This window comes from Pholis gunnellus, assembly GCF_910591455.1.
Source record: "Pholis gunnellus genome assembly, chromosome: 1".
NCBI classification, from domain to species: Eukaryota; Metazoa; Chordata; class Actinopteri; order Perciformes; family Pholidae; genus Pholis; species Pholis gunnellus.
The window spans coordinates 15,764,009-15,827,577 of record NC_136528.1 but is presented as its reverse complement, the minus strand read 5'-3'; the positions used below and the strand labels follow the sequence as shown (position 1 = coordinate 15,827,577).

Genomic DNA, 63,569 nt, shown 5'->3' with positions numbered 1-63,569 from the left:
CTGCAGGTTCAGGAGATATTTGAGACTGTAAATGGAGCCTCCGAAGTCCTTCGATGAGGCTCCACACTACTGACCCCAGATGCGCTCTCTGAAGCTCTGTGATGTGTATCTGTGTGTGAAGCAAGGTGATTTCAGAACTTCTTGGTTGACCTCTTAAGTTCTAGCCCTCGGGGGAAGAAATGCTTAAAATAACATCCCAAATAAATCAGGAATGGCTCCTCAATCATTATATGCAGGCCTGAATATTTCTGGTGTCCTTTAAAAGGTAAGAAGCAAAACAATGAATGTCTTTGAATGTCTGTTCACACTCTTCACGACAGCTTTGACTGTAAATTTGATGAAAATACACAAAAATACACTATTTATGATACAATTTATAAAAAAGATTATCACACGTTCTCCATGTTTTGACGATGTTGACTGTTTACTGGGAGTTTTACTCCAAAACACTTAATTTCCATATAGCCATGTTACAAATAATTCAAACCTTGAACTCTCATATCCAAGTAGCCTATTTCTCAGCTCCCTTCACAATCATTTAAATTTCTCTGTTTACTTGACCTGCACAGTTGATTACATAAGCAATGAGCAAAATCAGCTTCTAAGGCCATTTCTGGTCATTTTAGTTTGCCTGACGCTGTGTGTTTACAGTCAAGGTGCGTTTCGGTGCTTTAGAAATCTCGGAATTTCTAGGTTCAAGAGATACCAAACATGTTGAAAGAAAAGTATCCCAGATGTTTTGAATATAAGTTGTTCAATATATTTTCAGAGATTTCATTTGTCCACTTTTATTGTTGAAGTACTTCGTAATAAGACATAGTTTGGACAACATACAGTTAGATTTACGGATTCTGAAAGCTGAAGATCTTGTGTTTTCAGAACAGTAGGCTATAACATGCATTATCTCCGACCAATCCTCTAGCGCAACTTTCGCCATAAAGGTGTAACCATAGACCGTATATAAAAGGGTGTATTAGGTGTTGTTAAGATGATAGCGCCTCCCTCGGTGGTTAGGCAGTAATATGTCATTTGACACAAATCCACATGTTTGTTGGACACAAGTGGGGGTTCAGTGGTGTCAGGAGGGGCACATTAAGCAGCAGTAGAGTCCAGCAGCTCCGGACCCTCTCAGATTTCCTCCAAGTACTCCATTCCCAGAACACACTTGCTGATAAATTTAGTCTAAAACGCTCACAGTATGTCGTATAAGCATCAACTACTCACATTTAAGAGTCAAAGGACTCATCCAGAACCACCCAGAGGAGCTTTCGCACCACCTTGAAGATATTAAATCGGAATTAGGAGAATAGGAACTTCAAAAGCTGCAGCCCTTTGCATCTGTCGAGACATGGAGCCATGGCCCGTGGAAGAGCAAGCGCTGGACTTCAGCCGCCACAGAGAGGATGGCAGCTACAGCAACAGCTGGTCCTTGGTAAATAAACTAAATATGTGCTGTATAACTACTCATTTTGTATTCAAATCAATAAGGGTTCATTTTTTAATCAGTAACTATAATAACATGTGGCATTTATAGAAAGATTGCATTAATGATAGAAGGTGTATGGTGGGAAATCCTGAGCTAAGTTGAGCTTAATTACAGCTTTGTAGAAAGGTGGAAGCATTTCAAGGGGAAATGATGGAATTACCTTCATATGGAGAGGAGAATAGTTCCAAAAAGTGAGCTTTAACACAAGCTTCTTACTTAGAATAGTCTGTAAGAGTACTAATTTGACCTAAAGGCCTGTATGAAGCGGAGAAAGGCGTGAAGAAGTGATGGATGTGAGGGGGCACCACCTGCTTGGTCAGAGGGGCTTCAGTTGCTTTCCTAGAAAAGTAGGCCGTGCCCTTAAAGTGGCGATCCTTACGTTTTCAGTCCTGATTTAGAATTTCTATTTGAGTGAGAACAGTGGAATTGTGCTTAGAGTTTCACAGTCCTTTGGCACTACATAGTGACTTGACTGATCTTATAGATCTTAAAAATCTTAAAGATTATCATTTTTAAAACACTGCGATCAAAAAACGTGCTCATTCTGTGCAAGTGTGTTTGTTAGAGGAAGTGTGTCTTTGTGTCCTTCTGCTGTACTTAACAGCCAGAGCTCAGTGTGTGTGTGTGCCGATGCATAGAGTATGTGAGCTTTTGTTTGTTTGAGTGCAGTATAACCATGTGCTCGCTAGATCAACAGCTCATATCTCCCCGCATGACCTCAAGCCCACATGGGTACTTATAAAGGCATATTATAACACAGCTAGCCATTACGTAACAGTCCCAAAATACAGAGGTCTGTGAGTGGCTCTGTGGGCTCAGGCAGCACATCCACAATTCCTCCATCTCCTTTAGATTATATCTGCCAGAAGTTCATCCTCAACTGAAGTCAATTGTTGCTATTATTTGGTCCCTCTGGTTGATATATATGATATATAATCATTTATAATCTCATATGTTTAAAGATTTTGTGGGAAGAGAAAGAAAGGAAAGACGGTCTTTTATGTCACGTTTACTTAGATTCCCCATGTCCGGAGACATTTTTATGATCCACGCAAACATAAACAGATCTTGCGAAACCTCAAACTCCATGTTAAAACAATTGTTTTGGCCCTTCATGATGTCAGGCGGTGCATCAGACAATGTGCTTCATGCTCTAATTAGAATGATGAATGTACAGTACCATAGACTGTGTATAGTACTGTGTAATTTGGAAAACCTTTATTGTTCACAAACTCTTGTGTGTCACCTGTTGTATATTGCTGAAGTCAGGATAACAAAATGTCTAAATGTTATTTATGATGATAATAACATTGGAATCTAACAACTACTCAGCATTATATAAGAGGATTTGTTACTCCAGTTCGGTGGTCACATGGATAGCATGTGCCTTTCTCTCTGCAGGTGAAGAGTTGGGAAGAAATGTCCGTCTTAGGGTAAATTACAGCCCAGTTGCTCTTTTACTAACATATTACAAAGCAGATGTTTGTTCCAGCATTATTTATTACGGTCATAAAACGATTGGTGGCAGTGGTAAGAAAGCTTGAAGCAGACATTTCTGACCCAGGAAACACAACTAAATAGATTTTTCTAAAGCCCTGAAGCATGCCCGTTAGGACTCTACATTGGGGGTGGGTTCAATTGTTCAGTTGTGATGTGTGGCTCAGACAGCCTTCTGATTGGCTCATGCAGCCCACTCCCCCCCCCCCCCCCCCCCCCTCTCTGTATGGCAATGAAAAGAATGCATTCTTGAACCTAGAGAGGGTTCCTGGGAGAGATCAGACAACCCCTGTCACATGTCTGGCATTAGTTGACACTGCAGGGAGGTCTAGAGGAGGAAGATCTCACACACACAAACACATGCACATCCTGAAAACAGACAGACACGCTAACATGCACATATAGACACATACAGTTCATGCATACGCTCACATAAAAAAACTTTTTAGGAACTGATTAAACAAACAAGATATAACATGTGAATTAGTGAGCTTCAGTGGTGTTGAGAGGTGGATTTTGTTACCATAGAACTGAGCCAGGCTAGCTGTTTACCCCTCGTTTCAGTCTTTATATTAATTTAATCTAACCATATTACCAAACAAACAACATAATAGTACCAATCACCTCATTCAACTCAAATCTATTTCTCAAAATGTTAAAACAGATTTTCGGAGGGATAAAAGTTAGAATATGTGAAGCCGGGAACAAAATAATGGAATAGCAAACAAATCTAATCAGTTATAAAATATTATTTTGCTAATCCATGTATGAACTCCACTTATTGTGTTATCCATGATAGACTTGTAAGACTTTGAATATAGATATTACTGTTTTTACTTAAACTGAATAACAAAACTTGTGCTCCAAATCCTCAGTAAATCCACCTCCACAATGAAGTAAATATACCAGTTTTTCTTCTCTCTCACACCTCTACAACTTTGTCTGTCGCACATCCACACATACAATAACATTCTGCAAATTCTCTCTCTCGCCTTCTGTCCTATCTCCATATTCTCTCTGTACAACCCCCCTCTCTCTCCCCCCTCCCTTTCCCCCTCTAGTTGGCTACTTGCTGCTCCCTGTTGAATGACTCAGTTCTTAGAAAACCCAACACGTGTTTCCTCGTTCCCACTCCGGCTGCCTGCTGTTGATTGTGTGAGTGTGTGTGTGTGTGTGTGTGTGTGTCTCTGTGTGTGTGTGTGTGTGTGTGTCCATCAGCGACTCTAACAAAGTGAATAGTCACATGTGCGTAAATATTGATTGATAGCAGAAATTAATCCAAAGAGTCATGAACTGTATTACATGTTGTGACTGGAGTTTCATGCATAAACACACATACACACACACACACCACAAAACCCACTCTCTCACATTCCTCGAAAGATGTTCCAATTACTCTTTTAGTGCTCAAGTGTTGAGCAAGTAACCGTGTGCGCTGTGTGTGATTGTGTTGTATTACATTACTATGTTGTGAGTGTAATGGTGGGGGGGCTGGTTCTCAGAATCATTGAGCAACCTCAACAACAACAAAAAAGCAATGAGACCCAGCCAGGCAAGCTTTTGTGTGTATTTCTCTAAAGTAGGAACTCTGTGTCCAGACTTGACTCTGAGGTCAGGGAATAGCACCTTACATAATCATCCTATAATCTGATTACGGAAGTCAGTAACGTATACAGTTGAAAAGAACACTAAACCTTTTATAATTTGATATCATTTTCTGCCAATGTCCAGTGGTGAACTGAATCGGTTGTGTCTGTTTGTGCAGCAACAATCTTTCTAACTTTAATTGGATTGTTTCCCTGAAGGAATTTCGATTTCCAGCCATGCATTAAACCTTAAAATAACAGCAGCATCATCGCTGTTGAGTATGAGTGAACTTCTACATGCCTGTTTGAGCAGATCTAAGCATGTCTGAAAGTGTTTGCTTCTCCTTGTCTCAAAGCCATACATGTCTCATCTGTCAGCATAATGAGGCAACTTCACTACTGACTGAGTGAGCATACTGTAAGCTATACTGTACATACATTAAACATATTATTACTTGCTGTCTCCTTGCTGGTATCAAGGGGGCAAAACGGGGGCGTAAAGAGAGACTGGTAAGAGACCTCAACATCAACAACACTAAAGATATGTGGAAGGCGATCCAAAATGTCACAGGCTATAAAAGCAGGAGCGCCATGTGTGAGGCCACGTTGGCAGATGAGTTGAACACCTGTTATGTTCACTTTGATCTCCTGTCAAGTCAGCTGTCAAGTCTGCCCCGCCTCCAGAGGACTGGCCACGCTCAGTATCCAAAGCGGATGTGAGGAAAACCCTGATTAGAGTGAAGAAGAGTAAAGCTGCAGGGCCTGATAACATCCCTGGTTGTGTACTAAGAATATGTGGCAACCAGCTAACTGATGCCGTCACTGATATTTTCAACATATCACTGTCCCAGGAGAGTGTTCTCACCTGCTTCAAGACAGCCACCATCGTTCCTGTCCCTAAAGAGTCGGCAGTGTCCAGTCTGAATGACTGTGGCACTCACCCCCATTCTGATGAAGTGCTTTGAGAAACTGGTGAATTTTGCACTCTTGGCTTGAGTACCTCACTCTGCAATTGGTTATTAGCCCCCTCACAAGCAGACCCCAGGCAGTTCGGATTGTCAGCCAAGCCTCCTCCACTCTAGCGTTGAACACCGGAGCCCCCCAGGGCTGTGTGCTCAGCCCCCTCCTGTTCAAGCTGTACATCCACGACTGCTACCCCAAACATGAAGAGAGCTCTGTTGTGAAGTTTGCAGATGACACTACTGTCATCGGCCGGATTAAAAACAACAAGTTCCTCTGCATATAGAGAGGAAGTCAACAACCTTGCAGAGTGGTGCCCAGAGAACAATCTATTGCTCAATGTCAGTAAAAAAACAAGGAGCTGATTGTTGATTTCAGAAAAAAGGAGGCAAAAACGCACGCCCCTGTCTACATCAATGGAGCTGAGGTGGAGCATGTTAGCAGCATCACAAACAATCTGACATAGTCATCACACATCTCCATCCTGGTGAAGAAACGACTACAATTTAATTTCCTCGTGTAACCCTGTCGTACAATGGCAAAATATAAACCTTTTAACCTCCTATCAGTAGATGTCAATATGTATCAAATTACATTATTAGTATTTTCCTCCCTTAGGAATAGTTTGATAGTTTGAGCTTTCTCGCTGAGAGTTAGATGCGATGATCTTTACCACTCTCATATATTAGTTTGGTATCAATCTTCTCATCTAACAGCATCAGCAAGATAGCAAACAAGTGCATTTGCCAAGGTCTTCAACTATTCCACAAAGAGAGGGTACAGAGTTGCAGTTGCAGAGTTGTGGTAAATGGGATTTCTACGTCAGAACAGTTTAATGACTTGCTACATTTAGCTAAAAACAGCACAAGCTTAATATTCTTAATTTGCTTAAAGGAAGTCTGCTATTTGGGCATAAAAATACTAAGAATAATGCGTCAGGGCAGCAGGGTAGATTTACATTTTGAAAACTGAGACACAGTTGATACGTTGCACAACTAGAGATGCCGTCAAGTCTTCTGAATGTCATTGCTATTCTTGTCTTCACTGCTTCACATAGACTTGTATTGCTTTATAATAAGAACACAATATTGTTTACTGTTGCTCTTCTGTCAGTCATACATTCAGGAACATTTACTGCTCTACTCTGTGGAATCTAAGATTGTTTTATATGCTTTATAAATGTTTTGGTACATCATCTACTTTTGGTATCTGGATTGTTGTTTACTCTTCTCCTCATAGTTAAATAAGGGAAATGACAGAGGATGTGATTTCAAAGCATTCACATTAATAAGAGGAATGTAATGATTTAATTAAACTTCAGCTTTACAGCAGTAATCTTGTCATCCCTGTGGAAGATTATATTTTATTATTATTTATAAATGTATTATTTTATTTATTTATTACGATTGGAATGATTCTTTTTTATTATCCACCTTGAATAACACAATTACTGAGATTAGAAATCCGAACATCATAGAATCACTTGAAAAACTACTATAACATAACATCAGAGCAGCTCTGCAATATCTTACATGTTCAAAACATCTTCTGCATCAGAGAAAAATAAGTTAAATAAAGTGTCACATTCTAATAGCATCCCTTATAAAGGGTTTACAAGTTGTAACTAGCAGCATTATTAACTGTTAATCAAAAATATATTTATTGATCAGTTATACGTTTTGTTAATGAGAACTAGTTTGTGAATTTGTTCTGGCTGTTGAGTAATTGATCTCTAAATAGTTAATAACTCATTAATAAACAACATAAGGCGTTTGTCATTATGAATTATAATAAATCATTAATAGGGGGGTTCTAATGGGCCAGGTCTGCAGGTGTAAATGTTGTTGATGCGTACATTTTGGTCCTCCAGCTCTTTTCCAGAAAGTCAGAGGTGAAATAGTCCTCGAGATGGGTCTTCCTGATTAGTTAAAACTTAAACAACAAATCAGATGTCATGCTGAGTGAGGAATAAACACAGCCACAACATAGCAACCAACAGTAGTTCTTTAAAATGGGTTATAGGTGATCTAAAACATATCAGTAAATAATTTATAGCCATTAATTACAACCTTTACCTTATTTTACTGTAGTAGACTCACATAAATTGAAATAGCAGCCAAGGATGAGGAAATACAGAAATAATACAACATCACATACAATCATAGTTAACCCTAATACATTAATAAAGGACATTTTCAGTCAACATTGCGTGACGTCATTGCTGCCTCAGCCAACCGGATCGCTCTGTATTTGTAGTCCAGTGGCGGTGGGAGGAATAATTTAACAGTGGCTTAAATAGCGAAGCAGCCTCGAGCGGAGATGTCAGGATCTGATGTCAGCAAAGCGTTTCAGGCAATGTGTGATCTGAAGACTGACACGTAACGGACTAACACTGTAGAGGACGCTTTGGTGGAAAATTTGGGTGGCGGAAAGATTTCGGAGCGAAAAGCGAAATCAATAATTAATGTAAGTAGGATTGCTGGATTGTGCAGTAACCGGCTGTTAGTTGAATATCAAACATCGTAATATCCTGTGTATCCAGTATGTGGTCAGTATAGGCTTGAACGTCGTTTCGCCTTAAAATAATGTGCGGCTGTTTGAATGAAGCTCCGGCGCAGACTGCAGAGCCTCACCCCGTGTGTTTACATGTCGCCTCACAGGCCACACATGATACTACAATCACAACCTCATGTCTATCTCGTTCATTATTCAGCTTCAACATGGGCGTTTTCATGTCAACAAAACACTATTTATGTTGCCCCTCTATAGAGGATAACGTCAGACACAATTAAAAAAAAAACGTGTTGATTGCCCTTGAAGCCATTTGGTTGTGTCAGTAATCCCAAAGTGTCAGACTGCTGCTCCACTCACATGTAATGATGTAATTGGCTAAATGTTCACATCATCTGTCTGTGAACCCTTTAGCCTCTCTGTCACCTCTGTCCTCTTCTCTGTTTATATGTGATGGACTCACTGTCTGTGCTGCAGTGAGTGTGACATTGACCAACTTTTAATAAAGAAGCCTCTGTGGGGTTTGAGTGTTGTTGCTCACTAATCTCAGAAATAACAGCAGTTACAAGGTTCCTTTGCTGTTGTTAGTACAATACTTAAATGGTATTGCATTACATTGAATGACCCCAATGCGTTGTCTCGTGGTTGGCTATTACATAATGGTGAAGCATTGTGATTGGCTGGACGACTGGGCAAGGCTTTGGATGTGTATATGTGTGTGTGTGTGTGTGTGTGTGTGTGTGTGTGTGTGTGTGTGTGTGTGTGTGTATGTGTGTGTGTATCAGTGGTCGCATCTGTTTGCACGTGGTCTATGTTGACAGTGATATCAGATCTGTGGCATGTCATTGAATGAGTGCATGTGCATGTGTGTTTGTGAGACAAATAAACAAGAAGACCAAGGGGTCAAAAATGATGTAATCATTAAGTCCCACCCCCGTTCTTATTAAACTATAAATCAAGAGATTAAAGGGTCAATGCACCCAAATGTCAAAACAGCAAACATACATATTTTCACTGCTGTGGTATCTAGCCATGCAGGTACTTTTTCATTCATAGCATTGAAAAACATCTTATATTCCAAAAAACAGTGTCTTGGTTATGGTGGATAACACAGACCTCAGTGTGAACAGTTTAGTTGGAGCTACTTTATACTGTAGTAGAAAGTGAATATAGGAAAAGCAAAGCTATTTGCACAGCTAGATATCACTTAAGTTAGACAAATGCTTCTTATAATTTGGAGTGACTTACCTGTCCAAGTCCAACATATCAAGGAGGCACTGTTTATTGTTAAGTACGTGTGATTGATTGACATTTCTGTATCCAGTAAATACTACTTTAAATATACTTTGATGTGATGTAAGTAGAGGTACCATGAAGCTCAGTCTGGACACAGTGAAGTCATTGGTTTAACAACAGTGTTGTAGTGTGTTGTGTAGCTATAGCGGGTCTGAACAAGTCTGATGTTGTGATAAGGTGTCACACTCGGATCTGATGTACAACAGAATAGTGCTGGGTCATTAGAGCAGAAGAGTTCCATTCTGAGATTATCAGTAATTGATAGGTGTTAACAAAACGACTTCATCCTACTAATGTTCTCACATGGTCTGCCAAAAATATAGAGCCATCTGTCCCCTAGCTGTGATAATGTGTGTGTGTGTGTGTATCTGAGTCAGCACAAACAGTTGGCAGGTGGAGATTTGAAGGGGCAGTTTGTTGTGGAGATAAGACAGTGATGTCACAAATATGTTGTGCCTGTGTATGTGTTTATACATTTTTCCTTTTTCCAATGTTAAAGACTTTGGTTGCCATACACCTCCCAATATCCTCTTAACATTTACTAACTATCCATTTCTCCAGAGTGCTCCTACTTCCGCTTTCCTTTCCTTCAGAATTTCACTCTTTTGCTCATCTTCTTACCTTTTCATCATCTCTGTATGCCCTTTTATCTGCCTCTTATTTTTTTCTCTCTTTCTTTCTCAATCTCTGTCCTTACCTTTCATTCTTTCTTCTTCGTGTTTCCTTTCCCTTTTCTTTGAATAGGTTCCATCCAACTCATTTAGCTGATTCTGATGGGTCACATTAGCAATGCTTTCACCCTTGTTTGAAGCTTAAGTAACACCAATGGCTGGCAACTTGCTAAAGAGATAATGTGGCATGACCAGGCACATAATTGATTCTGTTGCATTGCACAACTGTTGAAAGTGACTTTAGATATTTCATAATGTACAAAAAACGAAAATAAAATCTGTTCACCACGTACTTTTATTGATGTCATAACTGCAGTTGCTCCCATAGGACCATTAGCAGGTGTAAAATGTAGTCACACATGTACATTGTTAACAATTACATAGATTTCTTGTGTTTAAGTATTTGTATGAAATAATGAAATATCTAGTTATTTATTAATAAGTATAAACCATACTTTTGATTTCTCCTGGAGACTGAATGTATTTTCTTACTATTCTCTCTCTGATCACCAAAACAACAACCACCCATCTCGCAGCCCAGTGAATGCATTTCCCCGTCTGTGTCTCTCTCCAAGGCCATGTTTGGCATTCTAGACAGAGAGCATTAGAGGCTGTGGATCAGAGAGACTGGCACAACACCACATGATTAGTCTTGTCCCAGATGGAGTGTATTTTGCATTACAAAAAAATACAAACCTTCTTTTTTTTATTTTTAGGAAAAGCTGAATGTTTTCCCATCCATGCACATACCAATCACAAACACCACGCTTAGCAACGCCACAAGAACACTGTCATTGTTTATGGTTTCAGCAAAGATTGCAAGGTTGTGTGTGTGGGTCATTGCACTCAGTGGATAAATAATTTATTTTAATGTGGCAGAAAGGTCTTACACAAAACATCTCATCTGTCAAGAGTTTGATCCCCGACACTCAATAGGTCCATTGAAGGTGATTTGTCCTGCCTGAGTGTGTTCCTGTGCAAATGTAGATAAAACCTAATTTAATGGACAAAAAAGTCGTCTCTGTGGGAAAGTAATCAACCAAAACTCTCCCTCCCTTTTTCCTTCCCTGTCTGCCTCCAGTTACAGACCATGAACTATGTGGGTCAGTTGGCAGGCCAGGTATTTGTGCAGGTCAAGGAGCTTTACAGGGGACTCAACCCTGCAACACTGTCTGGATGTATAGACGTCATCGTGGTCCGGCAGCCCGATGGCTCCCTGCAGTGCTCCCCCTTCCACGTACGCTTCGGCAAGATGGGTGTGCTGCGGTCTCGTGAGAAAGTGGTGAGATTATGAAGTGCGGCCTCCCTCACACTTTCACTCACCTTCTTTTTCTTTTTCATCTGCATGTAAAGTGTAGTTTTGTCAGAGACTGTTGCTCACACTTCTATTCCGACAACAGCATTAGTAAAATGTTCATTCAAATGTGACTTTTCATGACAAATTCACACTTTTCATTCAAATCAAGATGACATTTTATGTGTAACACAGTAATGTATTTTAGTAGGCCAGAAGTAGGTAGTAGGTACTAGCTGAAAATCTAACGAAAAGTAAACAAAAGTATTGTATTACAATGCTGCATTATAGTACAGTAAAAGTGGATGACAGCACATGACCCAGCACTGTACTGTATGTATGCATTTTTACATATTTGTGGGTAAGTTAAAAGTGGCACACACAAAAATACAGTAATTGCTCTCTGTTAGATGAGATAGGCAATACATATTTACGGAACTAACAGTCACTGAATGTGTCGACACAAAATCCTAAATTGAAGGTTGTTTTTCATGTCATTAATACTGAAAACATGCTAATTTTAAGGATTATTATTCTCTCCTGCAGGTGGACATAGAAATTAATGGAGAGCCAGCGAGTTTGCACATGAAGCTGGGAGAGAATGGAGAGGCCTTCTTCGTCAAAGAGACTGAGAACACAATGGTGAGTAATAACTGACCGAGTCATTACACCGAGTCAGTTAACACAAACAAATATCGGACGGAACATAATTTACTGACATGAAATAAACAATAAAGTGCTTGAATTTGATTGGTACTCATGGAGAATACATTCAATGCATGCCCACTTGCATTGTGGTAATTCTGATTTCACCACTTATTGATGAATCTGCAAATATGTGTTGTTGTCATTATCAGGTTTAGTTCTCAGTTTTCCTGGTCAGACAAGCCCAGAGGCAGCAGAGTTGTGCCCCTCCTCTCCAGTAGTCCGAGATGTAACATGAGACTGAGTTCTAGGAAACTGCTGGGGGAGTCAAACTCTTTTAACAGTCATACAGTTCAAGTTTAAATGATTTGGGTAACTGTTCAAAACAATACAAAAGTCCCAATTAAAAAGCTTTCTATGCAACAGTAATAGACCGTGTTACATGGAAGAACGAGCAGCACAAATAGAAATACATCCGATAACAATCTGACCTTTGTCAACACATTTTCTTTTTTGCTGACAACTGATTCTGTAAAATGATAGGCGAGGATTCATGGGAAGTTGGAGGGTCAGGAGCATGAGGGGAGCACTGTTGTGAAGGAAGCAAGGATCAGTGGTGAGCATGATTAGAGTTGGCTATGTTTCCCAGTTAGGAATTAAGAGGAATATTTCGTAATCTGAAAAGATCTAATTCCTAATCTGAGGAATTACATTGCACTAATTGCTAATGCTTTCATTACTTACTGTCTCTGTCAAAGATTAGTATATCCCCAAACAGTCGTCCCATCGGTGCTCTTTTGAGTGTGTCCTGTAAGAATATTGTAATGCCTCAGTCCTCAATGGATGGGAAAAGAAAGTATGTTCATTTAATCCCTTAGACACTTTTTCAAATTCAAACAAACAGTGAGAACTATTTGCAAATTCTCTTAAAACATGTCCGTCTCACTGTTTGGGCCCTCCGTCAAAATCCTTGACCTAACTTTACCAGCGCACGCAGAGTGGAAAACGATCAGAGGGCTATTTATAGCTCTGCCGAATTCACCTTCCCTATAGTCGGTTGCACACGGACTGCACTCAGGCTTAGATAGGCAGACAGCACTTGCAATAGATACTTTACTGTACAGTACTAACGCACAGATGAACATGCACCAGATGAAACACTGTCAGATATGGCAGCTTGGGGGTTGCCATATTATGGTCTGTTTCAGTATCAAATGATTTATCTTCCATCAGTGTTTTTGCTCCGTCTGTCTCTTAACAGTTATTTTCTCACCGTTTAAGGAACTATTTGGCATCAAGCCAAATCTTCTATGCCGCTTCTACCACCCCTCCCTCTTCTCTCTCCCTCTATGTTCCTCGGGGGGTAAAGTTAAATCTGAGAACATGTGAAGGCTTGTGAAGTCGATTATGCACAGGAGACATTAACTTGATCCAGCAGGAATTCATCTTTAGGCTAGAGCATCAGGAATCTCTGATTACGTTTGGTAATAAAATCCACATGATGTAATTCATCTCAATGTGGTTACATTGAAAATCTCTCTCTAGTAATCTAAGTTATTACACCATGTCATCTATTGTTGCAGTGTTAAACAGAAGTATGAACAAACACTGCTTCATGGGTGACGTGGATTTGTCTCAAAAGATAGAATTCATACATGTCCCATTATGAAAGGAAGAGTTATGTTAATTTATTAGTTAAAAGATTGAGAATGAACCATCCAAAAACCTTTAAATGAATGCTCTGAGCAGTTGAGCTGTGACGTGCTTATCTTGCGCTCTGTCCCTTTTTCTCTCCCGTCAAAATGAATTGAGTTGTGTTGGACTGTTTCACGACACATGCACTGCGAGGCAGGTGTCAGTCGGCACTCTTTGGATCATCTCTTTATCTTTCCCTCTCTGTCTCTATGTGTCTCTATGTCTCTTTAAGTCGTATTGTAGTGAGACTGTGAATCTGTGTGATTTTACTAATCTGAGCTCAAACCCTAACTCCCAACAGATTGTGTGGATGGTGCTATACACATATTATGCATATCTTATGTTTTGGCCAAGCTGCTTGGTTCCGAGGAATCATATCTATCTCAATGATGTGGATATTAAAGGGATTTGCAATTTTGTTCAGACATCCATCGTTTCCCCCCAGCAACCTGTTTACATTTGTGGTTTTAATTTTAATGTCTCAACAACTATTCAATAGATTGCCATGAAGTTTGCATTTGCATGTCCCCCTCGGGATAAATTGTAATCACTTTGGTGACCCTATGACTTTTCTTTTAGCACCATCATCAGGTCAAAATTGACAAAATACCTGCTAAAAACTGATAACATTCCTGTTACCCTCAGCTGTACTTTGTTTTTAGAGCTCATTAGCAAATATTAGCATGGTAACACGCTAAACTTGGTGGAGAACATGGTATAAAATGTATACCTGAGCATCAGTATGCTAGCATTGTCGTGAGCATGTCAGCATGTTGACATATCAGCATTAAGCTCAAAGCACCGCTGTGCCAAAGTACAGCCTCACAGAGCGAGGCCGAATACTCTTAGTCTTGTTAAGCCATTCTAGCAGCGTTTCTCAACAACTAGATGGATCGGCATGACATTTGGTAGAGACATCCATGGTCCCAAGTGGCCCCTTTCACAGCAGCCGTTTTGACATGTCATTGCAGGGTAAACACAGGTGTAATTGATGAAGTGAATTAAGGTCCCATTCTATTCAGTGTGTCACAGCCATGCACAATAGGGCCCTCGCCCACCTAAATGGAACAGGGATGTAATTAATGTTGTTAATTACACCTTGTGTTTGCCCTGCAATGACATGTACAAATGGCTGCTGTGAAAAGGGCCTAGTGGATAAAGCCAAATGATTTTGGTGATCTGCTGACTTTTCTTCTATCACCATTTTTTCTCCAACTTTCACTAAGCCAGTAAAGGCTGTACTGTTCCTTTTGTTTTGTGCTATATTAGCAAATGCTAACACCCGAAACATTATGCCTGTTAAACATATGTTAGCATTATCATTGTGAGGATGTTGCCATATTAGCATTTAGCTCAAAGCACTACTGTGCCTAGCTACAGCAGCTTTACACTCTTTATTTCCTACTCCACTTTATCTTTGTACTCTTTCCCACACGATTCCATTTCAAATTTCAATTACTTTACATGAAATACGGTTATTTTCAGTTTGATTAGGAAGTTAATCATGATTTCTGACCATATCAATGACCTTGTATGTTAATGTCACATTTCTATGTTGACAGGAAATAGTTCCGGCCTACCTAGCAACGTCACCCATCATTTCAACGGGGGCAGAGTTAATGGCGTCCCAGTTAGGCAGGCGCAGTTCTCGTCACCATGGTAAGACCTGTTGAAAAAAGAAATGTGGGAATTTGTGAAAATGTGTGTGTGTGTGTGTGTGTGTGCTTTTTTAACAGTTTTCATGCCACTCTATCACAACACATAGACATCATGCCCTGCAGCTCACTTCCTGTCCAGAGCCTAGGAATGCTGCAAAGTGATGGCGGGATGATCAAGAAGAGGAAGAAGAGAAGGAAGAAGACACGGCCAGAGGCAGGCGGAGGAGGAGGGAGGAGAGAGGAGAGCGGGGAAGAGTTCTCCGAGGACCAGGATATGTTTACTATTGACTTGAGCTCGGATGAGGAGAGAGAGAGTGACAACAGGTGTGTGTACAAGTGACAGATTGTTTGATTGTGTGTTTCGGTTTGAACACTTTAGGCTTTCAGGATTGACATACAACTAAAAACTACCTTAGTATACCTAGTATGTCTGAGCCAACAGCTGCTGTCTGTTGTAAATCTTTGTAGACCATTAGGACTTTGAAAAGGTCTTCCCTCCATGCCAGTCTGTTGATATGTTGTTGTTGTTGTTGGTGTGTGTGTGTGAGAGAGAGAGAGAGAGAGTGAGAGAGACAGAAAGACAGAGACAGAGATAATTAAATGCCAGTAACATTCTTTCATTGCTGTGGTGAACAACTTTTGTCAGCATTCAATGCTGTTTGTGAAGCAGATTCAGGCATGAATGATGTCAGTGGTTGTTCCCGCCATCTAAAAAACGGCATGAGCTTTTGCACCGCATGAATGAGAAGACCAGGAATTTAAAAAAATACCTGAGGTCATTCTGTTGATGCTCAAATTGGAACTTGTCCATTTATAGCAGTGTGGCTCTGTGGGTTGGAATGGAGACCCCTCGAGGCCAGACAGAAATATCTCAACAGTTCTTGGATCGATGCCATGAAATTTGTACAAACAATCATGTCCCCTTTAAGATTAGTTATAATGACTTTGGTCATATTCTCCCTAATTATCTAGTGCCATCATCAGGAACAATATAATGTTAATGACAAGATATTGGCACCTGTAAAATGAATGATGTTCCAGCTATTTTCTTTTTATCCTGCTTCTGTCTCAATTCAGTAAAATCATTTCGATGGCTCAAATTCAATGCTTAGGAACAACTCAGGTAGATGAGAATTACTGTAATGGGTGAGTCTGCATGTGTGTGCATGTTTGTGTTTACGTCGGTGAGGGAAGCCGTTTGAAAACCAGTTCTGTTTGTGGTACGCACTCCAGGGATTCGTTCCCACAGTGTTCTCTGTCTCTTTAATATAATGGCTCTTTTTTTAGGAAGTTAACCACGTGTTAGGGAGGGAAAATTCCCGAAAACTTTTAAAAACATGAAAGACTTGTCTAACTCATGTCATGCTAAATACTGTAGTATGCGTGGTTACAGTCATACAGGCTGCAAAAGTAGTTTCCAAAGAAAGGATGAGATAAACAAACTGTTCTTCGGGACATTTTAATGAGCATAAACAAAACCACTTGTTTTGGACTTGCTGTGACACTATGTATTTATATCGTATGGTGTGTGCACAGGCTGTGAAGTAATGTGCGTATGCATATGTGACATCTCCCTGCATGTGTGTGTGTTTGTGTTCAGACCTGTGTATGGTGATCAGGGGTCTACAGCCAATACGCACACACACCACAGCGCTGATTGGAGCCGTTCACAGAGGTATGACATTGACACAAATCACGTCGAGATACACAATTAATGATAAACTTGTTCTTGTCTTTTTTAACTGTCTGGTAAACTCTTCCTATCCTCCATTCAGTTATTGTTTTCTGTTCATATTGTATAAAGCATTTTTAATACATTTTGAGTATATAATAATCATGATTCACTGTCTCCCACTCTCTCTTTCCATCTCCTCGTCTTCTTTCTCTGTTTTTGTGTGTCTTTCTATGTCTTCTTATCTTCCATAGTCACATGATTAAGGACACTCTCTTAATCCCTCCAACCTGTGGTCTGTCCACCTCTTGTCCTCAGAAGACTTCTCACTTCTCCAGTCCTGTTAGGTATCACCCACATTTTTACCCTCTCTGAATGCTGGAAATGAAAGAATGCATGAATGAAAGAAAAGCTCACAGTTTGCAGGAAAGAAGATACAATATTTGGAAAATATTAAATATGCTTTGTATATTAATATTTCTGCTATATTTTATTTAGTTTTTAACTTTATTATGTATATTGAAGGTACTTTAACTGTTAAAATATGGAGTACAAATGGATATAATCAAGTGTCTTTCACTTTCATCAGCCCCGACAATTCTAGGCCATCAACACCAAAGAGCGACTCAGAGCTAACCAATCGGAACAAAGACAACCCTGAGATGTTGTGGACTTGGGGGGAGCTGCCAAAAGCTGCTCAGGTATTTACACACACACAGACACACACACACGCACACACACACACACGCACACACACACACACACACACACACACACACACACACACACACACACACACACACACACACACACACACACACACACACACACACACACACACACACACAGCAGAAAGCACTTCAGCATGTTTACATATTTTATTCAGATTTCAAAACCATATGCATGTTGTAATGAAATAGTCAGGCACATCTCCAACCATGAAATGGAAAAAAAAGATGTGCAAATTAAACAAGAGAGATATAATGTGTTTATTAGTGAGCTTTAGAGTTGCTGGTAGGTGGATTTTGTTACCAATGAATAGAAACAGTCTCGCTGTTTCTCCCTATTTCCTATTTTTTTATGCTAAGCTAAGCTAAAAGTCCACTGGCTCCAGCCATATATTTATCCATGGGTGGTATCAATCTTCTCATCGAAAAGAAGCAAATAAGAGTATTTCCCAAAATGGAAAAATACATGGAGATAAGGAAAGTAAGGGTACAAACATACTTGAACACACACAACAAAAATATTGTGAAACAAGTTTGATCTCTCTCTCTCTCTCTCTCTCTCTCTCTCCTTCATAGCCATCCTTCTTGACTTCCCTCCAGAAGCAGGACCCTGTCACAGCAGTCTCCATCCCAGTTTCTTCTAGCACTCACTTCAGAGCCATCAGTGACACCGGACCCCCCTCCTTCACTCTCTATGCTCCCCAGCCAGGGGAGGCTACTGCTCATAGTGGGGTCAAAGACACTGAAGAAAGCCAAAATGGAGCCATGGTGGGACTACCCATGAAGACTGGGGACAGGGTTGGAGGTGAGCATGGTAGCTTTATGGGACAGACAAAATGATGTCAATGTGCAAAGTATTCTCTACAATTTCATAGAATGACATTACAGCCTAAAATATTCAAACAGTTATGTAATTGTGTTTTTACTCATCACCTTTCATGTATTGCTAACATCTCTCTGTCATACACTTGCACTTTAGTGACCTCCAATGTTTGTTTTTTACCATGTTTTGCAAATGTGATTTCTGATTGATTCACCTGAGACTTGTTAGCATTTCCATGGATAAATCATAAATAACCAGAACAGCCTAATTCGAGTAGTAAACTAAGTGATCGTAGAACTGCAGAATCCAAATGGAAAAATTCTAACCTCACTTATCAGTATTTCCTGGTGACACATGAGCTTGTTTGTATGCATCAATTGATTCTTTACTCTGGTTTTTTTCTGTAGTAAGAGAGGTGGAAAGTGTTGGGCCATCATGTCCAGAGATGGAGGGTCTAACAGCCTGCTCAGCGTCTCCCAGGATTCTCCTTGATCACCTTGATGAAGGTGGGAATAGAGGAAGTCCCATTAGAAGAACGGACTCGCCATCCAAGAGGAAAGGTATAAATTCTCTATCTCAAGCATACAAGAACAAAATTGTGCATATGGAGTGAGAAATTGTGTACGCAATTGTTGAAAAGAGGCCAAAAGTCCTGAGGTTTTTTTTATGCCCTTATTCTGCCAATGTAAAAACACACTACCCCACAGAGAGGGGGCAAACATGTGGTTTGCATGAATTGGGGATTTCATTTTGGGCTGATGCCATCCATTGTGCCGCAAGAACTGCTTTCATATTTGAAGGTTGTTTTGACCAAGATGTTATTTGTGTATGTGGCAGTGTCTGAGGCCAAAGCTGCGTGGAGTAATGCAGACAGTGAGAAGGGAACACAAAGTGTCTATGAGCTTCATTATCATGCTACTGATACTGATGATATGTAATATTGTCTCTTATTAGAAAAGAGAAGCCAACACCTTGGTGCTGATGGCATATACCTGGACGACATTACAGCGCTGGAGCCTGAAGTAGCTGCTCTGTACTTCCCTAAAAGGTTCAGTAACAAACATTTACATACGTAACATGTTTGTGCTTTATATGAGTACAAAACATGTTCCATCCAAATACACACACCTACTTTATAAAGAGCTTTCATGTGGTGTAATTCACCCTCTGGCGGCCACCATGGAGGTCTTGACTTAGACTTTTTGACTATTTTTGTGATGTATGGCTATAGCTAACCATCAATTATATTACATTACATTTATGTAGTTGCCGCTTTTATCTAAAGCGACTTACAATGATTGCATTCAACCACGTGGGTACGAAAAAAGAAAGTGCAAGATTGATGAAAGTACATCAACTGTATCAAATATTTAGATCTACTTCAAGTGCTACATTTAGAAACAATAGGAGATAGAGAAAAACAAATTGAATTTTCAGTCTGCGACTTATTATAAATACTTGCAATAATGAATTATTACAGTTAAATAATTGTGGTGACTGTAGTTAGCTGATGTGAACATTGAAGTTGCTGCTTTTCAAAACTGTTAAGGTACTTAACGGCACTTTAGGCTCGTGTTTATTTGACCTACACCATCAAAACAATATTTGTCAGAGATGTATGTGTGTTAGAGCGTGTGTGTTTCTCTCTTTCCTCAGTGACGGAGGCAACAGCTCAATAAGAGGGGACTCCGAGATGATGATGATGATGGGAGTGCGGAGCGCTAATCAGTCCCCACAGTCAGTGGGTAGCTGTGGGATGGACAGCGGCATGGACAGTTTGTCCGACCAAGTAGGGGACCTGCCTCATGTTACCATATCTTTGTGCGGAGGACTCACTGACAACAGCGAGATCACAAGAGGTACGATAAGGAATGTGCAAGGAGGCAATGACAGAAGGAAAAAAATAAGGTCACAGTGCTGTTAAATTTGAATGTTTTTCCTCTTCTTCGTGTTTAAACACATCTGTGTGTGTTCTTACCTCTATATATACCATGTGTGTGTGTGTGTGTGTGTGTGTCATGCCACAGAGCAGTTCCAGGAGAGGGCAATTTCCTACCATCAGTTCTCTGAAAACCCTTCTATTATCGACGACCCTAACCTGGTGGTCAAGATAGGAAGCAAGTATGTACTGCTATACTGTATTCAGTATTTAAGTGTGATTCACATTGAAACTGGCACCACGCTATACAAAAATTGAGCTTTCAAAGGAATAGTTACATATTCTGGGAAATCTGCTTATTTGATTTCTTGCCTGATGGAAGATGAAAGGATCCATACCGCTCTCTTGTCTTTTCTGTAAATATGAAGTTCTCACCAGCAGCTGGTGGGCATAGTTAGCACAAAGACTGGACAAGAAGATATATATATAAAGTTATGTATGTGTATGTCAGCTGTCTTCGTCAGATATAACTGAGGTGTAGAGAAGTGCTGATAGCGCCCTCTGTTATCCATTGTAGGTACTACAACTGGAACACAGCAGCTCCTGTCATGTTGGCCATGCAGGTCTATCAGAAACCACTGCCACAGGTAAGACCACCACAGTAATACATACATATTTACTTTCATTTGTTCCCAGTTGACTGTATGTTTTATGTTATGAGTTTATGGATTCAGTGATGGGAGAAGTTCTCATATTTAATTAACTTGAATTACCCATTGTATCACCAAAATGTGCTTAATTAAAGTATAAAATGTAAAAGTAATCATTATGCACAAAAGGGACCCTCTCAGATGTATATTATTATACAGTATATTATATTACTGTATTATTATTACTGATGCAATACTGTGTACTGTGTAATGCGTACAGATTGTGAAGCCCTCTGAAGCAAATTTGTGATTTGTGATTTTGGGCTATACAAAATAACTTTAATTTAATCTAATTGTGTAAGCAGCATTTTCATGCTGTAGTACTTTACACACTCTTGGGTAGTTTAATCTTTTCATCTATCATATAAAAGTGTGGTGGCCCATCTAGGCTGAAAACAAGTAAAGACGAGTAAAAACGAATGTTCAAAACTATGTTATGCTGCATTTGGTGAACTATGGTATGTTGCACTCCTCTTAAAATCTTCAGGTTGCAGCGGAGAAGAGCGCGACATTCCCCAAGTTACATAGTTCATCGCTGTTCCATGACCATTTGTCAGTATCGCTCAAATCTGCCTTGTGCTTTTGTCGTGTGTGTGGAGCTCTTTTCATCACAGTAAATGAAGAGTTTTCTTTTTTCGTTTTATGTTGTTTTTTATCCTGACCAAGGCCTCCAGCCCAAAAGGTTTTCCATTCTGTGATGTCCTCTTTCTTTTTATTGTGGGATTAAAATGAAACTCTTGGGGCTACAACATTCCTGTCTACAGGGTAAAGTTATACAGTATAGAATGATTATTTGGAATTTCTAAATAACTATATTATGTTTTTGAATTGTTTGAATTTGATTATATTATCAATCAATTTGTTGTATGGTGTTTGGTGCCTTGAGTGTTCCTCAACCTCCTGCATCACTTTCCCCTGTGCACTCCCAGCATTTTGCAACTATTAATCATTATTAATTCTCCCCAATCTGATGTGTCACTTCAGTGTTGTCAATTGCGTGTCCTCTCTTTATTTCATGAAAAAGTAAAGCAAATGCTACCAGATGATGTGTGTTCACATTTGTCTCTGGCTCTCATAATAGTTAATATTTAATGTACAATACACTCGATGTACAATACAAATGATATTTGATTATTTACACTAACTACAGTGGACAGAGCTGGCAGCATTGTTATGGATACTAAGATGGGGACGCCTACATCAAAGCTGCTAGTCTTATACCACAGTGAAATATGGCTTTAAATCTGTTTTCCTAACACTTTAATAATGTCATGTCTTTATCCCCCTCCTTATTTGTTTCCCTTTTATTTATACATTTTCTGTCTCCTAACATCCATGCAATGTTTGTGTGTACCAAGTGTTGGTGTCTGAGTTACGTGTTTTCTGCTTTTGGCCTCTTCTCATACTGCCTCCCTGGTCTGTTTGGCTCTGGCTCTTCCCAACCTGTATGATGTTTTCTTGCTTTGCTTGAGTGTTGGTCAGGGCATGTCTTTGCCTGTCTGTTTTTTACCATCAGTTCTCACCACTGGCAACCACGTCTCTCTATTCTTCCTCGTGGTGTGGAAGAATAGACTTCTCCATTTGACTTCTTCTCCATTTGATTTCCTTCGGTCCCTTCTTTTCAGGTTTTACTTTGCCACCGTTTCTCTTTGTTTGTGTGCCATTAAAAAATCCACCTGTATCTATCTTCATTTTTGTGATTTAGTTGGAGTTGTGTGTGCTTTTCTTATATGATCTTTGTTATTTTTACTTTTGTACTTTTTACCTGTGTTTTGTGCTTCACTTTGTTTTGAGTTTTTTCTATCAGTTTTGAGTTACATTTTCAGTCAGTTTTGAGTTGTATGTGCATGGTTGTCTCCAGGCCTCAGTGGAGAACATCATGAAGGAGAAGATGCCAAAGAAAGGAGGACGCTGGTGGTTCTCATGGAGGAGCCGGAACAGTGACTCCAAATCAGTAAGTGCAGAGATACACACAATATTAGTGAGCTTTGTGAAGAAGAAATGTAATTTGTCTTGAGCCTTTATTATCTACACAGTGAAGAGTGTCAGATAGGAGAAATGAGAGAGGCAAAGGCTGGCAGCCTCAATCAACACATGCAACAATGCTTCAGTTGATTAAACCAGTTGTGACCTTTGACATTTGTGCACTTCAGGAATCAGCGACAGATGCAGGAGGAGACAGTGGAGAGAGCTCTCTCACTATGCCGTCAGGAAACGGGTAACTTCCGAAAACCTTTTGCTTGTTTGTTTTTTTCACTCCTTAAATCACCATATTTCTCAATCAACACTCCCATTTGCATCAGTTTTCAAAGTTCCACCAAGTTGGTTGTCTTTGATTTTTCAGGATGAAGGATGAGTCATCCTCTAGTGATGAGGACCACAGATCGTCCAATCAGGCGTCAGGATCCTGCCAGTCAGAGCTGCTTGTGAGTTCTGGCAGCGTCTGTTATAAGAAGACTCTTCGGCTCACCTCGGAGCAACTGGTAAATATTACTACTGTTGATGGGGATAAAACATGCAGACAAGTCAGTTAATGGCAGCTTTGAAGTTATGTAGCGACTTATTACATATTTCACACGATGATAATGCAATCTTTAATTGAAGGGCGTTATTCTAAGATTTTCTTTCGGGGAATACCCCATACTGTGTTGTGTTATTGCATGTGTTCCTTACCTGGAGTATAAAATGAGCCTAACACTGAATGGAACACTTTTTTACCTTTCTTCTTTCAATGTGTGTTGTGTGTGTGTGTTTACAGGCCAGCCTGCAGCTGAAGGAAGGTCCTAATGATGTGGTGTTCAGTGTGACCACTCAGTATCAGGGCACCTGTCGTTGCCATGGAACAATCTATCTTTGGAGCTGGGATGACAAGATAATCATCTCGGATATAGACGGTACCATCACCAGGTAAGGCAAAGCAATATATAGAGATATAGAGCCCTTCAAAATCTCATTCATGAGACAATTTGTCTAATTTAAGCAAATGATAAGGGTTAGGGTTAGGGTTAGATGATTGGAAGGTCCTAGAGCCTTGAGAGTGGTCTCGCTATCACAGCTGTTGGCCAAATGTGAGATCCACAAACCAGGCTAGAATAGAAGGCTGTTCAGTTTCAACTTTTCACCAGTAGATGTTAGGCTTCACACAGATTTGGTGTTGGTGGTTTTGTCTATAAGTGTGTGTATATATATATATATATATCTCTGTATTGATTGTGTGATGTTGCCTCTCTTGTGTCACGCTGTAGGTCAGACACCCTGGGTCACATCCTCCCCACACTGGGTAAAGACTGGACCCACCAGGGCATCGCACGACTCTACCACAAAGTCAGCCAGTGAGTGCAACTTTACAATTTGCGCACAGTGTGCAGACTGCAGTTTGTAAGGCTAAGGCAATCTGGCTAAATCTTATTATATTACTTATTATATTATTTCTTAAGGTCAGGGGTCGGCAACCTTTTTGATATGAAGTGACTTTTCTTGTTTTTTATGTGCCATATCAACAGAAAAGGTTAACATTAAGTTGAAGTAGGGCACCGCTTAGAAATGTAAATCTCTAACAGATCCGTCATTTTATTTGACATAAAAAAACATATAGTATGTCATAAAAAGTCATAGTATAGTATACCATAAACAAATGTCATAGAAAGGCAGAGTTTAGCATGCCATATAAATGTCATAATATATATCATAGTATGCCATAAAAAACACATTTTAGTTATATAATGTAGCATGTGGATGAGAGGGCACCTTAACATCAAATAACTCTCGTGTGCCAGTGGTTAACTTACTGCATGCCAATTGTGGCATACGTTGCTAAGGTTGCCTACCCCCGGTTTAATTATTTGTTTACTTTTATTTACCGAAATATGTGTAATAGCATCATTGTAATGATTCCTTATTGAAACCTGAGTGCACAGCTCAGTGTCAGCTCTCTCTTTGTTTGTGACTCTCTCTGTCACAGGAATGGATATAAATTCATGTACTGCTCAGCGAGGGCCATTGGCATGGCTGATATGACACGAGGCTACCTGCACTGGGTCAATGAGAGGGGTACCATGCTGCCCATAGGCCCGGTGCTGCTCAGTCCCAGCAGTCTTTTTTCTGCCTTGCACAGGTCAGATACACACCACATTTACAAGAATGCTACTCTGGAGTAGTCAGAATTCATATGGCCTGGGAGTCAACTGAAGATATATCACAGTATTGAATAAAAGTTACTTTAATTTGGTATTTATCAATGATATTTTTACGAGGAACACTACACAGTAATGACACAATATATTGTTATTATATTGTTTTATAAGTTTTATATAAGCTATATATACATGCAAATATAGTAACTACCATTTCAGGGATTTTCATGCTTTTACTTAACTCAGTGTTTTTCATCTCTTACCGAATGAATCCCTTTCAAAACCCAACTGCATGGGAAACTTAAACGTCTTTTCAATGGAGGGGTAACATGTGTTTCATGTTGTGCCATGTTTTTGTAGGGAAGTGATTGAGAAGAAACCAGAGAGGTTTAAGATTGAGTGTCTCACAGATATAAAGCAGCTGTTCTACCCCAACACTGAACCTTTCTACGCTGCTTTTGGCAACAGAGCTACGGTGAGACTGCTGCACATGAACAGACACAAGCGTGTACTTTCTCTGTATCGTGTTGGTACGTCTTACTTTTGGTAGTGATGCTGATTGTTTGTTTATGTGTGATTTCAGGATGTATATTCCTATAAGGAGGTGGGCGTTCCTCTGAACAGGATTTTCACTGTCAATCCCAAGGGAGAGCTGATACAGGAGCATGCCAAAACCAATATCTCCTCGTAAGCTATATTGTCTGTTTCATTTGATTTACATCCATGTGATCTGACTCTGGACACATGTGTGTGCAGATGTTTGACGTCTGAATTATGCTTAAAGGCTGTACACATCTCTGTGTCTCCCTCTCAGGTTTGGGCGTCTGTGCGAGATGGTTGACCATGACTTCCCGGTCCTAGCTCGAGATGTGGACGTCCCGTGCTCTGACACTTTTGACCAGGTCAACTACTGGAGCGAACAAGTTCCTGATGGCACCAACCAGGAAGAAGAAGACCCACAGCCACTTGAGACAAGCTGAGAAAACCCCATCAAATTCATCATAGAGGATGCTGCGTACAAGACTGTGGTCAGTGGTTTCGTGATTCATCGTGAAGTCGGCAGTCCAGATTCAGAGTGAAGGTGTTGGTTATTTTAGAATCAAAAACTTATCCAAGAACTTTATCTGATAAATGAATGAACCCCTGGCTCGCACAAGGATCAAAGACTACTGATTCAGAGTAAATTAATGTGTTTTCAATATCCCACACAGACAAACCACCTTGCTATCAATGAACAGAGAGAACACAAGCACACTTAAGGGTTTATTACAAATAAGACTGAGGATTTTTTTTATAGACGAAAGAAGAAAGAATCGCTGCTGAATTTCAACCCTTGCTTGTGAGTGAGGCTAACTGATGGTTTTGCCTAAGGAGTGGTCAACACAGAGTCAAAGACTCACATATAACACATTTTAAAGTGCACTGACTCACAGACACACGCACAAACACATACACCTACGTACATCTTGTAAAGGCATTCTATAGACAATGCACAACATTGCAAAACATAACTAAACTATCCCTCACTGTAGGTTTTTCAGCATCCTAAGAGATTCCTTTGACTCGTTCCACACCGCTCTTCATTTGTACTGGTGGATAGAAAAACACACAAACACATAAACCTAATGTTTGTGAAATGGTGAAAATTATTATTATTATTATTTTGCACCAATAGGACTTGCATAGTATCAATATTAGGTCATCCCTTCTCGTGTCACCTAATCACCATTTTAATAACCAAGTGTATTTTAAAATAAATAGTTGTGCTAAGTTGACCTAAGCATTGGTTGAAGTCCACTAAAATGTAAGGACACACTATGCAGATATTCTCCTGTACCCCACAGAGATTCTACACACATTCTAGCACTCCCAGATTACCGGCTCTACTGCCTTCCACAATTGATAATAAAATACATGTACAATTCAGCTTTTCGACTCTCAAACCTGTTGGTGCATCGCTCATTTTTGTACCTTGTTTAAGTAAGAATACTGTCAATTTTACTCATCATATGCAATGTATTCACCAAATAGTAAAAGTGAGAATCTTGGTTTTACCTGGTCCAGGTATGTAGCTGTAGTAATCTTTTCTGACCTCAAGTGCAATAGATACAGCACAACACTTTGTTCCATAAACAACACGTTACATAACATTACATTACATTAAAGCCATCCAGAACATGCAAAAATAGCACAGATAGTGTATCCAATCATCTTTCTGTGCCAAACTCCTTTGCAGGTCCAGCTAAATGTGTGTGGTCTTCTGACCGTGCTACTGTGAAAGATGTGGCTCTGGCACATTTTCTCGTGTTCAGTGACAATACACAAGATAAATGCAGGGCAATGCAAATAACTTTGGTCTGTGTTCTTTCTGTCTGTTTTGTACATGCAAATAAGTGAACTCAAGTGAAATGCTAGAATGTAGAATATGAATCACTCAGTGTATGTTATTACATTATAATTATGTATAATGGCTAATGCTCGTCAATGCAATTACTAGAAGCCCATACAGGACTGTGGTCATATTTTTTCAGTTTTGCAGAGTTGATACTACTCAGATCAGTAGACCTTTATGTACAGCACTAATCTGTCATGTAATTGAGCAGTATGAATGCAGTATATTCAAACACTGTAAGTTTTTCTCTTTACAAACTCATCTATTTTTGTCGTACATATTTTTTACATTTGTTATCAAATGTTTATGTTTTCATTCATTGATCAAATAACATTTAATGTATTGCATTTATGTGAGATGGAAGCATGTCCGTTTATTTTTTTATCACATGTCTAACTTAAAGTTGGGGGAAACCACTGTAAATAATGATTAACAGTAATTTATTTAGAGTCCATATGAAGAGAACTTTAAGCAAAAAAACTGTTAATCATTTGAGAGCTGATATATTGTCTAAAATACTTTCAATACTGCTCATTCAAATGCACTTGCAGACATTTTATGCTTTACTGTGAACTTGTTTTTAAACCAGACACCTCCTGTTTCAGCATGTGACCACTAAAGCAAAATATTGTATTATTTATAATGCAGCTTTGAACAGCTTCAAGAAAAGGAAAAAATATGATTTAGCAACTTTGTTCCAGATATTAAATCATCTGAAAATGATAAAGAAAGAAAAATCTAAAAGTAATTCCCAAAATGTTTGTCATAATCTAAAATGGATATTTGTAGTCTGATATTAATGTGCCCTATATTGGAAAAAAAGTGAGATCAAAATGCCAGAATACTGATAACAGAGGAGCCCCCTGACAGTGACTGAGTTGTACTGCTAAATACTTTGTGTGTATAGATATGTCTGATGCTGTACTCTGTGATTTACTTTAGCTGAAAGAAAACTAATGAGGAATTAACCTGTTGATGTTCACATGCCTTTGGGTAGACCAGTGTAAATTGTGTAAAAGGAAAAGATGCAGAGGGCGCATGCTGATGTAAAGCTATGATGCATAATTATGTAGATATAATGAGCACTGTCTTGTCACCTGACCTTTGTAGGGAGGTGCATTGCTGTAGTATTGTTTTCAGTATGTCAAACATGCAAAGACAAAAACACACTGACCTGTGTGAGGTCACTGTCTATACTCGAAAAAACCTTCTGCCTTGTAGTCTTTTGATTACAGTATAAAGATCTCCTACTTGTGTGATAAAATATGGAAGTCAAAGTAAGAGAAGATTTTTCTTCTCAATGAACCCAATGATTTCCAAATATTTAAATTAAATCATCTGTTATATGATTATAATCTGATTCTTTCTGTGAAAGATCTTTAGAAACTCTTGACCAGTTATGCAGTCTGTCTCTGTGTTGACATGGATCTTGATCCAGTTTTCTGTCCCCCGTAAAGATGATGCACTATGAAGCAGCCCACCAAGCAATGTGCGGTGCAAGATATTGTTAACAACATAGTTTGAATAAATCTGTTCAATGGAAACATTTTCTAAATAAACTCAAAGGTGATTGCTACTTTGTTTTACTCGTCCACTCCACATAATGAGTATCTTTTACTTTTGTTACATTTTAAGCTTTGTTGCTAATGATTTTGTAGTTTTATTTATGTACAATTTTGAATGTACATCTTTTACTTAAAAAGAGTTGAGAAACACAAAGGCACACAGCTGTGTCCAGTTACAGGAAACCTTGTCTCTTCCTTTTTCTCTCTCTAACTATTGCATGACATTCCTTCTACTTCTCCATTCCAGCTCTGGCCCCTCATAACCCCATGAGACTGGAGTAACCCCACACCACACACACACACACACACACACACACGATTAAAAAGAAAAATTAGGCCTTCTTTTAGGAGTCGACCATTTTGAACTGGAAAACCAAGAGTTGCTGATGTTGTTGATTCTTTGTTTCTATAAAAGAGGCACACAATAATTAGCAGTGTTTCTTGTGATGTCTATTATGCATAATGTAACACTGGATACTATTAACTGTTAACTACAACATATGCATTACAAATAATTTTGGGTTGTGAGACAGCTTCGATTGACACAAAAGTGTTCTATTTCACAGAGACTGCACTCCCAAGGAAACATACAGCATCAGTAGTTTCAGGAAATGAAGAATGACATATGTTTACGTTTAAGTGACAGAGACCTCTGTGGGCCTTGGGAAGTATGCACTCACTTAAATACTGATCTGCAGAGTGATTCGTAGTTTTCAGTTTCACCCGCTGATAGGAAAGTCATCACATCACTCCCTTGCAGCAAACCACTTGGCCGGGTTAAACAATGACTAACAGCCAGATTTTATATTCTTCAATGATGTCCTTCATCACAGTACATGTCGATATTAATCTAGTAAATCTACAAAACAGAGAATGAAATAAAATGTACAATAATATCGAGCTAAGCCATTGAAGTAGCTAACCCTTTTCAACTAGCACGTATACAGAGTACTGGTTGTGTTCAAAATGAGCCGATCTTTCCTTAATGCCTAATCTTTACTGCGCTCCAGATGTGAACATGATGTGAGTCTTTACAAGAGCTAATACTGAGCTTCAGCACCGACCACAGGACTACACAAGGTCGGGATTTCTTTTTGTTCTCATCGCTTTTGTTTGTAACAGGTTTGCTTGAGATTTGACATTTAACTGTTAAATTAAACTCTTTTCCATGTTGCTTTATTATGTAATAAATCAGTTGGAATTCCAATCGTAGCCTATTACTTACATCAAAACGTTTTAATCTGCTACTTGAGTTTAGTGGAGGAAAAAAACGGTTTTCCTTGGTGACAAAAGTGTGGTAAGTTATTTACTGAGTAGTCTACATGAATATAAACTTGTCTTGGCCTCAACAACAGGATTAGTCCGACATGTTGGAGACATGGCCTACATACAGACAGACCACTACAGTCCGAAAAATGTTCCAGTTAGGATAGCTTGTCTTTATCTGTAACTCTGTTGGTGTTTTTGACATGCTTAAACTATATTTGTGGATATTGTACTTGTTGTAAGCTAAATGGGTATCTCGTAGCCTACAGGACAATTACATTTTAACACTTTTTTTTTTAAAGTTATGTTAAACATGTCAAATATTTTCATATCGAGTCTCTCAGCCATTGGCCAGCTGTCAGAGCTTCATTGAGGCAGTGTTGTTGAATGTCTTTTTAAATTCATAACATATGTGAGTACTTATTTTGAGTTCACATAAATGTAAAATGTGTTACACAAAAAATATATATATAACACTTTGACTTTTATGAGATTTTTACGACACACTATACTATTACTTTTACTTGTATTACTATTTTTGTGACATACTATACTATGACTTTCTATTAATTCTTTTGTGACATACTATACTATTCCATTTCAATGTCATTTGTTATGGCATACTATACTATGACTTTTTATTGGCTTTTTGTCATATTTATCAATTATATGCAATACATTTCTATGACATTTTTGATAACATGCTTGACTATTTTGTTAACAACATAGTTTAGATATTGTTAACAACATAGTTTGAATAAATCTGTTCAATGGAAACATTTTCTAAATAAACTCAAAGGTGATTGCTACTTTGTTTTACTCGTCCACTCCACATAATGAGTATCTTTTACTTTTGTTACATTTTAAGCTTTGTTGCTAATGATTTTGTAGTTTTATTTATGTACAATTTTGAATGTACATCTTTTACTTAAAAAGAGTTGAGAAACACAAAGGCACACAGCTGTGTCTGGTTACAGGAAACCTTGTCTCTTCCTTTTTATCTCTCTAACTATTGCATGACATTCCTTCTACTTCTCCATTCCAGCTCTGGCCCCTCATAACCCCATGAGACTGGAGTATCCCCACACCACACACACACACACACACACACACACGATTAAAAAGAAAAATTAGGCCTTCTTTTAGGAGTCGACCATTTTGAACTGGAAAACCAAGAGTTGCTGATGTTGTTGATTCTTTGTTTCTATAAAAGAGGCACACAATAATTAGCAGTGTTTCTTGTGATGTCTATTATGCATAATGTAACACTGGATACTATTAACTGTTAACTACAACATATGCATTACAAATAATTTTGGGTTGTGAGACAGCTTCGATTGACACAAAAGTGTTCTATTTCACAGAGACTGCACTCCCAAGGAAACATACAGCATCAGTAGTTTCAGGAAATGAAGAATGACATATGTTTACGTTTAAGTGACAGAGACCTCTGTGGGCCTTGGGAAGTATGCACTCACTTAAATACTGATCTGCAGAGTGATTCGTAGTTTTCAGTTTCACCCGCTGATAGGAAAGTCATCACATCACTCCCTTGCAGCAAACCACTTGGCCGGGTTAAACAATGACTAACAGCCAGATTTTATATTCTTCAATGATGTCCTTCATCACAGTACATGTCGATATTAATCTAGTAAATCTACAAAACAGAGAATGAAATAAAATGTACAATAATATCGAGCTAAGCCATTGAAGTAGCTAACCCTTTTCAACTAGCACGTATACAGAGTACTGGTTGTGTTCAAAATGAGCCGATCTTTCCTTAATGCCTAATCTTTACTGCGCTCCAGATGTGAACATGATGTGAGTCTTTACAAGAGCTAATACTGAGCTTCAGCACCGACCACAGGACTACACAAGGTCGGGATTTCTTTTTGTTCTCATCGCTTTTGTTTGTAACAGGTTTGCTTGAGATTTGACATTTAACTGTTAAATTAAACTCTTTTCCATGTTGCTTTATTATGTAATAAATCAGTTGGAATTCCAATCGTAGCCTATTACTTACATCAAAACGTTTTAATCTGCTACTTGAGTTTAGTGGAGGAAAAAAACGGTTTTCCTTGGTGACAAAAGTGTGGTAAGTTATTTACTGAGTAGTCTACATGAATATAAACTTGTCTTGGCCTCAACAACAGGATTAGTCCGACATTTTGGAGACATGGCCTACATACAGACAGACCACTACAGTCCGAAAAATGTTCCAGTTAGGATAGCTTGTCTTTATCTGTAACTCTGTTGGTGTTTTTGACATGCTTAAACTATATTTGTGGATATTGTACTTGTTGTAAGCTAAATGGGTATCTCGTAGCCTACAGGACAATTACATTTTAACACTTTTTTTTTTAAAGTTATGTTAAACATGTCAAATATTTTCATATCGAGTCTCTCAGCCATTGGCCAGCTGTCAGAGCTTCATTGAGGCAGTGTTGTTGAATGTCTTTTTAAATTCATAACATATGTGAGTACTTATTTTGAGTTCACATAAATGTAAAATGTGTTACACAAAAAATATATATATAACACTTTGACTTTTATGAGATTTTTACGACACACTATACTATTACTTTTACTTGTATTACTATTTTTGTGACATACTATACTATGACTTTCTATTAATTCTTTTGTGACATACTATACTATTCCATTTCAATGTCATTTGTTATGGCATACTATACTATGACTTTTTATTGGCTTTTTGTCATATTTATCAATTATATGCAATACATTTCTATGACATTTTTGATAACATGCTTGACTATTTTTTAATTCAAATAAAAGTAAATATTCATTAGAGATCACATTGTTTACTAAGTGTCATTATTAAACTTAATGTTAACCTCAAGAACATATTAATTGCACTCAATATCACTAAGTTTGCAGAGCCGTGTTTATGTCAAACATACTAATATTTTCAATCTATTTCTTTTCTGTGACAGTTTGCCCATAAGATGTCTGCTGATCTATACTGTGCGAGTAACTCAGCTGGAAATAATGCAAATCTTCAAGGCACCACAGTGGGGGGCAGCAAACCTTTACACCGCTTCATTAAGGGGCAACCCAAGATTATTGGCGTGAGACACACACACACACACACACACACACACAACAATGCTCAAATGACTGTTTTCAAACACTTACTGATTATAATTTACCAGCATCATTTCCAAGGTCACATATTTGACAGTCATTTCTAATGATTCTATTTTTACAGAGGTAAAGAGGTCATGCTTAAAGTTCTTTTTGATTTTCTATTAGATTATTGCGCTGGTCCTGGGCTCGTCTTTCTTCATGCTTTCCATCGCAATCATGCCAGACAACTCTGATCATCTTATATCGACAACGGTCCCGCCTGGCTTCTTGCTTGGAACACTGGTTGGTAGCACAACAAGAGAATAAAAAGTGGACTCAATATTTAATAAACAGCCAAATTACAAAAACTAAGAAACCGCCAATAACCAAAATTTGTACAGGATTTGATGATGGGCTTATGGCAATTTGAACTTACTTCAGAAGTTAAACCTCAACAATAGGTCGTATCTAGATACCCCACAATTTGTGAAACTCTCTTGAGATGGTCATGGTTAGGCATTTACCTTCAATGATTAAGGTTCGGATAGGTCGTTAGGCAGCAAATCTCAAAAGAGTTTTTGCAATTAAAGGGTTACCATCGATACACGACCCTAATAATTGGCTGTTTTTTTGCTATCCTGTTTAGTAATTACAATCTTGTGCAGCACTGTGGTATTCCAAAACATTCAAGGGATACATAATAAAACAGCTTTCTTCCTCTTCTTTGTAGTTCATCTTTTGTGGGATTCTATATATTCTGACAGAGCACAACCCAACCAAGAAAACAGTAAGCTCTATTGTCATTTTAAAAAACAATACTGGCAAGTTTTCCAGAACTATTTATTTAGAGGACCAAGAGCGGAATATCCACTCCAGATATGGTTTGTTGTATAAAATGCAAATAATGCTTGGTATAATAATTTGTGTCTGATGTTATTATTTTTCTTTTTAATTACCAATTGAGTTTATAGATGTTGGGGCTTTTGTAGGGCTCTCCATGTTGTCCATGTTTCTGTCTGTTTCTCCTTCATCTCCCTCCGCTTGTGTCTACATGTAGGTAACCATATCGTTGGCTCTGAGTATAGTCACCACACTGGGGGTATGTTGGACTTCAATGCACAGCTTGCCCAACACTATTCAGCAATACCTCTACAGGGACTATGAATTCAATGAAGACAATTTCACTCATGAAATCCTTCCAGATTGGTCATACGAGGTGAGTCTTTTTTTTTATCATTATTTGTTATTGTTTGTTGGTGGCGGTGCCCATTATTGTATTGATCACAAATCTAAAAACAAGCTTTAGCTTTTTCATTTCTGTGTTGAATAAATGCTTCATTGTTTGATATTGAAAACTTACAAACAACAAGCATTTTGTGTATCTTGGTATCAAATGAAAACTTCTCCCGAAAAGCTTTTAAGAACTTTTACTCTTACAGACTGACAAACATAACACAATACGTTTTAAATGTTTGGTTTATTGTTGGGCCGTAGCCCTTATTATACAAAAGAGTACACATCTACAGCACTAAGCAGTTCAACTTGCTGTTCCACAAATAAACATATTTGCTATTGTTTTAATTATTTTCTTTACTTGGTAAAACATGGCCTAATTTGCATCCAGATTTGGTATCACATCAGTATCTCAATTATTTATTAAACTGCATCATTATTAACAGAGACCAACATGTGATGGATAGTCATTATTTATATACTATTATTTATGGATATAATTTATCATATAAATAAATAAGATGTTAAAAAAATAAAAAATAATATGAATTTCATCAAGTGTATTTCTTTATCTGTTTGTCATGTGTGTACATGTTTGTCCAGGATATGGTATTGTCCGTGGAAGTGATCTTCCTGGTCTACAGTGTTGTGGGTGCCATTATTTTCATTGTAATGTCATGTCTGGCGGTATCTGCCCTGCGTTCCACAAAGAGCCAGGTAAAAAAGACATAAAGCGACTTCCATACGCATTACAGCCTGTGCTAAGAACTGCGCATGTCCCACTCACGCTCACCATATTTACTAAGCTTAAACAAAATTGCAACATAAGCAAGAACCAGTTAAGTCAAGCATTCAAGTTCTCTTACTCTTCTCTTTAGGCCATTATAGTGATGACTACTACGACGGATGAAAGACCGGTGGAATGACGAGCACAAGAGGAAGGTCTGAAGTGCCATAAATTGAGCATAGAGAAGAAGCATGAAGCATACAAAGACAGAGTACAATTCAAGTATTTCTCTTTGTGGGAACAACAGGATATGTGATTCCATTTGTAGGTTGTTGCAAACAATGCGCTACAGATAATATGTGGGTATATATATATATATTGCCTTGTGGTGTTTCTGTGATCTATTACTACTTCCACCATCATGTGAGCACTATATTTCCCTCTTTTGAACATTTGCCACAAGACCTGACAGGATGATAGCATTGAACTTTTACCACTGCATAGGCAATTTACAGCTACTTACTCTGTAGTCTGGCTGTTTGCAGGACTACAGGACAGGACAAAGGCCCGGGTGAAACCTTTCTCTCTATGAAATAGTTGAAGAAAACTTGTATGGGCTGTTTTATTTTCTCAAAAAGACTCAAATTAGTCAAGAGCAGGCTTAGATTGACATAAGCTTGCTGGTGCTCTTGTTACAGTAAGGTCCCACCTTTAATAAAACACCCTGAAGAAAAGGTTTATAAGTTGTAGCCAATGGCTTTATAAATGGTTATAGATCATGTACTAATGCCTGATGAGTCCCATGCCACTAATAAGAAAAACCTTTGGCTGGAGGATGGCTTTATTTGTCTTTTCAGCTTTAATTAATTCACAAGGAAAACCACTCCAATGGACTGTTTGACCACCTTGGTTCCAGACCTCAGAATCACATACAACGTTTTTCAGCATTTCTAGTGAATAGTTAGCTACTGTTAATAATAATAGCTAATAATAGCTACTGTTTGACCTCTAACCTTGGTTAGTGTTGCAGAAAATGTGAAACAGAATTCAACATGACTGCAGAATTAGTTATAAAAATCCATTATTAACCATTAAATACTTATTACCACTTATAACCCCAGAACAATTACAAACTTTTATGAGTGAGAATTATTATATTATTTTTCATTATAGATTTATTCGTTTTTATAACAACAGACACTTATTAATAACTTATTATAACGACTTATTATTTATTGATGGTTGGCGTTGATAGAACTGAATATTCACCAAACACGCAGCCATGTTAATAAGCCATCTTAAACATTTTATGACTAGAGAGAGAGAGAATATATGTTTGTTTAAACAACAGAGTGAGAACATCTGAACATGAACATCTAATGTCAACAACTCACCCATAAACTTGTCACCTCTTGTAAACTGTTCTCTATGTTTTCAATTAAAAGTGTTGAATATAGAATATGATCCTGTCCACCTTCTTGTCTCTTATAAAAGAAGCTTGGCAGCCCTTGACATTTTTTTTTACCACGTCAGCTCGTGTTCCAGCAGCAACACCATTAAGTACAAACACTATGACACCAAGTGCACAGTCCGCACTTAAAGAGGACAGCATGTGTGACATAGCACTAATACATGTTGTGATATGAACTGTCATTCAAGTCATGACATGTCTGTACCCTTCCTGTTGAACTGGATAAGTTGGCAAAAAACATTTTAGATTATGTTTTGATTAATATACCAAAAAAAAAAGAGAAAACAGGCTTCAACTTAAAATGAGTATTAAAAAGGTCAGGATTTTTTTTACATCTGTCATAACATCAGCAAGTTAAATATTTCAGATATTCACTTTGAATACAGAATAACAAAAATCAAACATACAAACGCATATGAAGTTCATCATGTTGCAGTGGGTTCAGATTGTGTTCGTTGCATATTTTTTGTAAAAGAAACCAAAAACAATCAGATTTATATTATTTTAAAGTGTTGTTGTGAAAGTGGAAAAAAGATCTAAAACATGATGCATCACAACTTATCATAAACACAAATCCGACAAAACGATATATGAGCAGCTGTAATTAATCTCTAATTTGAATATCTGCACGCTATATAGTATACCATGAACAAAGGAAAAAACGCCATGCATGGACAAAGGAATGAAAATTCTGTGCATTCAGAAATGCACCATTCTTAACAGATTGTTTGGTCACGACAGGCCCGCAAAAACAAGCTGTGAATACAAAACTCATATCTCACCACCTTTTATGTTTATATATTATATGGCTAACCTTTTAGCAAACAATCTACACTTCCAGCTGATAAGGAGCAACTAAAACTTGCAACGATTCTTTTGGCCACTTGGGTGAAGCAGAAGAGGAAACATCCGGTGATTATCATCTGTGGTTCTATGCAGTTAATATCAATATATTGACTATAGATGCTTTCAACAATTTATTCATATATGTTTCCCCTTTTACTCATTAGCTTTTACTCATTTACTCACAGTACTACAGCATAATCAGTGTTAACTTCTATTGTTAGCTTCTGGAGGACAAAGATATCCATAAATTCTACAATGAATGAACGTTATCTCATTTGTCTATCTAATTGTCCTCCATATATTTGCAAAATATGAAAGAAAATTCTCACAATCCTGAACTATTGAAAACAAACTAATACCTTTGAATGATACTGTCATTAAATGACAGAACAATCAAACCACTTTTGAGGACTCTCCTCATCTCAAATTGAAGAAGCAGGTTGAAAGTCACTCCTGAGGACACAGCGCTGGTGAACACGCATGTGCTCTGTGACACGGTATTGGCGTGAAAAGGTCATAGGGCAGCGGGGGCAGGAGAAGGGCCGTACGCCAAGGTGGCTCCGCACATGTCTATTCAGAGAGCCTCGCTGGCTGAAGGACCGGTCGCACAGAGAGCACTGGAAAGAGTGTTGAGCTGATACATTTGCTGGCATACTGGCTGACAGGGAAGAAGGTATGCAGGCAGACAAGGTAGATGCCACGGAGGCTTGCACAGAGTCTGGCACACTAAGAGGTGAACAGACTGTCAAGGTATTGGCCTGGTTCTCAACGTCTTTAGGGTTGGAAACCCCCTCCACAACCCCAGCTCCTGGCCTGCTTTGTTCTGTACCAACAGATTTTCCTTCTTCAACATTTGTTTTTCCAACCCAATATTTAGTGTCAACCCCTGCTACAGATGTTACTTCATTCCATGGCTCTTTATCATTATTCCCAAATCCGTTTCCAAACGTTTCCCTTTGGCTGAATGCATTAGCAACTAGCAACTCAGTAGGTTTGGCACTAATGTCCAGCAGTAGAACCTGGTCTCTAGACCCTGTAGAAAAGTGCTGCCTTAGAGGGCTGTAACCTGGTCTGGCAAAGGTACCAACCTCCTCCTTGTCACTGGACTGGTCTGAATGATCAGGGTGGGAGTGTTTGCTACCAGAGTATCTGTGTGATAAGTGTGTTGCCTCCTGCGGTAGGTAGTGATATTGAAGATGTCCTCGGTAGGACGGCCCCACAACACTACACGTAGAGTCAGACATATTGTGGTCCACAGACATGGTAAAAGTTAAGTGTGGCTCTGTGATCTCAATGCCTGAATTATTTTCAAGTTTCACAGATGCGTGGCGTTTAAAGCCAGTGACACTATCAAAATATGATTCTGGTGTGGTGGAGACAGGCTGACGCGAATCAACACTGTGTCTGTTGTTTGTCATAGCTGGGTCTCTGTTGTGTTCATGCTGGCTAGAGGCACCATCTCTTGATCTTGTCTCAGCTCTCTGCAAGTTTGGGTACCAATCAGTCTTGAGTCCATAGATGGTACAGTGGCTGTCCTGTCTATCTTTTTCAGCTGGAGACCTTGAGTTACTGTGTTCTTCTTTTGCTTCTCCCTCTGAACACGAATCTTCCCAGTGCGAGTCACTTTCCATGTCTGAGTTCTGTACAGGAGGTGGAACTACAGTTCTCGGATCTTGTGAGCGAATCAACTGCTCCTCTGCTACACTTGTCATCAGGACATTGTGGCACTCAGAACAATCCAGTCGGCGATGTTTGGAGGAGAAATCATCAAAACGTAGATCAGTTTTACACTGCAACCCCCTGGTGAAATTGCTCCAATCCTTATTCTGCGGCAGTGAATCATCCCTAAAATGTTTTGTGTGATTCTTACTCTGAAATGAATCACAATGAGCATGGCAATCATTATGATCTGTAATGTGAGCTTTGCTCATAGGTTCATCATTCTGTCCTATCAAATTATCTTTATTGCTGCTGTTGAATTCCTGTTTTAGGATGTCAGATTGCCCTGAAGTATGATTGTAATCCCAAATCGGTGTCCCAATATGGTGCTTAATGTTTCTGTAATCCTGATTGTGTTGTTCCCCATGAAGATTTTTGTGTGTAGTGGCAACACCTTCAACTATGCTTTCACTATCTGTGCTTCCCGGTCGTGAGTCAGGGGCCCTGCTGGAGCTGATTGAGGCCTGGGATACTGGATGGTAAGGATGGGGAATTGTTGACACTTCTGCCAGCTGGAGCACAGCTGCTCTACCGCTGTGACATATGACAGGCACTGCCCCAAAGCACAGAGGTGAATCTGAATGAGCTGAATGCAACAGATCCTTTGGCATCTCTTTGTCCACTCCAGATACCCCATGCACCTCAGCGATGCAAGGGATATTTTTAATCAAATCCTGAGGTGTCAGATAAGTTACTTGTCTGCAGTTGCCTGCATTTACACTACTTTCAGATACACTACAACAGGTGCTTGCATTGCTTGAAGAGCTTGCATCTGTTTTGTTACAGTGGTTTGCACCATTTTTACTGCTAGTTCTACATGAATCTATGTCATCACATGTGTCAACATTGGCTGAATATTGATGATCTTCTTTCCCCAGGGATAATGGCAGATACATACTAAAACTGTTCACAGTTTTACTATAAGTATTGTGAATGTCTTCAAAAGGCAGATTCTCAGCTCCAGACAAACCATTTGTATTATCTGTAACTTTCCCCTCAGTCTGTCGCCAAGCCCTCAGAGCCTCCTGCAGTTCATCCATCTGCAGGTAGCTGGCGGCAGTGACCAGACTGTAATACTGGTGCTGGTTGCTACTGTACGGCAAAGCCCCTGTGTACATGTAATCCAAAAGAAGTGCCAGTACAGCGTCAGACAGACATGGAGCCTGCAGTTCCACCAGGGCACCACTGGAGGACAAGATAGATGCCAACACCGGACTAGAAGCTGCCAGGACACACCTGGGGGAGGAAAGAGCAACTTAATACGAGATGTTGCATACAATCCTTAACCGCATGTAAGACATACAACTCCCAATATACAAAGCTTTTTTAACATTAGGCCAATATGCACTGGTTGTTGCTTATGTTGCTCACCTGTGTGCAGGGTGGAGTTGACCAGGGTTCTGTCTCTGTCTGACCACGCAGTCACAGAACTGAGCTAGTTCTCTTTGAAGGTTCAGACTTGCCAACAGCGATACTGCATGGCTCCTAGCTTCCTGGGCACTGGGTTCCACCTAAGGAGTGCAAAATTCAGTCATTAGTGGATATTGCTGCTTAGATGACAATATTAACCAACAAATGGTCAAATCAACTCCAGTCTTTTCTGTGTTGTAAGGTTGAACATGTTGTGTATTTTCCGCCTACACATGTAACAGCATAAGTGCTTGAACTCTGTCCTTTGCATCAAGCAGATATAGGGAGTGTAGGAGCCATGTCCTTAATTTATGCACCCTGATGACATGTCCAGATGTTTCATATTATCGGAGCCAGAGTCCGAGGAGAAGTTGGGGGCCCATGTCCGAGACATGTTTATTAGGTGTCATAGAAGGGACACCATCATCTGCATTTAAGAGGACGAAGACTCTCCAGTCGGCAGAGTCATTTTGAATTGACTGAGGACTCTCCGGTCGCGCTAGCCGGCTGTATGACATGTGTTGCTTGTTTGTAATAAACTTCATGTTACCAACAAGAGCAGTGTTCGCGGATCTTCCTTCGATCATCACTTCAACATCACTGTCGCATGAAATATACCACAAACAGATTGTAGTATTTTCTCTGATAGCTTTACGGTCTGTCTTAACCCCGACTTGCCACTCAAAGCTTAGGCAGGTGTACAGACTTTTTAAGGCAATGTACTGACCTTATTATTAGAAACATTCATTGTCACGGTTTACCAATTTTTCTAAAAACTACTTTGTAGTTTAAGCACATCAGCAAAATAATAAATGTATACTTTCAATATGCACGATTGACAATACATGTTAAAACCAAAAAAAACAACAACGAATGATGAGCAAACTGTTACTTGATCATTTTAACTTTTCTGTGTAAGTCAGAGTAGCCATTACAGTAATACAGACTGCTTGAACATGTACATCAGGTATAAACAAATATTCTCTTACCTCCATGTTGTATAGGCAGAGGAGCAACAAACCCCACTATCCCGTAGTGTGCAGTGTCCTAGCAGGTCTAACTTGCAGTTGAATAAAGAAAATAACCTGGAGGCTATATAGTCCCAGTCTGCTATCTATGCACACCGTCTCATTCGGAAAACAATCACATGCTTTTTCGTAGTGGGAGCTTGGCGCGACGCGGAGCGACGTGATTATAAGGAGCACTGTCGTCTAACGTCACAATCTCCATGGCCCGTTATGGAGGGGGACCAGCCCACAGAGAACCAACAGGAGAGCACAGAACTGTAGCAAACAGAGCCAGCATTTCTATTCACAAGAAGAAGGTATCAGGGAAGACATTTCCTTAAGTATCCAAATATGCAGTAAATTAACTTAAGAGTTGTCATTATGACAGAAATGAGTACAGGACAGTACCTGTCATTCCTACTTATAAAAAAATGACTTAATTATTTTAAGGAGCTCCCTTTTTTTGTCTGTCTCCTGTAGGGAGGTCAGAGGTCATGGTCAGATACAAAATGGTCTGTAGTATGCATTATGCATTACACACAAGACATTGCTGATGCACTGAAGAATACATCTGTGTGGTGTCTGAACATGTCTATGTGTTTTAATTCTACAAGGGGAAACTTCTCCGGTGCCAGGATAATGAGCCGGCCCCCCCGGCTGACGCTTTGTTGACAACTCCATACAAAGCCATTCCTCCACCCTTCCACACCATGTGCTTGTCAGGCGTCTTAATCTCTAGGGCACTATAATGTTACCGCCACACATCTAGCGGTCCACTGGTCAGTAGCACATTTTCCTTGGCAACTGTGCAATGGAAATGCTATTGCAGCAGAGACCGTCACATAGTGACCCATTTAAAATGAGTCGTGTGGCACCGACTGCAAGTTAATAATAACTCGTTACACTACGCTAACCTTGGAGCAAAATAAATATAGGTATTAAATATGTATATCACAAATATGTAGATCGTTTTTGCACAATGTGTATTTAACTAAATGTAGCAGGTGACTTAAAAACTGTCATTTTTAGGTGTGCTATACTTTTCAAATCACTGACACATTAGCTTGAAAGAGTAATTTGTTTACCGTTAGATTAATCAATTTTGGACATAACAAAATTTAATCAAAATGTTTAATGCAGAAATAAAATAGAAATGAATACCAGCTTTATACTGACCATAGTTGTAGATGCCACAAGTAATAGTGAAACTACTGTAGTGCTTTCAGTATTTGATTATGTTTACATGTTTATGCTTGTTGAACAGATGTATTGATAAAGTATGGTCTTTTTTACTATGTTTTTATTGCGCTACATTGCATTAAACAGTAACGAGTGTAGTTGTCGTAGTTATCTTCACATCAACTGGTTCACTTCAGGCTCCACTGCTGACTTAGTTTTGTGCGTTTGTGTAACGATAGCGAGAAGACACAGAGAGAGATGCGCTTCAGCGTGATAATAATTTTGGCTATATCAAAACATTAAAAATGGCCGATAAATAAACCTATAACGTCTTTTACTACTACTACTACTACTACTAATACTCAAATAATCTTTATAATAAAACATAATAACATAATATATATTTGCACCGGGGTTTAATACCCGGTTTCATTACCTATCCTTAATAATGATGAAAGAAATGATGCTATAACTTAAGCAATATTGACACACACACAAACTAGTAACGTGTGCACTCAATAACATTTTCGTTTGGAGGGATTACATTCACTGGTAGCTTGGTGACAGAGCTCATGTATACCAGGTGTGTCCTAAGGACAGCGGGTCTCCCTTGGGCACACACAGCTGCAACTTTTGGAAACACATCAAGCTCTGGGACTGTATCTATAAATCTTGTAAAGGCTAAAGGCCGGCCACATTGTGTCGATTCCATTTTAAACTACCATATTCTTAGTGAGAGTACAGTAGGTCCTACAGCATTTTCCTTCAAACATGTCATCACAATGAGGAAATAAATATTAAAAAGCCCATATTATAGTGGCTAAATCAGGAGACTCAGGAGAAACTTTACATCACACATTAAACCTTTGGTCAGAGGGAGACAGAATACAGAAACTTAATTAAAGGAAGCTTTTTGAATCTATCGACTGGATGCAAAGTAACCTCGTCTCAATGAGGATATAGACTATAGCATTTCTTTAAATATGTTGTTCTTTTCTCTGTATTTCTGTTTCTTCCCTGTTTTTCTCACTGTCTATATTAAACCCTATGTATGGGTACCTATCCTATGTATGAGGTAGAAATAAATATCAAAATAATCAGCGTAATCCCATTTTATTCTGTGCATTTTAAATGTGTTTCACCAGTAATGTTATTATCCGGGTCGTGTGATTGCCTCTCATTGGTTGTTGCTACTATATAGGTGAGGCCGCACTCATGTTGTTTGCGTGTTATTAGCACTGATTAAGACCTACAGTGGTTGAAAAATTCTGTCTTTTTTAATGATGTAGACACTACAAGCTTTTTAATATTATTATATTATACTAGTCATCTCTTTTTACACCCAAGTTATAGTTGAAAACACGCCTAAGTTATCAAGGAAGAAAAGAAAAAGTCCGAAGCGTCTGTATTTACCCTAAGCACTACCATCAGGCCATACTACTAATACTCAAATAATCTTTATAATAAAACATAATAACATAATATATATTTGCACCGGGGTTTAATACCCGGTTTCATTACCTATCCCTAATAATGATGAAAGAAATTATGCTATAACTTAAGCAATATTGACACACACACAAACTAGTAACGTGTGCACTCAATAACATTTTCGTTTGGAGGGATTACATTCACTGGTAGCTTGGTGACAGAGCTCATGTATACCAGGTGTGTCCTAAGGACAGCGGGTCTCCCTTGGGCACACACAGCTGCAACTTTTGGAAACACATCAAGCTCTGGGACTGTATCTATAAATCTTGTAAAGGCTAAAGGCCGGCCACATTGTGTCGATCCCATTTTAAACTACCATATTCTTAGTGAGAGTACAGTAGGTCCTACAGCATTTTCCTTCAAACATGTCATCACAATGAGGAAATAAATATTAAAAAGCCCATTTCATAGTGGCTAAATCAGGAGACTCAGAAGAAACTTTACCTCACACATTAAACCTTTGGTCAGAGGGAGACAGAAAACAGAAACTTAATTAAAGGAAGCTTTTTGAATCTATCGACTGGATGCAAAGTATCCTCGTCTCAATGAGGATATAGACTATAGCATTTCTTTAAATATGTTGTTCTTTTCTCTGTATTTCTGTTTCTTCCCTGTTTTTCTCACTGTCTATATTAAACCCTATGTATGGGTACCTATCCTATGTATGAGGTAGAAATAAATATTAAAATAATCAGCGTAATCCCATTTTATTCTGTGCATTTTAAATGTGTTTCACCAGTAATGTTATTATCCGGGTCATGTGATTGCCTCTCATTGGTTGTTGCTACTATATAGGTGAGGCCGCACTCATGTTGTTTGCGTGTTATTAGCACTGATTAAGACCTACAGTGGTTGGAAAATTCTGTCTTTTTTAATGATGTAGACACTACAAGCTTTTTAATATTATTATATTATACTAGACACCTCTTTTTACACCCAAGTTATAGAATGATATTTACATTCAGATCTTATAAAATCACAATGTTACTTTGTACATACAGTGCTTTGTATTTCAAAGCACATGAACCGACACTTGGTTTTATATTTACTACCACTCTATCACTATTTTTATTATAGTAGGAACTGAGCCAGAATTCTCTGGCGCACACACACTTCTGTGTCTTAAACTGTTGAGTACAAATGTCCTTGACTACCTTTCTGCACAAAGTACAGCACAGGGTCTTGTTCTTGACCTATTTATGCAAACAACACATGCATACAGTGTAAAGTGGTCTCAACGTGCAGAAGCACGGCAAGAGCACGCCACATAGACAACATGTCACTTATTTTGTACAATTGCATCACATTTAGGAACAGGGGCTCTCAACAGGTGTAGCATGGCTCAATGACTTGCAAATATACAGATTTTTTGGGGGGAGTTCCCAGTTTTGTAGTTTTTAAGTTAACAGGGGAGAAACTTAGAGGCTGTAGTGCTGGACTTACAGGACAGATTGTAATTTTGACCGAATGACGGCGCTTCATGAGGAGTCAGGGGATCACCAATGTTCACAAAGACCCTGAATGTCGACACCCGATATCATGGTCAAGTGGAAGGATTATTTTACTCTAATGGAGGAAAACTAAAGGGAAAGTCAGGGGATTCTCAAAGTCATTAAGATTCATCCTCTGGGCAACATGCATGTCTGTACCAAACGTTAATGGAAATCTACAGTCGTTGAGATATTTCAGTCTGGACCGAAGTGACGGACCAACCGACCAACAGAGCCACCCTGCTACAGTAGTACGGCTAAAACACAAGCCCCGAAAGCCTTTACTCGAAAGGCTTTCTGGCTCCAAGCCCAAAGTAAAGGTTCATGACACATATCATGACAAGATATGTCCCAAGTGTACCTCAGGAGCTTGAACGCGAACTTGCTACGTGTGACACTTAGAACAGACGGGATCAACCAAATGCTTTAACTTCCACATAAGACACACACACATCTCGGCATACCCAGAAGAGTACATACCAGCCCTGCTTCTGCAACACGTTCCATACAACACTCCAGCTGTTAACTCCTTGTTCCATCTGTACAAGTATCATCTTGATCTCACTGTCTCATACTCACACATCCAGGACATTGTAGACATGATATTTGGAGACTTGCTATTCTTAGCTCCCTGGCATGACACCGTCCACACTCATCACTACATTAACACCCCTTCAAAAAACAAACAGTGGCCGCAGAACAGCGTTCTAAAAGTGACAGCGCGTCTTGTCGGCCTTGGGGTACATATCGTATACTGAAAGTGGAAGACTCTGGTTCACTTCCAGCTGGGGGTTTTCATTCCATCACCAGTCTTGTCTGCCTCTACTTTTTTTTATTAATAAAGACTGAGACGCAAGAAAAAATGTCTGTGTCAATAATTTTTATATTTTAAATCAGCGGTTAATTGATCAGATAACAACCGAATCATACACCTCATCCTTTTACTTTACTTTAATAGCATTCATGGTTGTAGAACCGACAGGGTTATGAGTATAATGCAGCAATGACGAGGGTGCAGCAGCAGAAAGTCTTAAAAACACAGAGTCAGCAATGCGTCAGGGACAAATCCAACATGTTATGGTCCAAATACCTCAAACAAGGTAAAAAAAAAAAAGAGTTACACACCTGAATGTTCAAAAGTTCATTTGATCTGAAGCTTTTAGTTAACGAGACATTTCCACTTAAAGCCTTTGAATATTTAAAAGTGCATAACAAGACAATCTTCCTTTTCAAATCAATCCCTAAAAGTACGTGTTCATCCAAACAATAAATCCATATGCGATTCATTTTTTGACTCATTATAAAATCATAGGCATTGATAAGAAGTTGCCCCAGCTCTCACTCTTCTGGCGAGTCACCCATTTTACTGCACGTTTGTCAATGGAAATTGCACGTCAATAGGTGTGCCTGAGGCTGCTGAACCCACAAATGATTACATAAAGATAAAGTGCAAAATAGCAGAAAGTGGTGCAAGTAAGGATGCACATGTACCTTTCAACAGCCTCTCTCTTATGTTTAGTATTCGATGTATGGGATCTATTCTTAGATCCTTCCGCACAGAGTGGAGTACTAGCTGAAATACATTTCAAAAAGTTAATTCTTTTTGGATCAATGTGTCAAGATCGTCTGCAACAGAACCTCTCAGATCGAGTCAGAGAACAGATCTCTGGACCAATCACATGACTCGTTCTCATCCTCCAGGAGGTAACAATGAGATCCGTCCAGAATCCCCTCATCAACCGTCTCACGGTCACATTCTTCTGTTCGTGCCAGCCCTCTCTGTGATGGTGTGAAGGTTTGAGTTCTTTTACAATAAACTCCGTCTCCCTGCTGCCCTCCCCTAGAATAACCTAAACTACTGCTGCTGCTGCTGTTTCCAGTCTGCATTCTCCTTCTGAGCTTCACACTCGGTCGTGTTTCAGCAACAGGAGTCGGAGGAATAATAACTTCACTGTCCTCATAGTCACAGACAGTCACATCACAATCACTTGAGTCACACCCGGGGTTGATGGTTCCGGTTGACCCCGTGTTCAGAGACCCTCTCTGGACCCCTGGGTGCTGCTGATCCAGCAGACGTTTTTTATGCTCGTCTGGTTTCCAGAACCCCCTTTCGGGGTTACATCTGTGGCTGGAAGTCTTACACCACATCAGGTTTTCTTTTGTAGACTCTCTGTCACACTGGGACAGCTGGTGAGCACTGCCACAGTTTGATTTACAAAGAGGAGAGGTGCCATTGGCTGACTTTTTAATGTCAAATTGTGAACTGAATTCAGCTGATGACAAGTTTCTGTATGAGGAGGCAGGTGAGCCTTTCACTTTTACTATGGGGGTGGACTGAGAGGGAGGGATGAAATCAAGACCTTGTGTGCCTGTTGGAATTAAACTTTCTCTGTTAATGCATTTTTTACGTTTCCGTCTCTGTTTGTCTGGTGTTGAATGTGAATCCTTTTCACTCCTCAGGTGCCGTTTGTTAGCTTTGGGAAGCAGTGTGCACGCTTCTGTGCTCGGCCTGACAGTTTCGGCACGCGTGTCGAGTTTGTTTGTGCTCATTTCGTTAAGGAGTGAGCTACTGAATAGGTCTGCAGAACAATTGTAGGTATCCCCTTCAAGCTGCTCTTCTTCATTTTCAGAAGACAGAGAAGGAGCTTTCTCATCCTCCTGATTACACTCGTGGGTACAAATGTTCCTGACTGGACTCTTGAATGCACATCCAACAGGGGTCTGATACATGTGGTCGGGTAAATCATGTCCGTCACCTCCATTCGGTACAGGTGTATTGGTGATATCCAGTAATAGCTGTGGTCGGATGTCTGTTATCTGTGTTTGACAAGCAGCAGTGGATTTATGTGATACGCTATTGTCTTGTGGACTGATTTCCAGGTTGTTTCTTGTTTCTTTCGTATTTCGCACATTGAGATGTGGCTCCGTTTCACCAACAATGTCAAAATGTTTGTCATCTTCACACAAAAACTCGGAAAGACTCTCAGAGAACGGCAAATCGTCCCAAGCCAAGGAGCTCGACAAAAATGTTTGGGTGAGTTGTCGGGTAGAAAACGTCTTCTCCTTGGAGATGCTGTGGCCAGGTGTGGGGGGACTCCACCCAGTGTTCAGGATGGACGTGTTTCCAACGGCTTTCTCAGTTGATGAGCACGGGTATTTGGAAGTACCGCAATCTGAAGAAAGAAGAGGTGACAGCGCTTTCTCCTCTGTGACTTCACGGTTCTCCGGGCAGCCTCTCTGTGCACGATGTGGTGTTTTTCTGTTTTCTGTCTGTCGGCTGTTCTCATCTCCGCTGTCCAGGAGACTGCAGCCTTCCTCCTGCTCTGCTGATGAAGTAACCAGTCCAAGGGACTGTTCCCATGGAGGGGTGGGAGCAAGGGTGCCATCTTGGTACTGTGAACTAGGATGAAAAGAAAAAAATGAAAAGGTACATGTGAAGTATAAAGATAAAAAGCATGTGAAACTAGCCTTATTTTTTACAGTAGATGGAGAGAATCATGAGCAGACTTACAGAAGGTTTCAAAAGACACTTAGAACCGTCCATAGACAGACTCATCGCTCGTCTTTTTTGATAAAGACCGTCAGATTTATTCTTCGCAATTTCAGTGTGTTGATTTTTTTCCTTACATTTAAAAGAAAACACTTTTAGGGCCACAATTCTTAGGAGCTCACAGGCCAAACAGTGAGCTCGTAAGAATACATTCATCCTTAATTTATTCATTCATTATCCGAGGCCCGGCAGGCTTAGCGGGGTAATTCAGACGTCCCTCTCTCCAGCAACATGTTCCAGCTCTTCCTGGGAGACGCTGAGGCGTTCCCAAGACAGCCGAGATATATAATAACTCCAGCATCTTCTGGGTCTACCCCAGGGCCTCCTACCAGTTGGACATCAAAACCTCTAAAGGGAGGCATCCGGGAGGCCTCACCTGACGCTGCAGCAAACCGCCTATCCATCTCCCACTCCATTTTTCAAGACTCTGAGAAACTTCAACATCCATCCATCCTTTGGACAGTGACTGTCTCTTAACACGGAGGGCGTAATCCAGCGTTTTCTGGCAGATAACCACGGCCTCAGACTTGGAGGTACTGACTCTTATCAACCATGAGAGGCCTTTGATACAATTGAGCACCAAAAACATTAGGCTGATGGGTCCAGAAATTTGCGAGATTAGCCATGGACAGACATTCAGATGCATAAACAAGCACATGCACACACACACACACACACACACACACACGACCAAACACACAATCTCCTCAGGCTACGCTTGGCGGAGATAATTATCAGATAGAAAGCAATACTTATCAGTAGCTTCTTCATGTTATTACCTTTGTGGTGACTGGTAAAGAAGACCTGAGGCAGGAAGTGTGGAGTTATTGAAGCTGCCGGCTGGACAATGTTGATGAATCAGCAGCAGGGCAGTTGCTGGGGGTCTGGAGGTTTTGCTGGGATCGGTGGATCCCGGCTCGTATTCTGCAGCTCTCTGAAGAAGGATCTGATAATAACTGAGCACTGTGCAGCCTTCCAGGCCTGCAGCTGTGGGGAGAATCATCTGACTGGCAATAAAGTGGACTGCTTCTTTACTGCTGGAGCCATTCGCAGCAGGCACCCCTAACCAAGGCCGACTTTCTGTTTGGGTTACCTAAAAGGACACAGACAAGACCAGGGATGTTTGAGAGCAAGCAGCCTGAATACTAAACTAATTCAATTAAGCACATACTCTGGACATGTTGCCCGATCAAAACTGGAACATTTGGGTGTAAAAAAACAATATAAATGTTGTTTTGTGTTCATTTTTTTAACATTAACACATAACCCTAGATACGTTTTGATACTAGCAGCACAGCTCTAGGGATGGAAAGACAATGGTGGTCTGTCGGCATTTGCGATCATTTATTTTAGTTTGTGAGTTGCGATTTGAAAGTGCAGGCGGATAGAGACAGACTGTGGTCGGGGAAGTACTAAAATCATTTACTTAAGTAAAAGTAATAATACCACAAATCGAAAAACACTGTGACAAAGAAAAGTCCTGCATTCAAAATCTTACTTAGATAAAGTATGTCCGTATTGAATCAATAAAATGGGCTTAAAGTATAAAAGTAAAAGCACTCTTTGTGCAGCCAAATGAGGTCTTTAATTGTTCAATTATTATATATAACATTAGTATTAGCCTATTGATGCTGTACCATGTAAGATGCAAAAGGGTGCAACCAGTGAGAAAGCTGGTAGCACTGGAAGAGTACAGGCATTCACGGCTTCTAGAGGATGAATCCTAAAGACTTTGGGGATCCCCTGATCTTTCCTCCACTGCCACCATGAGGTCGACATCTGTGATTTTTTATTAAAAATGTCTTTGACAACTGTTGGACGGATTGCTGTGAAATTTGGTACAGACGTGCACGTTCCCCTAAGAATGAATTGTAGTCTCTTTGTTGATCCCTTAATTCTTCCTCTAGCCCCATCATCAGGTGAAAATGTATTTTTTCCAGCAAAACTAATGACTTTCCCATCAGCCTCAGTTCTAATTAGCAAATGTTAAAATGCTGCTATGCTAAAGTAAGACGGTAAACATGGTAAACATTAGAATACCAGATATAAACATCTGCATATTAGCAGAGCAACTTTAGGATTTAGATCAGAGTACAGCCTTCTTACCCGGAAACATTGCTGTAGACTCTTAGTCTTGTTTTAAAGAATTTTGAACATGATGATACTTGTCACAGCTCTCTGGTGGGCAAACTATGAAATGGTGACTTGGTTTCTAAATTACAAAAAAAATGTGGCATTTCTGTACTGCAACTTTTTGTTACCTATTGGCCAACATAAACACATACACCTAGATACATATCTATATGTATGTAATAATAAGCTAATATCAGCTAAGTAGAGCAATACATAATCGCAACTGTACCTTTATACCAAAGATAAAATGTCTGCCGATGAAACAATCCTCGACCGCCTTCATCAGCAACGTGGATCTGGTTGATGGTCCATCCGAGTTCTCCACCAACCTGCAGCATTACAGAAGCAACAGAAACACACAATGCTTTTTACTGTACTGGCAAAGAGAGAAACCACCGATAACAAGATGAGCTTTTTAAATGTGCCACAGTTAACACTGGTAAAATAAACGCGTGTCTTCCCTCTGACCGACACCGGGTTCACCACAGTGTTGTATAACAGTTATGTGACCTTACCTGACAATACAAAAATCATAAAAGGTTAATACACTTGCCAGATATTTAATACTAATAATCGTGTTGTTTAGGCCAAAGTCTTGAGTCTTCTAACTACAACAAGAGAACCTAAAACTGAAACTTAAAAAGATCTAAGTGGCTTCATCTTTTCCAGAGGAACCACTGCAACGTGCAGCATACTGAAGCAATGCTGCACGTGGACCAGGAGGTTTCAAGTGAGCAAACCACACCGAGACTCCAAATCGTACCTAAATAAAGGAGTAATAAGTGCAGACATTTTTGAGTTGGTTGAAAGATAACTTCCCGTCGCTCACCTCTGTAAACCTCTTGCATGAATGCCAAAGAATGGGTTCAAGCTGGCTCCAAATACTGTTACTCCAAATATGGAGCTGTCCCGGGCCACCCTCAGTGAGAGACGGTATCTGTAATCAACCTGCTCCCTCACACAGCTGTAACCACACTTGGAACATCTGCATCTGTGGTGGGCAGACAGGAAATACAGGTGAACTTGTGTGGATGTGTTAGTGTGTTTTATAGAGCTAATTTGCACTGCAAGAATACAGCCTTCAAATAGTCTAGCTAACGTTACCTCAGGATGAATTTGTCAGTGAGACTAAATGAAGTGCTGGTATTGATTTCAGTTCAATTAGTTACTGTAAAGTTTTGAAAATACACTTCATGGACCCACTGTTTCCCCTTACTGAATGAATCAATCTTCTTCGTTGGTTGTTTAGTGTGTTTACCTCGTCGTGTCCTGCGGATCAGCATCAATCCTTGAGAAGCAGTCTTTACAGCACGGATAAAACACACAGGCAGTCTGCAGAGACAGCACGACACAATCCACCAGAGCCCGCCTCACAGGCATCCAGCCGACCTCTTTGGAGAGTAACGATAAGTTACTCTGAGGCACGGACACTTGGCTGCAGCTAGCAAGCTAACCTCACGCTAACCGAGTGTTGCATTAACTTAACGCTACATGTAACCTCGGCAACTTCAACACCAACAACTGTTCATAAAGATAGAACAATGTGTGGGTCAGAGCCAAAACACACACTTAACGAGACTGCCTCTACACCGCGTATTTCTTCTGCTTGTTTTGGTTTGCTGGCGGTTGGAGAGACAGTTTAGAGGCGCACTGTCGCCGCCTACTGGGTTGGATGTGGAACACACGATTGTCAGTAAAATAAATCAGCTTATTCTGGAGGAATTTTAATATAAAAAGACTTGTTTTTTATTGATATGCATTTCACTTACTTATAGGGAGAGCAGAACAATTATCAAAGAGAAACAAAAAACATGTTAATGTATTTTTGGCTCTGAATTAACGCTTCTGTAAAGTGCCAATGCAACAGAAGAATATTTTAATATGTGTACACATTCAACATACTAAAAGCATTCATGTTACATTTCTCTGATAAATAAATTGACCTGCTTTTGGTACCAAAAGTAATTTCCAAATACAATTGTATTTTGTCTTGTGAAGTCTGGCAAAGAATGATGCAAACATTCAGTTTTGTGAGTGGCTGTGCCATCTGATCCTGTAGAGATGCAAGATAACACAGTTATAACTGAAAAAGCATGGACTTTATATTACAATACTATGGTATTTGAGGCTCTGTGGTTTTGAATATTGCAACCGTTCACCAAAAGAAAAGACAATCTCACTTTTTCCCCTTTATTTAATTGATTTCATGGTGTACACAACATAAGGTTATATCACAGGTTACATTTAACCATTTGGTCAACCCATAGGTTGGCTACCATTGTAGTTCTAGTAACGCACGGCACAAAAGTGTTACAAATATGTTGTTACTCAATTATACCAAAGTGACTACATTTCCTGACAGAAAAATATATAAAATAATTCTGTTTTACATATTATAAATATCAGTTAATCCACTCAAAATACTTTGTAGGAAGGGTGTATATGCAGCTATTAAAATAAGTTGTAAAATGTGAATGAAGAGAGTAACCATAGTCCCACTGAAGGTTTGTGTTTGTTACCACAGAGGGGCTCTGGTCAGCACCCCCTTCCAGCTGCGAGAATCTGCCACCTTAAAACAGAGCAAGGAAGTGTGTGCAAACATGAAACTGAAAAATAATGACATGCAGTAAGAAATACAAAGACTGCAGAAACAACGTAGAGACTTGGAGAATACATGAAAATATTTCTAAAGAGTGTTTCTGAGACTGTTGCAGCTAAATACTATATTTTCTGAAAAATTGCAATTTGCAAGGTTTAGACATTAATTGGATTAAGTTAGGTTTTCTATGTTTGATCAGAATGACTAAAGAGGTAAAAACTTCAACAAGGTCATGATCACAATGACTCACCTGCATTCTCTTATGAAGAAACCTCAACTTCTGGTTGAGACATTCAATCTCCTGCGACAAGACAGACACGTAAGTGTTACGCGGTCAAGTGGATGTGGAGATACACTATCAAAGTTCAAATACCTGGCTTAGTTTTTCATTGTGTCTGAGTTTGATCTGAGGCAGAAGTTCCTCCAGTCTCTGAATCTGTAATAAAACACGGAATCATAATGCAAGTTCTGGCAAGTAATAAAGCTTTAAGATCAATACAGAATACAAATCCCATGAAAAATGGGACATTTTAAAAGTGAATATATACAATAAAACAGGCAAACTTCAGCTTGTGCTAGCCACAAAAAAATCTATCCAAATTCAAAATGCTGAATCTTAAAAACGCTTCTAAAAAATTATCAACGCTATCACTTTGTTAATTTCTCATTTGTCTGAAGGAAAAGAACTTCCCCCTTCCCAGAGAAGATGTATTGTTGTATTGTTATTGGAAGTGTTGTTCTACATTATAATCTCATTGATAGTTTTAAATAAATTATACTGAAGGGCTATTTCAAAGGACACGTGGTTGAACATTTTCTCCTCCAAAGAGGAAGGTAATTTTATGTTGGAGCAGCACTGCTGAGTGAATCTGAATGAATCATTCATAATCCTACCCTCTTGTCAATAGTCTGTAGCCTGGTCTTCATGCTCTTGTTGATCACAGTCATGGTAATGGTTCTGGGCTTGGGACGCACTGGGACCAGAGACATCACATCCGTTACACATATCTAAAACTTGCCTTTCCTTCACACTGAATTTGAGTTTCACTTGTGAGAGAAATTAATATGGCTAATAACTGATTTATGCAAAAGTAAAGGAGTACTATCACATTTCTGCAGCAACTACTATGTGTTCTAATGCACAAAGGAGAATACAATATACAGTACCAACAAATCCAGATGCTTATAAACATTTTTAGCTGTGGACAGATGTGTAGTTATCCAGGAACTATATGATTAGCGATACTGTGTTGCCTTTTCTCCTCCTTTGTGAATCGAACTGTATTGCAATCCATTTTGGTTGAACCTGTACTATATGTAACCAGGATTTATGTCATAATCTAAATGTCATCTGCTTTAGTATAACAGTATTTAACACTATAATGTAGTTGTATGCAGCCATGGGTGCCATATAGTGTTTATTAATGTACAATATTTGTAAACAATTATAACTTCTTCTGTGACGACATATTTTCATATTACTACAACTGTGTTTTCTTATATTGTCATTTATTATCTGTTTATACGGGTGCCCACAGACAGTTAGCTTAGCTTAGCTCCCAGAACTGATACAGAGGGAAACCTAGCCTAGTTCTGGCTAAGTGTAATAAAATGTGCCCACCAGCATCTCTAAAGATAACGATTTATGTCATATCTCGTTTGTTTCATTTAAATAAAAATCGAAATGGAAAACTATTAATTAATGGATGAAAAAAAACAAGATATACTATATTATCAGCAAGCTTTCGAGGTGGTTGTTACGTGTTGCTATTCTATGAACAGCGTTGTGTAATGTAGAAGCTGTCCAGATTTTGACCCACAGTTTAAGAAAACACTGTCAAAGAGAAAAAAAAGTGAGTCCACTCTTACCATGCTGAAAGATCTTGGCTACCTCAAGCACATAAGGCCTGTGGTGAAAAACACATGACACCAGTAGTAATTAATAAGAATATGCACTGAGTAGATGTATAGACTTAACTCTGTGTGCAGTCAAAGACTCCTACATGTGCTTGCTGTTAGCAGGGATCGAGCTGTTCAGAGGGATCAGACAGCTGCGGTGGTTCCTTAACTGCAAACACACCAAAGCACAAGTGATCATTTGATAATTTCGGCTGCAACCAAAAACAGATTAGTCTTTCTTTTTAACAATATTCTGCAGACACATGCCTTTCTGTAGTAGGGCTACATCTCTAACATTAGGGCAAAAGAGTCATTGTACCTTGAATATGACATCGGAAGAGTTCAGCCCAAAGGTAGTGGTGATAATCTGACAAAAGATTTAACGTGAAAATATACAACATGAAAGAAAACACAGAGCTTTAGTTATTTATCTTTTTAATAATTATCTTTAATATTTAAATGTTCTATATTTCTTATATTAAATAGGTGAACAAGAACATACTATGTCGGTCCAGTAATAAAAACAACAGGTGGAGTTCACTTGCACACCTGTATGATCATGGTGGCCTCAGCTGCTGGAGGAATGGACACTTCTCGAAGAGCCACCACTCTGTCGTCTGCAACGGATACAACATGAGATGCTTTCTAATATGTCAACCTTTAAAAAGTGTTGTAACTACTGGCTTTATTAATGACGCAAAACCACCTGAACAAACCAAAACATCTCAAAACAAAAAGAAAATTATTTCAAATATTGGAATGAAACCAGTAAATAATGAAGTAAAGTAAAGCGAGTACACCGTTACAGTGACTTTACCCAATGTCCAGTATTTAAACTTTTGACATAAAGAAAATATTTGCATCTTCATATATTCTGAATATTTCAAAGAGGGAGCAGCAGTAGAATTTTCACTTTTGTGGAAAAACATTAGATAATAAAACGCTATCACACACACACACACACACCATCCACAGGGCTGGCTCTAATCATTTCGTTTTACAGTAATCCATATTCAGATTAAATAGGTGTTTATTTCCCTCTTAAAAATACTACACCTGAGACTAAAACACTCAACAGTCAAATACAGCTGCTGCTCTCCTCATTGACCATTTATGGATACAATAGCCTCAATCGCTACAGCTGACCAATTGCTGAAGTATAGAAACAAAGAGAAAAAGATGAATGTATGAATAACGTGAGTATGCTGGATTTACACCATGTCCATGACAGAAATATGAGCGTTTAATGAGTCTTTAATGGGTTAAAGAGGCTGGTTGACATGGACACCGACGCAGACGGACACAAACAGAGAGCAGTGGCTGAAGAATAATCAATAACTGATTGTAAAGTCATAACAGGTGCAGAAACATACGAACCGTTTTTGTCGAGCCGTCTCAGAGCGATCCAAGCCTTTGATGCACGTGGGGATCTGTGAAAACTGACGTTAGACATTTTAATCATCCGAACAGCAGCACGAGACACGAGAGTAGGCTACCTGCGACTTCCGGATAGGGACTTTCAACATAAGTCTTTATAAATGTGCTCTGCTCTCCAATATGTTAATTTTAAAGTGTCCTACATCAGACAGATTAGTCAGAATAATAACTGCACAAGTAGATAATGAAATTACTTTGGGTACCCAAGAAAGGTAAATTTAATTTAATTCAACATGCGAAACACCGATTATCCACTGGATGGCACTAGATAGATAGATAGATGGATATATGGATATATGGATAGACGGATAGATGGATAGATGGATAGATGGATAGATAGATGGATAGATGGATAGATGGATAGATGAATAGATGGATAGATAGATAGATGGATAGATGGATAGATGGATAGATAGATGGATAGATGGATACATAGACATTCTTTCCCCACTTTTAATCCATATGACCAACTATTACACCTTTATCGCTATGGTGTATCCCGGTTATTCACTCATTATTATTTTATCATTCTACACTATGATTTATGTTAGTATAGCTTGCACTAAAATCTGCTGTCGCCTGGGGGAGTGTGTTGCCTTCTTTTCACTCTTTGAGGAAATGGGCGTGTGAGGCTCTTCCATGGAGTTAGTGGCGCAACATTTCCAGTAACAGCTTTCCATATCAGGAAGACTGTCATGTAAACACGCCTACGTTCAACTTTCACAAAAGGCTTCGTAGGTGACTTGGATTGTTGTTTTCGAAGGAAAAGTGGAATGAATCGTTTCAGCATGGATTTAAAGAGGTAATCCGGAGTCTTAGAAAGTGTCTGTGTTACTTCAATCATCCAATCTGTCGCATGAAAGTGAAGAAAATATCTGCTATTGCTTTTTCTTTCAGGCGCGTCCGTGATAGGATATCTTTTGTCCTGCTAATTTTAGGGAATATTGCAACAGCTCTCTCTGGTACGTATAGTGGAAATGTAGACATGGTTTATATAGTCGATGCAATAACTCATTATCATAATTATTCTCTTTGTGTAATGTCTCTTTTAGGAAAAAATCTTGACTGTACCAACGACTTTATTACGGAATTCTTTTGCCACTTTGAAGCACAAAACTGCACTGAATACAGTTTGACTCTCCGGGGCAACGACTTCAATGAGTGAGATTTATTTCATTTTGTTATTAGCCTATTTCACTGCGAAGCCATTTATTCTGTATTTTTTAGCTTGGTTTTGAATGATGGGTCGATTCGGGCGTTGTTTTTCTTTTGTAATATTAAATATCAACTGAAATATAAATATATCATATAGGCTATTTAGAACATGATGTATGCCATCTTGTATTCCACAGGAATGGGAGTAGCACTTTCACACAATGTGACAATGGACGGTGTTGTTGCTCCATTGAAATTACTCTGATCCCGGGGGAGAATCATACAGCCACAGTTCGGAAAGGAGGGAAAATCATAGAATCCCAAATCATCAACGTCACAGACAGCAGTGAGTTGACTTCAATTAAAGTACCTACAAATAACCTGTAGATGCCAGTGATAGACGGATCCAGATCCAGGTGAAGAGTGAATGGATGTCAAACTGGATGGAGGTTATGACACATTCCTCTTACTATTCTTATCTCTCTTCTTCTACAGTAAAGCCTAAAACCCCAACAATCCGCTCAGTGGAAGAATCCAATGGAAATTTTCAAGTCATGTGGGATACACACATGGCATCTTCTATCAGGACGGAATTGGAACATTATTTGACTTACTATAAAAAAGGAGACACAAAAACGGTAGGAGCAATTTCATATACATTTCATTAAACACTGAGATGATTTGTCCTAGACTTAGTCTTGGCCATTTGGTTATGTCAGGTTGCCAGTAAGTTAAAGAGACTATGATTGCTGTTTTTTTATAATTATTGTTTCTCCATACCAGGAACCTATAATGGTCACACCAACTACAAGTAATGAATGGAATTCCTATGAAATACTTGGTCGACCCTTGGACCCAAGCACAACATATGTTGTCAGCGTGAAAACCTACATAAACCTCAGTGACAGGTTCAGTGACAGTAGTGAAGAGGTGGAATTCACAACCGGTAAGTGTCATCTTCTCAGTTTTTTATTTATAACAATGGGAGAGCATATCTTAAATAGGTTGATAGACCCACGTAGACCAATCAGGTCACACTACACGACACAATGATATCTATCATTCAATCAAGAATCATAAACATCACATCATGGCACCAAAGGCCTACAAAATCAGCATGAAAACATATACATACTTTAGCCATTTTCTCGTTTGCCCTATGGGTCAAATATGTGCTATTCTCCTGGTTCCTTGTAGGCATTGAGGCTGTATTATGAAGCTCTGCTGGCCAAATTTAGCAAATGCACACAACTAAACTGATGTGTGTGTGTGTGTGTGTGTGTGTGTGTGTGTGTGTGTGTGTGTGTGTGTGTGTGTGTGTGTGTGTGTGTGTGTGTGTGTGTGTGTGTGTGTGTGCGTGTGTGTGTGTGTGTGTGTGTGTGTGTGAGATTCCATAACCATATGAGCTGAGAGCAAGTGGCTCTCATGGCTGTTCAAAGTGATTTTGTTGGCTATTTTAGTCTATAGTGCAACATAAGGTAATAGGTAATTAATAGGTAACAACAACAAAAACGGATCCATATTTGGATCTTATTTGTCTTTAAGCTGGTGTGTGTACATATGAATTGTGCATGTTTGGTCAAATTAACTTCTGTAATGAAATGTGGTCACTCAAATCAAAATATTTTTGTAACCACATGGCACTTTAAAGAAGTGACAACACCAACAGCTGCTGATGCATTATACAGTATTCATAGGTGTTGAATCGTCCCACAAGCTGTCATTGTGGATCCCGTTCCACATGATACAACCCTGGTGCAAATCTACAGTTATTTGCCACGCACTTGTCTCTAGTTTATCTCTCTACTGCATGTCATTTGTGATTTCTAAATTTACCTCATAAATGTTACTTCACAGCTATGTCCCCATTTACCCTGGCCTTGGCTATCATCCTCAGCCTCAGTTTTGCTGCAGTCATCATCACCGGTGTGATATTCATCTGTTATGTAAAGTAAGTCATGCAGATAAAAAATTGTTTTTGCATTTCTCTGTTAGTGAATTATATGCAAGGCTTTTCCTTTAAACACTGTAACTCCTATGTTGTGTTTATGTGACATGTTTAGGATTCTTGTTAATTTATTCGTCCAATTGATTTCAGGCTCAAAACAAAGTGGTGGGACACAGTTGCCAAATGTCCAAATCCCAAACTTGGTGTTATTCATCCAAGCAAGCCAAAGGTGAGTCACCTAGTGATGTAAAGTTGATGTTGGCTGAAAATAAAAATAAAAACAAAAACTTGCAGCTTCAATTGTTGCATCTGTTTATTTTACTTAATTACATGTGAGCAGCATATTTTTTTAATGCTGTTTAGTCTTGGCATTTTTTAACGTTAGCCTTTCAATGCATTTACATTCTGCATTCTACTGTTTAATTGAAACATTGTTTCAATACAGTATAGAGTTTGTATGGCTGCACTGTAAACATATATAGCAGTTGTATACTAGTATACTAGTTATATGTAACAGTTGTGTGTTGTATTTGTGACAAAGTAGCTGCTCAGCAGACGTTTCTTGTAGTAATAAACTGCTCTTGCTGTTACCACCAGCAACCCTGGTACGGGTTTCACCAAACCAACCAAGACTGACATCTTAATGATTAACTTTAAACTTCTCCACTTTCAGTAAATGTGTCAAACAAGTCAATTTAAAAATGTTTTTTTTCCTGTACTGTTAAATCATTAATGGAGTATCTATCTTTTACAAATTGACTCATTTAACCAAAATGTTTCAAATCTGTAGTTTTAATTGTTTTTATCCTCCTTGTTGCAGGTCTTTGAGCCTGGAACAATCGTCGTCTCCCCTGCCTGTGTTGAGCTCCTTGTTCCAGATGACAGCAAACTATGGTTAGTGTGGCTGCACTAGAACATTTCCTTAAGGAATTCTATGTGTTTGATTTTGGCTCTTTAAGTAATCTGTTTCTATCTATTCAGGTCAAAGGGTTCACCGGGAGACACTAGCAGTGGAAGCCTTCAGCAAAGCAGTGGAATCAGTACTGGCTCTTCTTGTCTCAGTTATGCTAATACAGAACCTGCTGACATTATAGCTTGTGTTGATGATGCCCTTAAAAAAGTCTTTGCCAATTTTGGCCCGTTTTCACCTTTGACCACCAAAGACAGTGGTTTACTCTCCTCTCCATACAACCCTTGTGGTGTCCAAGCTGATGACATGAGTTGTTGTTCAACCAGCTTTGACAACAAAACCTATTCCATCCTCAATCCCAGCTGCCCACATCAGATTCTGACGGACAGCTCTGAGGTCCAGACGCCGGCTGAAATGCTTTGTGACTCTGCATACCATCCTAGTGCGGGTGACATTGTGACCTGTGTTAACCCACAGGCACCAACTTGTCTACTTGTTAATTTACTACCAGGGGTTCCATCTATTATGCCAATGGACATGTCATATCAGCAGTGCAATGCAGATTCTGGGGGATTTTCATATGCAGAAGACTCCAGTTTGTCCGCCGTCTGTAGCGGCACCAACACAATTGGGTCATGTGATCCTGTGTCCAGAGTTGAGGCCAATTGTGAGAGCTCTGAGGAGGCGGTTCATGGTGCGACAAAGCAACATGTAAAAACTGAAGGGGCAGCTATATGTGATGAAAACCCTTGCTACGGCTGTGTGCCTGCAGGCTCGTGCAGCTTTCCTCAAGTGGATGACGACTACCAGCCATTTCAGAATCTGGTGGAGCAGCCTGATATTTTGTTTCCCGAGGAGAGAAGTGATGAGAAAGAGGAACATTCAAACAGGTATACAGAGGAATTCTTGACAAAGATGCCTCAAAGCTTCCCATGTTTCATTAACAATGTCCAGGGAGGCCAGTGTCTCTCTGAGCTCCAAAGACCTTTTCTCTGTTTGATCCCTGCTGACCAGTCTATGCCATTAACCTCAGACAGTGGCTATCAGAGTGTGTAGGGCTGAATTTGTATGCATTCGTTTTTTGTGTGTCATTTTTTATATTGCTGAAAAACATTGCTGAGAAATTTAAATGATGAGAGTGAGGTAGAGGCGGATGTAACAGACAGTGAATGGTGTTCCTACTCTTTAAATCATACCTTTGTCATACGATACCTTTGTCATGGATATCTGCACATGAAGATCATGTGATACGACGAAAGCTCCAGAACAGTTAACAAATGGACTTTTTTGATGACATTGGTTTCTCAACTGTGACGTGACTGTTAAAGTGTGTCTTGCATATTTGTTGTTGGCGTTGCACCATATCAACTTAAACATTTGTTTAATTCATGAATACGTTGCAACTGTGTATGACTGCCTATGATGTGACAGAAATCCCTAAAGTTTGTACATACAAAAATAAATGTGAGTTAACAGAAGGCTCATTTCTGGGAGATAATTTAAATCTCTCTCTAAGCTTAGTTTGACAAGAGGAGTCAACATCATATGTACCCAATTTGGCCATCAATACTGAGCCTTTTAAAGAAAAATACATTCAAACTGAGTAAACGTCTGAAACCAGATAGCTGTCGTAATGAGCTGGTGCTATTCGGGCTTGTGAAATGACTTCCTCATAGCTCTTCTCTGGAACTGCTGAGCAACTGTGGTGGAAAAAAACTATTTAATAGTACCGAGTGAGTCCTATGATACTGAAAATAAGAAACATTGACAAAAGATGCATGTCTTTAAAGTATTTATTCTCTGCGCAGAGA

General features: G+C 39.2%; 6 protein-coding genes across 8 annotated transcripts; 3 read left to right on the top strand and 3 right to left on the bottom strand.

Annotated features, from left to right (window-relative positions):
• Positions 1-7,867: 7,867 nt before the first annotated feature.
• On the top strand, positions 7,868-29,142 carry lpin1a (lipin 1a). Its single transcript, XM_079156837.1, has 23 exons — positions 7,868-7,995; positions 11,089-11,289; positions 11,848-11,943; positions 15,204-15,300; positions 15,407-15,623; positions 16,900-16,974; positions 17,226-17,318; positions 17,561-17,672; positions 18,276-18,504; positions 18,930-19,082; positions 19,477-19,570; positions 20,179-20,381; positions 20,550-20,643; positions 20,979-21,048; positions 22,973-23,065; positions 23,265-23,329; positions 23,456-23,594; positions 23,870-24,018; positions 24,357-24,443; positions 25,073-25,225; positions 25,605-25,719; positions 25,828-25,931; positions 26,059-29,142. The coding sequence occupies exons 2-23, from the start codon at positions 11,098-11,100 to the stop codon at positions 26,222-26,224; spliced, it is 2,796 nt and encodes a 931-aa protein (XP_079012963.1). The 5' UTR covers positions 7,868-7,995; positions 11,089-11,097; the 3' UTR covers positions 26,225-29,142.
• On the top strand, positions 26,263-35,805 carry LOC306694137 (uncharacterized protein). Of its 3 annotated transcripts, none has more exons than XM_079156865.1 (7): positions 26,263-26,272; positions 33,422-33,556; positions 33,741-33,857; positions 34,285-34,341; positions 34,612-34,770; positions 35,391-35,504; positions 35,666-35,805. In XM_079156865.1, exons 2-7 carry the CDS (start codon positions 33,434-33,436, stop codon positions 35,711-35,713), a joined length of 618 nt encoding a protein of 205 aa, XP_079012991.1. In that variant the 5' UTR covers positions 26,263-26,272; positions 33,422-33,433; the 3' UTR covers positions 35,714-35,805. The 3 variants fall into 3 exon arrangements, with proteins under 3 accessions (XP_079012991.1, XP_079012989.1, XP_079012990.1); XM_079156863.1 differs by lacking the exon at positions 26,263-26,272 and adding an exon at positions 32,274-32,345; XM_079156864.1 differs by lacking the exon at positions 26,263-26,272 and adding an exon at positions 32,317-32,562.
• Positions 35,806-38,236: 2,431 nt separating this feature from the next.
• Positions 38,237-42,105, bottom strand: LOC306694126 (uncharacterized protein). Its single transcript, XM_079156852.1, has 3 exons — positions 41,950-42,105; positions 40,922-41,061; positions 38,237-40,786 (listed from the first exon to the last, which is right to left on the bottom strand). The coding sequence occupies exons 1-3, from the start codon at positions 41,953-41,955 to the stop codon at positions 38,254-38,256; spliced, it is 2,679 nt and encodes an 892-aa protein (XP_079012978.1). The 5' UTR covers positions 41,956-42,105; the 3' UTR covers positions 38,237-38,253.
• Positions 42,106-47,029: 4,924 nt separating this feature from the next.
• Positions 47,030-53,370, bottom strand: ddias (DNA damage-induced apoptosis suppressor). The gene is made up of 5 exons (XM_079184809.1): positions 53,069-53,370; positions 52,640-52,801; positions 52,040-52,139; positions 50,457-50,770; positions 47,030-49,527 (listed from the first exon to the last, which is right to left on the bottom strand). The coding sequence occupies exons 1-5, from the start codon at positions 53,188-53,190 to the stop codon at positions 47,769-47,771; spliced, it is 2,457 nt and encodes an 818-aa protein (XP_079040935.1). The 5' UTR covers positions 53,191-53,370; the 3' UTR covers positions 47,030-47,768.
• Positions 53,371-53,993: 623 nt separating this feature from the next.
• Positions 53,994-57,746, bottom strand: LOC306695268 (uncharacterized protein). Its single transcript, XM_079158471.1, has 9 exons — positions 57,686-57,746; positions 56,858-56,925; positions 56,628-56,675; positions 56,413-56,477; positions 56,279-56,316; positions 55,304-55,383; positions 54,783-54,845; positions 54,660-54,710; positions 53,994-54,379 (listed from the first exon to the last, which is right to left on the bottom strand). Exons 2-9 carry the CDS (start codon positions 56,867-56,869, stop codon positions 54,326-54,328), a joined length of 411 nt encoding a protein of 136 aa, XP_079014597.1. The 5' UTR covers positions 56,870-56,925; positions 57,686-57,746; the 3' UTR covers positions 53,994-54,325.
• Positions 57,747-58,457: 711 nt separating this feature from the next.
• Positions 58,458-63,221, top strand: LOC306694701 (uncharacterized protein). Its single transcript, XM_079157644.1, has 10 exons — positions 58,458-58,547; positions 58,643-58,707; positions 58,798-58,906; positions 59,098-59,246; positions 59,396-59,538; positions 59,684-59,846; positions 60,758-60,851; positions 60,999-61,077; positions 61,669-61,742; positions 61,830-63,221. The coding sequence occupies exons 1-10, from the start codon at positions 58,519-58,521 to the stop codon at positions 62,812-62,814; spliced, it is 1,890 nt and encodes a 629-aa protein (XP_079013770.1). The 5' UTR covers positions 58,458-58,518; the 3' UTR covers positions 62,815-63,221.
• Positions 63,222-63,569: the final 348 nt, after the last annotated feature.

Excerpts from the sequence above, each read along its gene's own strand:
- lpin1a (XM_079156837.1), top strand. The coding sequence starts at position 11,098 with ATGAACTATGTGGGTCAGTTGGCAGGCCAGGTATTTGTGCAGGTCAAG. Across the intron at positions 19,083-19,476 it reads CTCGCCATCCAAGAGGAAAG|AAAAGAGAAGCCAACACCTT; the intron begins GTATAAATTCTC and ends GTCTCTTATTAG. Across the intron at positions 19,571-20,178 it reads GCTCTGTACTTCCCTAAAAG|TGACGGAGGCAACAGCTCAA; the intron begins GTTCAGTAACAA and ends CTCTTTCCTCAG.
- LOC306694137 (XM_079156865.1), top strand. The coding sequence starts at position 33,434 with ATGTCTGCTGATCTATACTGTGCGAGTAACTCAGCTGGAAATAATGCA. Across the intron at positions 33,858-34,284 it reads GCTTCTTGCTTGGAACACTG|TTCATCTTTTGTGGGATTCT; the intron begins GTTGGTAGCACA and ends TCTTCTTTGTAG. Across the intron at positions 35,505-35,665 it reads TGCGTTCCACAAAGAGCCAG|GCCATTATAGTGATGACTAC; the intron begins GTAAAAAAGACA and ends TCTTCTCTTTAG.
- LOC306694126 (XM_079156852.1), bottom strand. Across the intron at positions 40,787-40,921 it reads CAACTCCACCCTGCACACAG|GTGTGTCCTGGCAGCTTCTA; the intron begins GTGAGCAACATA and ends TTCCTCCCCCAG.
- ddias (XM_079184809.1), bottom strand. The coding sequence starts at position 53,190 with ATGCCTGTGAGGCGGGCTCTGGTGGATTGTGTCGTGCTGTCTCTGCAG. Across the intron at positions 52,140-52,639 it reads CATGCAAGAGGTTTACAGAG|GTTGGTGGAGAACTCGGATG; the intron begins GTGAGCGACGGG and ends GTAATGCTGCAG. Across the intron at positions 50,771-52,039 it reads ATTTTATCTTTGGTATAAAG|GTAACCCAAACAGAAAGTCG; the intron begins GTACAGTTGCGA and ends GTGTCCTTTTAG.
- LOC306695268 (XM_079158471.1), bottom strand. Across the intron at positions 56,317-56,412 it reads CCTGCTAACAGCAAGCACAT|GCCTTATGTGCTTGAGGTAG; the intron begins GTAGGAGTCTTT and ends TTTTCACCACAG. Across the intron at positions 55,384-56,278 it reads AGCCAAGATCTTTCAGCATG|TGCGTCCCAAGCCCAGAACC; the intron begins GTAAGAGTGGAC and ends CTCTGGTCCCAG.
- LOC306694701 (XM_079157644.1), top strand. The coding sequence starts at position 58,519 with ATGAATCGTTTCAGCATGGATTTAAAGAG. Across the intron at positions 60,852-60,998 it reads ATATTCATCTGTTATGTAAA|GCTCAAAACAAAGTGGTGGG; the intron begins GTAAGTCATGCA and ends AATTGATTTCAG. Across the intron at positions 61,078-61,668 it reads TTCATCCAAGCAAGCCAAAG|GTCTTTGAGCCTGGAACAAT; the intron begins GTGAGTCACCTA and ends TCCTTGTTGCAG.